The sequence below is a fragment of the Mercenaria mercenaria genome, chromosome 2 (genome assembly GCF_021730395.1).
Source record: "Mercenaria mercenaria strain notata chromosome 2, MADL_Memer_1, whole genome shotgun sequence".
Classification (NCBI taxonomy): Eukaryota; Metazoa; Mollusca; class Bivalvia; order Venerida; family Veneridae; genus Mercenaria; species Mercenaria mercenaria.
In genome coordinates this window covers 21,616,867-21,688,955 of record NC_069362.1, presented here as the reverse complement: position 1 = coordinate 21,688,955, position 72,089 = coordinate 21,616,867, and the positions used below count along the sequence as shown (strand labels likewise).

Genomic DNA, 72,089 nt, shown 5'->3' with positions numbered 1-72,089 from the left:
ACTGGTCTGAACACAACTCATAATGTAAATTCCTTACCCCACCCACTTTTGTATACAAATGCTGATTATTTGGACAGGAAAAACAGAAAACAGAAAAGTGGCATGCATCAATATGTATTTACCCTTACCAAAATAATGTAGATTGATGTTATCAAATAAATTAGTATGTTTTCATCTGACTTTCATTGAAATAAATCCTATTTTTGTAGGAACAAAATTTGGCAAACATTTGAAGATAATGGCGTAACTACATCAAGGAGAAATAATTTTAATGCAACTAAATATAACATCAAAATATATTATAGACGATGTGTGCGTAGTATGTATTTATTGTGATTAAAGTCCATTTTAGAACAATATGGGACTGGAATTATAAGCATTCAATGGGGCGAGCGCAAGCCAAAAACAAAAAAAAAAAGATATTTTTTTGTGTTTCTGAAAATATACGAATCACAGTTAACAGAATGTAGGATTTAATGGGCATCACATTGCTGTTAAAGGCCATTAATTTTACTCTTAAATGAAATCGTACAGAACCTAAACATTTAATGGGCATTAAATCAAAGTTAAGGACCATGAACAATCCTGTTTAATTCAAAATATACAGAATTTCATTATTTTTTCAAAGCCATTAACTTTTTTAGCTACCAAACCAGATTTTAAACGGCATGATTCATGGTCAAAACTGGGTGTTTTAAATGGTATTTTAACATGTAACCCATTAATATTGTGAAACCTGTTAAATAAAGTGATGCAAGAATAAATGGGGTTAATTAACGGTTTTTCCTATTTTAATGGATATTTTACAGGGTTTTAAACCATGTTTAATGGTATGTGCATCCAGTAGTGATACGTTTTGGCCAGAATTTTTTGCACTGGATCGCATGACCTTTTTTTCATTTTCTCTTATTTCATTGTTGGCAAAAATATGCTGACAGAAAAAATACGTAATATAACTTAATCTTGGGGATATTGTTTTGAAAACATTATTGGGCTTTTATTAAATTAGTACTACTTCGTGCCTGAAACGCAATGCTGTTGTTTCACGCTCGTGTCGTTTAAATCTATTTTGTATATTATTATATTATTCAGATTACATGTTGTGGTCAAGGAGCCTCTGTGGCTGAGTGGTTATGGTCGCTGATTTCAAATCACTTGCCCTCATCGATGTAGTTCGACCTCACTCAGGCGTGAATTCTTTATTGAGGAAGCATGGCTTAAGAAGCCGTGTTTACCAGTGCCTGCACGTATGAATAATGCACGGAGTGGCTCCTAGGGCCTTCCGCCACCATCAAAGCTGGAAAGTCGCCATATGACCTATAACTATGTCGGTGCGACGTAAAACCTAAAAAATAAATACATATTGTGGTCAATCATGGATTTGTACAATGACAAAGCTATTTACACTGGATATCTTCATGTCTTTTTGTTTTTAAACTACACGAAAGTGCGCGCATTTACCTGTGCGCATACAAGTAATAGATCCGTATATACCAGTCTCCGCCGGTACGCAAGAGATAGTGTTTTATGAACGTGTCTGTCTTAAATCTAGCTTAATCTCTGTTCTGAATTTCGACATCGAATGCGCTTATTCAATTATATGTCCTATTTATTTCACTACGCTTTGAACTGTTCCTCAAATAAAATTAATGATACATTTCTTAAGATGCAAGAAGACGAAATAGGTGAAACAAGTAGAAAAGAGGTAGAGCATGTTTAAGCATGTAAGGTAGAGGTATCCTTCTTATGTCTTCACTGCCTCTCTTTGTATTTGCAGTCTGGCAATGCATCAAGTTTCACTAAATGTGGAATGAAAGTTATTATCGAAAATGTGTAAAATGTTAGAAAGTTAAACGGCATGCAATTATAAGATTAGACAAGATATATTTTTATTCTTATGCATTTAACTTTCCATAGTAGCTATCTATTCTGGTGTAATGTTACCGTTTTATTTTTTTTCGTCTCAAATGTACAGAAGAATCTCAAGACACTGTATTTTAGTGACTTCATGGCATTGTTTTAAATTTTTAGAATTTTGATAATTGTTTCATATGTGATAACAGTAGGTGTTAGTTTTTAAATTTTTGTTAGTTTTTACATTTAATCTATAAAATGTACATCGCCATTGAATATTTAATTATATAGAAAAAGGCGTTTAATCAAATGAATCAGTTTCAATTTAAAAAGATGTGAAAATAAAATTAAAAAGGAAGAATTTTTTTTAAAAATTAGTCAAAATTCTTTTCTGATTTTTTCCTCTACAATTCCTATTACTTTACTTCCTTCCAATTCCTATTATTTACTTCCTTCAACAGATTTAAAACGATTTTTTCTAAATATACAAATGTAAATGAAAAGAGTTACAAGTTTGTTAAAAATAGCAATTCAGTTCATATAGGACATGTTATGTCAACTTGCAATGTATGGTCAATGTATTTTTCAATGCCAAACCGTTCATGGTTTCAGATATACTAATGCAACACAACAATTTAAACACGCTTTTAATTCCAAAAAGAGAAATAATCACGTCCGAATAAAATGTTGAAATATGAAATTTCGTTTGTAAACTTGCATTCTGATCAGAATTTTGTCCGGGAGTACAATCCAATGCATTATTGGAAAAATGTTTAGAAATGTAAGATGAAATGACATTAACGGCATTTCCAAATGATACATTTCCATAATTATTCCACTATTTTTGTCAGAAGAGAAGTCAAAAGTAGATGGCCTGGTATGTGAACATATAGCCTGTTAAAAGTTTCAAAACGATATAAGTACCTGTCCTAGAGATATATCCAAGGAAGAATATTCGGGACGGGACTTTTTCCATTTGCAAAACAGTAAATTCTATCAAAAATAAGAGTTATTGGCTTTGGTGAATGGTTTTAGTCTTTTCTTTTCAGTTTCAAAATAATATCTCTTCTTGATCAAGAAACTCTGAAGAAAATAATTCGGGATTGAACGGGACAAAGTTATCTACATAGTCTCCAATCCACTTTTGTGGAGGTACGATATTTGGCGCCGAGAAAATGCTGACATCTATCTACGCTTTTATTAATATAGATGTCTCAGATAACTATACATTCCTTTGAAGCACAACGTGTAGAGTTATACAAAGCTCTATCTTGAGTCACTCTTTTGTCATAATTTACAAAAAGGGCATGTATGTAGCGGTAACGATTACGATTGCTCAATACATATTGATTACGTTTATATCTATTTTTGAAGATAGGTTTCTTATCAGTAATGATAAAACAGTTAATAATTACGTGTCTCCAATTTCTTAGATCCAATATTCAGTAGCATATTATAATTTCATGGAATTAACATCATACTTAAATACTTCCGCATAATTTTACAATTCCATTTCAATGCACATATCTACTGATTAGTGCCGCTTGAGACTTTAAAGCTCATCCAGCTACAACAAGTGTTACATTAAAGATGCATGATCGAATACGTAAGTCAATTAATCTCCTGTCACTATATTTATTTTCAAGCATACGGTAAATACAAAAGTAAACAAATCATTCACAAACTATCCCTACATAAACATGTACAGAAGACACCGGTAATCCAATTTATTTGTTTGCATTTACTTCAGATATCTGTAACTTTGCAATTACTAACAGCTGTTCTAATGTGAAATGGTCTCAACAAATGAGGTGTCAATTGTAAGTGGCTTATCATAAAACCTCCGGAAAGTGGATTCTCTACTTCAACCAGCTGATCTTAATAACGTCTCTAGATGCAACCTTCATTCACTAGCCTGAGAAACTGAAGCAGAGCGAATGCTATGACGTGTAAAAGTAGATATATCAATGCTCGCTTCCTGTATCATACTCTTAATCCATCTAGATATTGTGTCCTTTTTCAAAAAGTTTGTAAAAACTAATAAATAGGCAGTTTTCATTTTCCCGCAAAAAGAACAGCTTTTTAGTTAGAAAGGAATCTTATTTATATAAATATCGTTGAAGTATACAGACAAACATTGATAAACAAACATTTTGAAATGTTACAAAACGATGATGTTTTTCTTATGTGTAACTCTAAGCAGATTCTCAACATTAAGATACTATTTGTCTTTTTGGATGTGAATTTAAATTGGGTTTCGATGATTCTATTTGTTTTATATTTCGCCCGTTAAAGACCCAATGAAAGCTTTTGGGACTGTTCTGCACGACCCTTTAAATTGAATGGAGGTGTCGTGCATATGGGCCACTGGTAATACTTTATAACTCGTAGATAAATACGAACGTTCATTGTAACACGCTTTAGCAAGGCAAGATATATCTGCTTGAAATGTGTTCTAAATATTTACATTTGTTTAGAGATGTATCATGATATTCAAATGATTGCACTTACTCCAAATGCCTGCTTTCTGCAGTATACTGGTTCGAGTCGTAAATTCGGCCATTTTTTTGCGGTTTTTCATAAATATTTCTTTCTTTATACGATTGATTTGTATAAAATTTCTACTATATGTGTTTTAATACAAGCAACATTGATTGTTATCATTAACGGCCGTTTACAGTATGGTAAAAAATAAAACCGTGCTTAAAATAACGACAGGTTTAGCCTCCACATTTTACCTTCTAGAGGTTGTAAATATTCGGCCACTTTTTAAATATAAAGTTAGTTATATTTTCAACATTGTCTTGGAAATAAATCGATGCTACAGCCAAATTGTTCTTTTTTCAACAAACTGCAATCATTTATCAAAAGCATACCTCATGGAAAATATTTGTCAACAGAGATTTCAAATGCGCCTGCCATCCCTGTCACACCAGCATGACGTAGTTTAATTTTTACGTCACTGTTTATCACACATTCTAGCATAAAACTGCTGTTCGTGTCACTTTTCGGGGTGTTTTAACAGGAGATTAAAGAGATTCTCGCGCTCACATGCTGTTATAACACCTTTTTGTATATGCGCGTTCCGTGGCAAAGCATAAACATTTTACGGCCCCGAAAAGGATAATTCAAAAGGATATGACGTTAACGTGAAAAAACAACGTAGACATGGAAATTTAATGACGTCGAGGGATAATATATTCGTTTTCTCGGTAATAACGCGTTTTATGCTAGTTAGCGCATGTTCTTTTCGTGTTATAAAGTTTAGATCTGAATTAACCCTTGCCCGGCCTCAGCAGGAACAAGCGCGTGCGATGACGTCACGCGACCCGCCAGACAAAATATTTGCTACTTAGAGTACACAACTTTAGGGAATGACAACTATTTCTCTAGTCACCTCAACTTGTTTTCTGCCGACTTTGTTGCTAAGGCAAGTGCTTGTGATGACACATATGCGTTCTCAAGCATCTGGCTCGAAAAAAATGCATTAAAGTGGGTGGCCGAATATTTACGACCTGGCCGAATTTACGACTCGAACCAGTACCCTTAATCCATCTAGATCTTGCGTCTTTGGTAACTTTTTTAAAAGGTTTATTAAAACTATTAAACACAGTTTTCATTTTCCCGCAAGAATTCTGTTTTTTTTGTTGTTGTTGTTTATTTGTTTTTTTTTTTGTAAATAACATTTCACAGCCGTAACTATGCACAAAGATTTGTTTGAATATTGTTTAAAGACCAGCTCATCTAAATGCTTACCTGGCCTTGAATGGTTGAGTAAATCTTTAAGCCTAATTTTCACTAAGTTCTCACTAATAAATTCTACATTTATAAGATCAATTAAATAAATAGATTGTATTCTTTGTCCAGAAATAAGACATAACAGCATTTCAGTAAATTGTTTCAATAGTAAATGTGGAAACTCCACAGGTCGCTTAACACGACAAAGCAGGCTCGGTTTGATTGAGCCTGTTCATGGACGGTAGTGGAAATGGATGCTACCGTCCACGCCCTCTAGCAACGGGTTGAGCAGAACTCAACATTTACACATGCCACAAGTACAAAAATCAACTATAAAGTCACTACGAGGGTCCTGCAAAAAGTTCTGCCACTATTGGTTTTCCGTAGTTTTAACCCAGATATTTTTTAAAACGTTTCATTGCACTTGAATGAATAGCTAACGATATCTGTTCAATTCGTTCAAATTGTTTTTCAAATGACCGAGTTATTCACAATTGAAATACATGCAGTCATATACGCTGACCAATTACTATTCACATTGCAAAATGGACGAAAAGACTAAAATTCGTAGCTGTATTGAATTCCGCATTAGGCTTGATACAGATTCAAAGCAGATATTTGCTGAATTGTGCGGTATATATGGACCTCATGCCATTTCAATGCGAACAGGGTTTAGGTGAGTTGAAGCTTTTAAAGCTGCGAAATTATCTGTCGAAGATGATACCCGCTCAGGTAGGCCTAAAACCTCTGTTGCTAAGGCAAACATAGCTGCTGTAAAAGCTGTTGCCGAACAGAATAAGCAGTTGTCGGTGAAAGATATAGCCAGATGTACGGGCATATCAGAAGGCAGTTCGCAAACAATTCTGAAGAAGCGTTTGGACCTCAAACAGATACCAAAAGATGACTATTTATCTGCTTTTCGCTTTTGGGTATAAAGGTTACAAAAATGTATTCCGGTAAAGGAAAAATACTTTGAAGGTGTCAGAATAATTTGTATGTTTGATATATTGATAACGTAACGCATTAAGCACAGATAGTGCTTGACACCTTTTCCATGCTATCATTGCTATAATTATTGTTGAATTGTTGTTAATAATAGAATTTGGGTCATTTGGGGCTGATTTTGGTTCATTATGTCGGTAGCTGGATCCCAGCATCACATATGATATCATAAGCAATAGTTAAAGGGAACCAGATATTTGTTAGAGCAAGTACTCGTTGTAAAATACTATGTATAAATTTGGACCAGTCAGAAACAAGTTCTATAAATAGCACGTCTGCTAGGGTATAAATAGATAGATAGATGACAGAGAGCTCATTCGGTATCCAGCCATCAAAAGTGTCTCCTTGCAGAAGTGGGTCATCAATGTACCCTATATTAATGTACCTTCTCTTCCGTAGTTCAGCTAAAACACATTTCCGCCAGCGGGATCGACTAAAACAGAGTTTGCCAGTTTTCTCTATCAATCTCATGTACTACTGTACAGTAGACCATATGAAGACTTTCGTATCATTTATATTTGCAATAGTGGTAAAAGTTGATGCAAATTTTAGCAGCTAGTCTCTAGAATTTTGTTAAATTTTTAACACATCTTCAGTCTCTTGATACGTAGCTTTAACAAAACTTGTTGAAATATAATACGAGACGCGCTATTTATCTACGTAACATTCTTAAACTCGGTTAAGCAAGATTATTCAATCTGAATCGAAGCAGTTATTAAGGTCACTCTCGGTCTTTTGATTTTGTGAAAAACATTTTATAACTGCGCATTACTCCCAGTATATCTCAGCAGTACCATTTGAATACTAATGTAATGACTTAATTATGTTATTGTTTTAAAATCTGTGATAAGTCTCTTAAATTCTGACGTGTATTGTACTATAATGTGACTTTACATAATTTTGCCATTGTATATAAAGAGACTAAATTAAACCAAAATACATAGCGTATACCACTATCATAGATAATAACTGTGCATATAAAAATGAGCAGAAATTGTAAGCCAGTATAGTTTAAACAGTACACTGAAGGACATGAAGGGTGTGTGCTCGTGAACATGAGTATTCAACACTGTTTTGATAAAAACAAGAAAACATTTCCAGTACTGTGTACCGCTGTTCTCATTTATTTGGTTGTATCAATAGATAACGTAAGGTATCGATGTTCGGCCTCTTCGCAATCGAAAACTGCATTAATTTTCACAAAAAAGCACTGGAGAATCACAATTTTTTGCAGATTATACAAACTATTGAGCGTTCCAGTAAACTTTGTGTTGAATAATAACAAATGCATGAATGTGTTTGAGTGAATCGAGTGATTTAGCGGTGTTCTATCTTTTACCAATAGTAATGATAAAAAAGCGTGCTTGTTTTAGATTGACACAAAATGGTTTTGAAGACGGCTTTCGACAGCTTTATTGGCAACAACGGAATTATTGTGATTTCGGTATCCAGTAGAAGTAAACAGAAACGGGGACAGTGACCAAGTAAATCACGTTTTTTCGGGACATTAGTTGATAAACTCGTAGATAATACAGACCAGATAAAGAGGTGTTTCGGTATTGTTGTGTGTTTTTTGATTTTCTGCACTGGTAAAAAAAGTTTGCCTACTAAAGCTTTTTTATCTGTATAAGGCTGCACTAATAAATGCACAGTATTCCTTAAGTTGAAGTGATGAAAGCAAAGAAAAACTAGCCTGCATCAATTTTAATAACTAAATCTATGTTGAAATTTTCAGTTTTTATTTTTTACATCGGCAGTGAAAATATAAATTTTGTGCATCAGCTTCGACCATAAGCATTTTCACGTTATCCATATTACACCTGATCGAGAGTGTTGGCTTTCATGTGGGGTAGGGAGACTGTTGGCAGTTACGGACCAACTTAGATTCTGACTTTGTTTGTTGCGAAAACCATAAGACAGTTTGTTATAAAATGACGGTCATTACAATTTGTGCAACTAAGTCTAATGTATTATTTGTATGTGAATTAATATCATTCCTAATGTGTTTAATTTTATTAATGAAAAATCACTGAACTTTTAATCATGTTCTTTTGAGATTATCTGAGAGGAACAAGGTGCATAACCACTGTCTTCGTATCTTACACAAGCCTTTACGTGCATGGCTTAATCACTTTACCTTATCAGATTCAATAAATACAATATGAGAAGCTTATTCTCCCGAGTACATTGATGTTTGCAAATCTGATAATTGGTTGTAAATTTTGTTTTCCGTCAATTCTTCTCAAGCTTTCGTTTAAGATGTATGGCCTCATTCATAGTTTGTAGCTTAACCAGGGGCAAAGTCCAATAACAAAGTAATACACACAATGAAGCTTGAAACATAATTTATGTTTTACCTCAAGGAACATGCTAGCACTTCAGCTGGTTTTAAACGATGTAACGTAGTTATCCCCTCTATTTCTATGACGGGTCAGTAGATTTTATGTCGTGTTAGGCTTAAGGACAAACATATCATTTTTTTTTGTAAATCACATTGCACTGAAATAAGTGGAGTTTGTTTGATCAAAAAGACCACTTTCCCCCTACCCAAAAACTCAAACTGTCACTAAATATTTTCTAGGATGGTTGGTAACAATTCCAAAATTCAATAATGGCTACTGCTTATCTTTAAAACAACAACTCATGTTTTGCAAATTAGGATACTTCCGGTTTATTTTATTTCAGATTAACAGCTTTATTATCCGTTGCATGAACAATATGTAAAGTGTTTAATTAAATAGGGTTTCTTATCCACTATGATATAATAGGGTTATTATAACAGTAGCTCGATCTGGGATGCTGTATTCCGCTCAAGTGATTTCTTGCCAGATCGGCTCTCACGAGGCGCGTAAGCTCCGAGTGTGATCCGACCTTGCAAAATCAACGAGAGCTGAATACAAAATACCAGGTCTGGCTACTGTTATAATGACCCATTTTATTATATTCATCTATCTTTTTGTTTGTTGTTCTGTTATTGAACGAAATCTTCAATGTTTATATATTAAAATGGATCTATGTGAAGTTTTTATGTGTGCTATTAATAGAACTGTGTCAGGTCATGCATATTAATGAAAGTCCGACAGCATACAACACAAAAGCTACTTTTTTCTACCTGTACATATTTAATTGTGAAATACAAGCCGATATTTTTACAGAATTTATATAGGTATATAATAAATCGCGTTACACAAGCCATATATACAACATTGATATAATAAAAATCTATATGAAAAGAAGTAGTTTTATTTTCAAATTACTTGGTAGAATTATTTATAGTTATAATTAATTATAAATGTTTTATTGTTGTTGTTGTTATATATTATCCAGCGACAGCTTCGTATTACTAAATAGTTTTATATTTGTAACAGCATTTAACCACGTGGCAGCTTAATGTGTAGTTTTATAGCTGTAATGAATGGTCCAGCGATCCTCCGATGCCTTGCATTGCATTCTTGGCGTCTCTATACTGTCTTTTTCCCAAGGAAGATTTGAGGAGCTCCATGTCTGACGACCACACCCAATGTACTTCATAGAGCAGAAGTATCGCGAGCATGTGTAAACTTTACAACATATCTCTAATTTCCCACGTACAGTTATGTCATATCGAAGTGTTGCTCCTGGTTGTTGTGGAACACTGCTGGTATCTGAGCTACGTGTAGAAACAGTTTAAACAAAAAGTAGAAAACGTAAAATCATCAATACATGAAGAACTATCTTAAACTCTACAAGATTACATAATACCATGAAGGAAAACTAAAAATTTTGCTGGCGGATATGGATTCGGACAGAAACAACACTAGAAATTAAATTGTATATAATATCAAAGAAGTGTAAAATACATTTATCGCGATTATATTTTACTGACATATTCAGCAGTTTTCTATAACAAGCAATGTATTATTACGATTTGTTATCCAATTGCAATCCGTGTTGCACCTTGTGCATCAGTGCTTCAGCTCAAACAGACATTTCTTACATTTGAAATTTCAGTTATGTAGTGTCAGATAATAATTATTCATACAAAATGCAAAATTAATTCTGTGTTTGTAATTCTACTTTTTAAATTAGTAAGGCATAGCTTTATAGTGAGAAGTAATGCAGTTTTTTACAGCAGGATTTTCACGAGTGTTCTACATAATAGTAATTTAAATGGTTTTTGGTCGTTCTTAAATCTGACGACAACTTGCATTGACAAAGGCAATATATTTAAAATTAAAGGTTAACATAAAAATCAATCATCTGAACTTTAAGTCCTAGAAAAAAATGAATAATGAATAAAGTTTATATTCTGTTATGATCTCTTAAATCAAATCTTAAACTTTACATTCGGTTAATCTAAAGAGTTTAAGTATATAATTGAATAATTGTAATTACATTGTTAAAGGAGAACACTTACTAGCACACGTCTCCGTACTGATTAACTGGCGCCCTACAAGAAGTCGCTCCTAATGTTTTCTTTTCTGCCGCCGAAACAAACGGAACAATAATTGTAATTAACAACACCAACCATATCTTCGTCATTTTTGTAATAGAACTCTCTGTAAAAGAGTCAATGGCTTAGAGAATATTAAAGAAAACACTGTTGTGCTTTTATTGCCATTACATAAAACATATGCAGATAACAAACACCTATGCAATAAATTAAACATGAAACAGAACAAACAAGTACAAAATCCAACAGTGACACTATGAGAGAAACAGAGCCAACAAGAAAACAGGGCCAGATTCTATATCTAACCATTTGGATTGTTACGTTAGGCTGGAGCAATACTGACACAACCTTGTCTACGTAAGAGTTATCATATCAAAATCGTTTATACAGTATTGCAAAATGAATAACTGAAATTCTAACACGACCAGCAAATAACCTATATACACATAGAAGAACATCAGTCAACGGTTATTTTGCGATAACCCATGCGCGTGCAGTGACGTCATCCGATCCATGTGCGTAGCACGGTTGTAAAAAGTAGTTACCATAACACTGTTGATACTAGTACGTCGTGTTAGAATCGAAATAGCAAGTTCCAAAGTGCATTTACGTAGATAACAGTATTTCGTTCTAGCAAACAATGATCACTCAAGCTACGCCTTCTGATATATTCTAGCATAAATTCTACGATAAACCACGATTGGGAACTTATTATTTCTTAATTAGAAGTAAGCAACTGATTTCGTATTGCTCTTCACATCTGTCGTCGGGCAGTCGTTTCGACTCGCGGCCCTCGGCATCCGGACTGGCTTAATAATATTATCACAAATGCTATCTTTGTAGCAAATACTTGAACAACAATGGATTAACATTCAAACCTTTATTTCCTTTACTAAGTTCATATCAATGGCAGCATAATGAATGGCAGTGAAATAAAATTAATATAAAGTCTACGTACATATTTCCAAATTAAATGCGGGAGAGTATTACTATAATAGAAGACATATTTTAGTTTATATATATATATATATATTTTCAACAACAGGTTTGTTTTCTTTTCTTGTCCAATATAATTCAGATTCATTTAAATTCCATATTACCACATTTGTTCTCTAATGATATGCTGGTCTAATGCATTCTTTTTCTTAACAGAGAAATGCATTACAATCAAAACTGACATTAACCTCGTATTACTTTGACACAGGGTGCAATTTCTACTTTCTAAAACTATTCGACGTTTAATGTTTCATAAGGTCATCTATGATTTCTTGTCCTAAACTTCAAACTTTACTTCAGAATTTTCTGGGGTTTTTTTTCAAACGACAATTTCAAATTTGAACGTTTTATGTTTATTGTCTAACTGATACTACTTATTTTAGATAAATAGTACAATTAATTAATGAAAAAGTTTGTCAAACCATAATTAACATTGATTTCTTTTATTTGAAGTAAAAAAGAATAATGTTAAATAAAATAATAATAAAAAAAAAACAAAAAAAAAAAACAGCTTTTGTTATCAAACTTTTCTCAAGCCAACCATTAGTTTAAGTAAATTTGTGAATCGTAAACTTACCTTTTCTTACTGACATGTAATAGTCACTTGGTAGGTTCAGATTAACTCAAAATTGTTTGCATCTGTTTATATATCTATTTAAACAGGATTTGAAATTGGGGGAAAGTATTTGCAAATATAACGTTAAACAGATAAATCGTTTTTCCTTTGTCTGTCAAAATAAGCGTGCACGTTTCTGGGCGTATGCGCATGCCCATGTCCTTGAATTTTTTTAATTGAACATGTTTGGTGTTGTTAAAGGCTATAAAACTCGCTGTGTGCTAACACGTGGTGTTACGAGAACATTTGCTTTTCAGCTTCGTTGCATTTCATACTTTGTATAGAATTTTAAAAATTTAAAGAGGAAATTTGTTTCCTTGAAAGATCAAAATATCTTTAAACGAGTGATCACCAAATCCAAAACTAAATATATGATGCCCACGAGTAAAAGATATCATGATGTAAAAAAAGAAAAAAAACGAATTTCTTTTATTTTTATGTCTTTTCGGAACTTTAACAATGTTTTACCAATTTTGTACACGTATTGGTAAGGCAACTCATCGTTCATATAGGGAAAAATTAGATTTATAGATTCCTATTATATTTTGATAAAAAGATGCATATTTCGAATGCTTTTGGAAAAACATTTTTAAAATTTGTCTTTTTCAATGTAACTTTCACATATATATTAGTTCTGTACCATTGGAATTATCTTTGTTAATTTCATACTGAAGTTTTGAGGTAATTCATCATTATATTTCAGTCATTTCATTGTAAATCTACAAAAGTGTTATCAGCAGAAAGGCAATGGATGTATAGATGAAACCATTCCTAGCTATATAATTCATGCTTAACTGATACTTCAGCTTTTGAACAATGAATACTTTTCTTCATGAATATTCTGCATTTAATTAAAACGTCTTTGGAGCTTTAAATAAATGATTATCATTGCTATGAACTTTTGTTCCTTTAAAACGTCGCAATAAATATTTTGTTTTTGTCTTAAACACACTTTCTTGTTTTTAAGTATTTAAACGTTTTGTGTTGTTGTTTAAAACGCATTTGGACAATGACAAAGCAAATAATACGTTACCAACATCAAAACATGTAAATATACATGGTGGTGTATTGTACATGAAACATGAAAAACTGAGACAATAAAGCCGTTTGTCAGTTTTACTAATACTCATCAGGAATATTTTTTCTGCTTTTTCTGTTTTATATTCTCATAAATGACCAATGCGGGCGAGTGATTTAAAAAGAAATGCATTTGGTCTCTATAATAGGCGACGTTATACTATAAGAATAATTTTTGTTGATAGGCAAACAATAAAATAGAATTGTTTGTAACAATCGGACGTCACATTATGTTATTATGGATGTAGAAATTACAAATTTTGTGCTATTTGAAAAGAACATTGCAAGCTGATATAGATAAATCATTATATTAGATACCTGGCAAGCTTTACAAGCTGGAGATTTGTTGTGATATATTTTTTTATCCTTCTGGATGATTTTCATTCGATTTTACTGTAACAGAACTTCTCAAAGTTGGTGCCGGTTGGGTATGGGGAGGGGCGTAAGAAAAGTATTGCACATTTCGTTACTTCTGACGAACAGGCTCGATCAAACCGAATCTGATTAATAAAAAAATAATACACATATTTTTTTTTACAAATTTTCTTAACTGTATCACTGCAGCAGTCTTTAGGTGTCGTGTGGTGGCTGTAAAATTTCTCCAGTTCTGTTATTGTTTTGTTTCTATGGGATGTTTTGTCATTCGGTTGGCAATGGGAAACTGGTTTGTGTTAAGAATCCGTTTCTAAACTCATTCATGTGAAAGTACTGCACTTTTAATACACTATAAATGACAGCTAGAAGATCCGTATAACTTTTATAACCAAAAATTTAATCATTACTGATGTAAGAAAAACAAAGTTGATAATGATAATAAGAACTATTTGTAAACTGAGCAGCCGAGACGCAAATAAGTAGGGTGCATTTTGAAGTTGGAGACCACGACTGGTAGCTGGATCCTAATTGTATTTTCACAGCCACAGAAAAGTTGTTGGATATCCCACATCAAACATTATGTGACTGTGGAAAGAATGTTACAAATACCACAGACTTTTCATAGGAACGGCCATAATGTCTTAAAGAGATAAAAAAACATAATATACTCGTAATAATGCAGAATCATGTAGAGACATATTAGAACTTTCCTTGATGTGTTATTACAAAACATCATGAAAAGCAGTCAAAAAAATCTTTACTGTTGTCTAATGAATGTGTACGGTGAAAGTCAATAAGCTGTATACCACAAGAACAATCGTGATAAAAAAGTTTCAAAGTTTCAAAGTTTATTTATTAAATCCAGAAGGTCATTAGACCAATGTGGCACAGATTAGCAACGTCATACAATACGAATTTGAAATAAGATACACAATGATACCTACTAAGACTAACGTATCTATCGCAGAATATATTAATACTTTACAGTGATATAACGTATGCATCTTGAATAATGATGTTGGTAGATGTATACAGTCATGTAGTTAGGATAAACAACTGTTTAGGCTACAAACTAAAACTTTTTTAAGCTTATTTTAAGAACTAGGAAGAAAAGTGATATGCAACGTTGTACCAAAAATTCAATATGGTTGTTAAGATGGCCATCAAGGTGTACAAATCATCGTGGTGTGATTAATCAGTCATTCTTATTTTTAATAACACTAAACTGTATTTCATCATGCAACTGCCATGCACACACATTTGACAATAAGATATATGATTCAAATTCGCCATCAATATATAACCAAAATACGTTTTCAGACAACAAATGTTTCCATCATAAAAATATATCGTTAGTAGTATTAGAAATACCGATTTTGAAACAATTTAACCCCCCCCCCCCCCCCCCTGACCCCTTGTCCCTATTCTATAAGTGGACTTTAACCTTGCCCTAAACTTAAAATACTAACTTAGTACCCTTGATACCCTTAAAATCTTTTAAATCTTTAGTTAAACCGAATGAAAACCTTTGGTCTAACCAAAAAAAAGATTTAGTCTTTGGTCCGGACTGACCAATGCCGGACAATTTAAAATCCACAGGTTTTAAACCCAGCAATTAACCCAACCCTAAACTTATAATACTAACTCGCGAAGCTAAAACCTTCGGGGTCTTTGACCCAGTCAGACCTACAGTCTTCGGTTGCACTCGGTACACTTGTACCCTCAAAATCTAACGACACCGGTGTCGTTTTCTTTAACAAGTTTATCTATCAATATCGTTTGTAAAGCGACACCGGTGTCGCTTTATTGGATTTATTTTCATTCATAAAACCGATATGTTTACATTTGTAGTACAATTCGTTTAAACTTCCTTGTGATCGATTTACGTTTTACAGCTGATTTAATATAAGTGTCAAAGGTAAATTAAGTGCATTTTTTAAAAATGATAATGTGGGAAACCACAAATTCAACCAATCAAAAGCCTGCCATTTTTCTGCCAAGTTGGCAGACACTGCCACATTCCTGCCACTTGGCAAAACTTTGGCAAAACTTTGGCAGATTATTTTTATTAATAAAATGTAATGTATTTGATCTTATTTTCAATGAATAAGTATATTATTAGGGTGCACATAGTAATTAAAACTTTAATTAAGCTTTTAATTCAAAAGTTTGCTTATAGCATATTCATCCGGTACAGGTTCATCCAAGATGTAGAATCTGATGTAACTACCCATCAAAAGCATAAATGTTACTTCTGTAGATGTTGAATCGTTATAAGGATGAATGTCAAACATTGTCCCTTGTTTTAGATAAATTTTAAATTTTTTCTTATACATAGATATTAACTGATCAGTGTCAAAGTCCTCAACTGCCTCAGCTGCTATATTTACATTATCAAATATATCAAAAAATAAAGCATCATCCTGAGGCCTATAATTCCGCCACCTAAATATAAAATGTGATATTGGGCTTTTAGTCGGTTTATCCGGTTCACCTATAGGGCTCGCACCCTTTAATAAAATCTTAATTTCTATTATATAAGTTCCGGTTTTTCTGACTATAAACACATCCTTCAAAAGCACATCTAGTACATCTATTTTATATTGTTGGTCTATGTGTATAAAATCTTTATAATCTACGATAATTCCAGGTCTTAATTGAAATATATTTAAATAGTTCAAACCGACCATATTTTTATATGTTGAATATATCCAGGCACCACGACGGTCAAAATACTTTTTCATTTGTATGTAATCAAAAGTATGTTTATAATAGTATCCAAAGAGAAACACTTCACGTTTTACTTTTTCTAGTTTTTCTTGTATTTTCCTGTCTTTCTTTTTAAGTTTAAGAATTATTTCAGCTAAATCATCAAGTCGTTTTGTTGTATCAACTTCAGAAGCAGATAGATTGTCAACAGTATTCTTTGTTCTAGCTAATTGTGTTTCTTGTTTTAAGAAAACATTTTTTACTTTTGTAATTTCTTCAGCATTAGTAGAAATTTCTTCGACATTAGCGGTTATTGCTTTAGTATTAGCAGTAATTACTTGGGTATTAGCAGTGATTGATTCTCCTTGTTTAGCTGATATTTCAACTACAGAGTCCAAATCATTTATTATTATTTTAATTTTATCATTAAATTTATCATTAAATTCATTAATATCTTTTTGTAATAAACCTTTAAGTTTACTTGACTCTTCGTATTTTATATTGTGACGTGTATCAACATTATTAATCATGTCTACAAGTTGTTTCTTCAAATTTTCTAGCTGATCATTAATTATGTTAATTGCTTCAGTATTAGCAGTAATTAACTCTCCTTGTTTAACTGATTTTTCAACTACAAAGTCCAGTTCATTTTTATGTTCTTCAACTTTAGCATTAAGCTGCGTCATATCTTCTTGTAATTTTTTTTGTAATATTACTTAAGTCTGCATACTTTAAATTGTGACGGTTGTCAACAATACTAATCCAATTTCGAATTTGTTTTTAAAGTCATCTATTTTAGAATTTAGCTCTTTTTTAAAGTCCTCTAATGCTGTGTCATGATCATCACCTCTTTGTGAAGCTGCCTTTTCCAGTTCAGATTTATATTCTGCAAGTTTATTTGAAATTAATTCTAATAAATCTTTATGCTTATTTTCAGTTTCAGTATTTAGTTTATTTATTTCTGTTCTGATTTCTAACTGATACATATTTTGTAACTTTTTCTCAGCTTCAATAATCTTGTCTTTTAGTTCTTCATGTTTAATCATACTATCTTTTAATTCTTGAATTTGAGTGAATAAAATGTTTAAATTAACTCGAAATACTTCTTTTATGTTATCATCTGTCAAATCAGATTTCTCTTCAAGTTCTTTAATAGAATCAACCATAGCTTTCATTTCTTCTTCAATTTTACCTTGTAATTCAACTATTAATAATAAATTCTTTTTAAAATCTTTTGTTAATTCTTCAATATTCTTTACTTCTGCTTCTAGTGTTTGTTTTATACTTTTGACATCTTCAAGTTTATAGTCATCTATTACACTTTGAATTTTTCTATACAAAAACCGTCTTGGAACTACATCGGTGGATTTATCTGGATTTCCTAGGTTGATTATTTTATTACCTCCCATATCTAATGCTCTGTTCATTGTGTTATCAAGTTCCTTATTTCTGTGAAGATATGATTCCATGTCCTTTCTAAGTTTTTTGTATTGTTTTTTAGTAGCATAATCACTTAAATCAATATCAAATTTAACTTTACTTATACTTTCAGGTTCACTTATTTTTTTTACATCATTAAAAACTCCCATCTATATAATTCCTGTAAAGTTTTTTTTTAAAAACTTCCTTGGTTTGTCAATATATAAGAAATCATATTTTTGATTTGTTGCATTTGCAAAAGAGTTAGGGTTAATATTTTGTTCATTACAAATCATATCATTTTCTCGTTTACCTGGACTTTCAAATAAAATATAATGTGAACAGTTAATTCGAATATCTTTTGGTGTTTTATAGTAAGACTGACTTAAATAAATAACACAACAGTTTTTGTGTCGTCCTTGAATAAAGTATTTTGTTATTTCATTTTGAACTTTTTTATCTTCACAAACAAAATCATCAAATATTACTACTTTTTGTTTTTCTGATTCAAGATTCTCACAAGGTTCAATTTGGTTGGAATCAGCCGAATATTCAAGTATTTCGTTTGGATCTACTTTAATTTTTTTTGCAATTTGGCTTAAGTTGTTAATTAAATCTTGATATTTAGATTGTTCTAGGTTTTTAGCATACAAGTATAATTTATCATAATATATAAGAGGTTTTCGAAGTATATGCATTAATGTATTTGTTTTTCCAGATCCAGAAGATCCACATATTAACATTCTAAAACATAAATCTGGCATAAAAGAACATTGCTTAAATTGTTTAAAGTTATTGGATTTATCACTTTTTGTATCATAATTTGGAATTTCCATTTATATAATATTACATTATTTTACATTATTTTACAATATCTTACATTATCTTACATTATCTTACATTATTATATAAATGCAATCAAAACTTAATGAAATAAGAATAAGAAAAAACTTAGTCGGGCAAAAGATGAGAGCTCTTAGAGAAGAAATAATGAGAGAAAAAATTAAGAAAGCTACAAATTGGGATATGTACACTGAAATTTTTAAGCCAATTACTGAAGGAATAGAAAGTCAAAAAGAACAATTATCAAGTCAGTTAAAAGCATTACCTGGAATTAAGGAGCAATTAGCGTTATTAGGTGATGAAATGAAAGACATACAAACATACCAGGGTTTACCACAGCTATTCCAAGAACCACCACCATTATTACCATCAAAACCGGCTCCCTATACATCAATAAATTGGGGAGATGAATTTCGGGAATTAGAAGATTATGGAAGAGAAAGATGGGAATAACTGAAACAACTGATGATACAACTGAAGAATTTCCTGAAATTGTTGGAACAAGACCGAAAGCAAAGGAAATACCTACAGTAGATTTAGATGCTTTTCTGGATAATAATGTTATAGAAAAATATGAATATTCCAAACCGTCTGAAATATTTGACCTTTTAAATGCAAATATACTTCATCCTAATAAAATAAATAAAGACGATCTTAAAGATACAATAAATAATGTTACTGAAGATATTAAAAAATTAAATGGTTCAATAACTGGCAAATCAAATTCAAAAAATCCAAATAAGCAAAAAGAAGTAAAAGAATTAAAACATGATCAAGGTGAACTTATAAAGTACAAAGACCGGTTAAATAATATTCTTGGTATGGCTTCTACATACGGACAAGGAATAAAACATCATAACCCATATAAAGTTTCGCCAAATGGACAATATGGTAATTTAATTATTAACTTAAATAAACTTTATGGTCAAAATAAATTAATTGCTAAGGATAGAATAACTGGAAAGGAAGTAATTAACACTAAAGTAGATGATGATTTAATTGATTTAATTAATAAAAGATATAACAATAATAAAAAACATTCAATTCATTCAAGAAAAATATTCAAAGAATTAACAGAAAAATCAGGATTGCCTATCAATAAAAGATCTATGAAATTTAAAAGAGTAATTAGGGGACAAGGTTATGACGTTTGTCCATGTAATCCGAAAGAATTGGTTAATGACCTGGAGTTAATTTGTGGTTCAATTGATGCTGGAAATAATAATGAAGAACTAAAAAATGAAGGTATTAGAATAATTGATGAACTATTAAAAATGAATTCACTCTTACCAAAACAACATGAAATGTTATATAAAAATTATTTTTCTTGAATTTACACTTTTATTAAAGCTTTAAAACTTTAGTTTTTAATTAAAAAGATATGTTTAATAATTATATAAATGGAACAAAAAATAGTATTAAGTTCTGAAACAGTTAAAGATAATAACAAAAATACTTTTACAATCAGATTTAGTCGTTCTTTAATTTTAGATAAAAATAAAACTTATGTTGTTGGTTTGGATAGTATTAACACTATGACCTATTCTTGGCATAATATTAGTGATGAATATGACAATAAAAGAATTCGTTATCATAATGGTAAGGATTGGAAAGATATTATATTTACAAATGGTTCTTACAGTTACACAGATATTAATAATTATATTAGGGAAACATTAATAAGTAATGGTGATTATGAATTTGATAAATCAGAAATTGCTCCAATAAGTTTGGAATTTGATTTAAGTAGTTTTAAGATTTTGATTTCAATTACAGATAATTTTAAGTTGGATTTGGAAACATCAAATTTTCATACATTGCTTGGATTTGAGAAAAAAAAATGGAAAATACTGAATGGGGAACTAAAACACCAAATATAACTAACTCTGTGGATACAATTTACATTCATTGTGATCTTATTGATAATTCACTTGTTAATGGTAATTTCAGTGATATTATCTATGCTTTAAGTACTGCAGATTTAACAAGAGCTTATCCGTTTACAAAAGAACCACAAAGAGTTGGATATTTTGAAATTAATAAATATATTATAAATTCAATTAGAATATATATTACAGATGTATTCGGTAGAATAATTAATTTTAATGAGGTTGAAACAAGTTTTACACTAATTTTAAAAGAAATTAATTAAAACTAAAGTTTTAAAACTTTTATTATGATATTATAAATTTTAGTTTTATATAATGTACAAAAAAGTTTATGACAAAAATAAAGGAATATTTATTTATGTTGATGCTCACACGGGAAAAGAAATCATACACGGTACAGGTATCTTTGACACTTTAACAAAATTGCTTTCAAGTGGAGTTGCATCTTCAATTAGCACAGCTGGAAAAAAAGCTTTGGAAACAGCAGGAAAAGCAGCACTAGAAAGTGGAACAAAAAAGGTTGGAACAGAAGTTGGAAATTTAGCTGCTGATAAAATTGTTGAAAAATTTAAAAAGAAACCTGCTCCAGCAGTTGGTAATTTAATTGCTAAGGAATTACAAGAAAAGAATAACAGTAAAAATAATAATAAAAATAATAATGATAATGAGGAGGATATTCATATGAGAATAAATAGAATATTGTCAGGATCTGGAACATGTAAACGTATTAACAGATTAATTTATAAAAACTAAAGTTTTAACTTTAATAAAAACTAAAGTTTTAACTTTAATAAAAACTAAAGTTTTAACTTTAATAAAAACTAAAGTTTTAACTTTAATAAAAAATAAAATAATATATAATATATACATGTTTAGAACAAAACAATATTGTGAAAGATATGAATTAACTCCTATTCAATTAGATACAGCTTTAATATCTGTCCTGGGAAATAATGTTAAGCAACAAAAAAACGGATATCACTTTACAATTAATGATAGAAGTTCATATTTTGATTGGTTTAATGGTTATTTTGAAGTAAGTTTTAAAGTAAATAAGCTTGCTAATGGTAATAATTATGGTGATGGAGATCAAATTGCTTTAATTAATAATGCAGCTTCATTAATTGATCAATTAGTGGTTAAACAAAATGGAAAAATTGTTTAGGATTGTAATAATTTATACAAAGTAATAAATGTAAAGGATTTAGTTGAATTGTCTGAAGATTATGCAAAATCAACTGGAACAAATGAATTTATCTATTTAGATATAATGATAATGCTGAAAGCAGAAAAACCGAAGATAAATATAATTCTGGTTTTGCTTCTAGGAAGGCATTAATCCAAGGTGGTAAAGAAGTAAATGCTAAAATTCCATTAAATAATTATTCATTTTTTCAGGGTTTAGAAACTAATATTTTACCTCCAAGTCAAATTCAAATAACACTACAGCTGACAGATGATGATGAATTAATTTTTAGAGCTAATGCTGCTGATGCTGGTAGAGTAATTGTAACAAAATTAATTCTATGGGTTCCACGTTTAATTTTCAATGAATTTGGACTTAATCTAATTTCTGAAAGATTTACAAAAGCAAGATGGTCATACCTTCGGGAAATGATGACGCAATCAACTGATACACAACAGATTAATACAACTTTTAGAATAACGGCTGGTGTAACAAAACCACAACATGTATTTGTTTATTTACAACGACCTGATAAAAGTAATGCACAAATACAAAATCCACATTTATTAGATACATTTAAACTTAATGCAGCAGATGATGATTGTAATTGTATTTTGAGTTCTTGTCGTCTTGAGGTTGGTAATGGTGTTTTTTATCCAGAAACAGAATACACAAGTATATCAAGAATATATGATGATGTTATTAATTATTATTATAAACAAAATAACAAGACTACTGGAAGTCTCTTAAATCGATCAACTTTTCAAAGTTTGTTTGGATTTGTTCATTTTAACTTGGAATATAAAAAGGAAGTAACTACAGAAGATCCTAAGCAGATTACATTAACAATTAAGTTAACTACACTTCCCACTGCAAGATATCGTATTTACGCAATTGTATTATATGAGGAAACAGTTGAAATAAATACTATTGGAAATGAACTTGTTATTGTTTAAATAAAATAAATATAAATTATATATAATGACATCAAATTATATTGAATATAAAGTTAACCTTACAGATGGACAAAAGAAAAATTTAGCACAAGCTTATAATAATAAAATTCCACATACTTTTAGATTAAAACATGAACAATTACGTGGAAACTTCCCTTTACTTTTAACAAAAACACAAATTAATCAAATTAAAAAAGCTGTTGCAAATAATAAGGGATTAGAAATTACAATTTCAAAGAAACAAATATCTAGTCAAGGTCAAAATGGTGGATTTTTAGGAGCTTTGGCTGGTTTGTTAGGAAAAACAATTCTTCCAATGGCAGCAAAAATAGCTCCAAAAATATTAGCCCCTCTAGGCATTGGGGCCCTTTCCGGACTGGCCAGTACTGGTGTTAGTAAAATACTTGGAAATGGTATGATCGGACCCAATGGGTCCTCTCTTCTCCCAGGGGGAAGAATTTCAGTAGCTAATGATAAGAGAAATATGATATCACCATATCTTACACCTAATCAAAGAAAGCAACTAGTAGGATCTGGAGTGATTAAATTAACACAAAAACAAAAACAAGACCGCGGGTTTTTAGGCATGTTGGCTGCTAGTCTAGGGATACCTTTGATTACATCTTTGTTAAGTGGAAAAGGACTACAGATTGATTCACAACGGAGACCTTACAGACGAATTCCTATAGTAAAAAAAATAAAATTTATAAACAAACCAATATCCAACTTTGAAATTGAACAATGGGTAAAACAATTAAAAATTAAAAACTTTAGGGGTGTATTTAGTAGAAATAATTCTCTGTTGGTCCTGGAACACATTGGGTTTGTTACTTTAATACTTTGTATTTCGATCCATTTGGACTTCCTCCACCAAAAGAAGTAATTAAGTATATACCAAATGTAAAATACAACAATGTTCAATATCAAGACAAAACAAGTATGCTTTGCGGATATTATTGTTTATTTTTCATTAATATGTTACAAGATAAAGTACCGTTGTATGATTTATTGTATAAAATACTAAAAATTAATAATGTAAAACAAAATGAACAAACTATTATAAATTATTTTAACCAATAAAGACATTTATTTAACTGGAATAATTAATATAATGGGAATATTCAATAATATAAATGAAAAAGTAAATAAAATAGAAAGATGGACGTCAGTCCTTGAGAGCTGGAAGCTCACACAAATTAAAAGAAAACCTCCATTGTTTTTAACATGTTATACCCAAGATACCGATGGTGGATTATTTCAATGGAAAACTGTAAATGCTAGTCCCTGGTTTAGTTCAAATGGTAATAATGTAACAATTAAACAAAATTCCATCTTAAATTATTCTTGTTGATGCAATAAAATTAGATAAAGGAGAAGCTAAATTACAATTAAAAAATAAAGAAATGTAATTCTTCAAAGTTATCATTAGTAAAAAATAATAAAAAAATGAATCTATTTCTATTAATTATGCAAATGAATTTAAAATAAATGATGTTATTTATATTAATTTCTTTAAACGTTATGAATATTCAGTTAACAATTTATGGTTCTATAATTTAAGAGTTAATTAATTTAAGAATAAGCTAATGTATCAATACCATTATCAAGAATATATCTTTTATCGTCATAACATGATAAAGATGTTTTATTTATAACATAACTGGAAAGATTGTGTTTATCAGAACGAATAACTTTAAAGGTGTGATTACTTTGGTTTGAATTAAACAAAGTATCTTTATAATTTTTATGAACTATTGTTTTCTTAACAAGTTTTTTAATTCCTTTACATTTTTTAACATTTACTTTATTTTCTAATAAATATGAATACATTTTACTTCTTAATCCGACAAATTCAACAATGGGAATGCCGGCAGCTTCATCTTTAAATTTTCCAATTACTTTTTTATTATTATCAAAATAAAATTTTGAATTACTATCATAATCACAATTATCAAATAAATCTTTGTCCTTATAAAAATCCTCATATGCATCTTTGGTTTTAATTTCATAACATAATGAATCAGTGTCAGTGAATAGTAATTTACAATTACCCTCGTACTTTTCCTTAATGTAATTATAATGAAAATCATACATTAAATATTTTGATAAATCTAGAATGCACATTCCAACATAACAAGGTCTGTTTAATAACAAACTTTCTTTTATTCTATGAATACCAAACAAATTCTTGTTAAACATCGTTGAACTAACAAATGAAGGTTTGGCTATGTATTTTAATAAAATATTTTCATCATGAGGTTATTTAATATTAACCCTCTTGCGTAAATTCTCCATCGTTTTACCGAATACAGAATTGTTCATTAACTTAAAAAAGTCCTTTTCAAATGAATTTTTTGCTTTAGATCTTTTTTGAGTATTAAAATCAATATACTTCTTTAACCAAGGACTTTCATCAAAAGTTAATATTTTATGTATATTTATTACTTTTAACCCTAATTGTGTATATAGTTTCAAGATTTTTAAAACGAACTACATAATTTGTTTTTTCATTAAAGTTGGAACTAATTTTTTTACATTACTTTTTCCTATTTCAAATTCTGTTTTAATATTTTTACTATAATCAAAAGCCATTGATCTGGTATTTTAATTTTTTCAGGAGCTAAAGGATAATCGTTGTGGGTTTGATGTAATTCTTTTGGATATTCAAGATCACATTCAACTATAAAGTTACTTTTACCTTTTGCAATTAATTTCTTAAATTGTTTTTCGGATATAAATTTAAAGTTTCCAGAGGGTAAAGGTTGACACATAGCCCAACCGTAAAGGTTATTGGCGTCGAGGTACATAATGTATTTGCTGTCAAGTTTAGGATTATAATCCTTCATATATTTATTGTTTGCTTTACTGTATCTGTTTGAAATATAACTTATTCCTCCTCTCAGTCCCTTTTCAATAAAAGATACATATCAATATCAGTTATTAAATCTAACTTAATTCCAGTCATTTTTAACATTGCATCCCAAGCTAACCCAGGACTACTAAAATAATGACAAGGATCTAATTTGTAGTACTCTAAACATAGTTTTCTAAAATTTTCGAATACATCAGCTAAAAGTAATACGTCAGTTTTTAAATATAGATCATGATATTCTCCCATTGTTTTAATTTTAAATTTATTCCAAACATTTTTAGCATATTCATATTCGTTGTCAGATATGTGTGTTTCATTTAAAATTGAATAAAACTCTTCTTTAGAAGGTAATTTTGTTTCTTTGAATTTTTTAAATGAATCCATGTAATCATATGGATAAACACCTTTTGTCTTTAATAATTCAACATTTTCACAATTAAATTCAGTTGATGTGTATTTAAATTCTGGAATATTTTTTACTAGGTTATCCAATGATTGAGACATAAATTGAAATGAATCAATAAAAACCAAGTCGGAAATCATAAATGCCATATATCTTTCCATATTGTTAGGAATAACATTAATTTCTTTTTTGAATTTTCCTATTTGTTGCATAATAAAATGACCGTCATAACCTCTTAAATTATGAAAAATAACAGGAATTTTATGTGTTAGTTTAAAATTAATATTACATTCTGAGTGAGCACTTCCTCTGAATTTTCCTGTTATATGACAATGATCACGTACTGGCACTTCACCTTCTATATATTCTTTTTCACAGATATGACAAAACTTTTGTTTTTTAAATTCACTTTCATCTTTTTTAGACATTCTTAGTTCTTTGTTAAAGTGCTCTTTAAATATTTCTTTACAATATTCCTCTTCCTCAAGCATTTTTTCAATAAACTTATAAACTGCATTAGGACCTCTTTAAATCTGGGTTGGTTTAGTATATTTATCGTCATAACAACAAACAACTTTATAGCCGTAACCACAATCTATATGATTTTGATATGGTTCAGTAAATGAAGATTCAGTTGATGGTAAAGCAGTTAAAACATTTTTAGTTATTGATTCAAAATCAGCATAAATTACAAAAGGTACTGCTAAACCTTTATGATAATTTTTAAATTGTACTTTACTTCCCTCTTTTGGCATTTTTACACCTTGGATACCATTAATAGCTAAACAATTTGGAATATGTTCATTTAATATTCTTTCTTGAGTAAAATGTTGTAAGCATCTTTTACAAAAATATTTTCTATGTTGGTCTTTGGTTTTGTTAGTCATTAATCTATTAAAGTCTTTTATCCAAACATAATGTTAGACTACAGTTCTTGAGGGCTTACAGTCATCATCAGTTATTTTATTATTTATTTTATCATTAGTAATTAGCAACATGTCACAGTGTTCTTCGTATTGATATTTTGATATGTACAATGGATAAATACTATTTTCTTCATATCCAAATATATTAAATGAAATATCATTTAAAACTTCTATTTTAGGTATTTGATTTAATGTAACAGGAAATTTTATTCCAGTATAATCAAGATTGTTTATATGTTTTTTATAATTTGAAACTCTATGAGGGTTTTCTTTAATAGGAAATTTGTAAGCTAAATGACACCATCTAAAACATTCGTTATCATCATTCTTTATATTTATTAATCCTTTCATTGGATGTTGTAATGGTTTTGGTAATTCTAAATAACTCGAAGCAGCCAATGGACTAAATTTATATCTATTTATATAATGAGCATCAACTGACTCTATTCTCCAGCCGCTTCCTTCAGAAATCCAATTACCAATTCTATTTATTATTTCATCAAAAGCTTGATGTAAATTTTTTTTATTTCGTTTGTGTTAATAATTTCTAAAGCCTTTGATTGAAAATAAGCTGATTTATATATTGTATCAGTTTTATCTATTTTTGCAAAAGTTATTTTTAAAACAACGTTTATTTTTATACCTTTTAAAGTTTTAAGTTCAGATTTAAGTATTTCATAAGAGTCGTTTATAGTTAAATATAATTGATTTTTTGGATCTTGTCTATATGTAGTTTTAATTTCAAATTTCTTATAATATTGTTTTGTAGATCTCTCGATTTCCATCTATATATTATATTTAGAAAATAAAATTCGTTAAGCAAAAAAGGATTAAAAAAATAATTAAAAAAATAATAAAATAAATAAAGTTTTAAATTATCTTTAAGAAGAAATAAAATATTTAAATTTATATCTTTTTCCATTAGTTTTTGATATTCCACATTTTACTCGGTTTTCTCCTTTGCAGCACATTGTTATTAACCCAAAATTAATACCAAGGTCTTTAGACGCTGCATAATTGCTTTTATATGTTTTTTCTTCATTAGTATCACAGTCGGTTACAATTACTTTTTTAGGATTGTTTCGAATATTATTTGGTCTGGGACAATCACATAATCTTTCAGCATTTTCTTCTTCAGTTAATAGACAACCACAGTTCCATTCAAATAAATTATTTTTTTAAACATAAGGATCTAAAACATTTTGTAATTTATCAATGACATGATTTTTATATTCATCGCTAACTATTTGATCAAGTTTTGATTTAATAACATTTCTTCTTTTAAGAACTTTCTTATATGGATTTTTATCTGGATTCATTATTTCTCCTAAAGTGCTAGATAATTTTGGCATAATCATTCTATCTACCTTTCTATTAACCATCTATATATAATATACTTATAGAAAAAAATCTTTAAAAACACACCTAATGAAATTATATTGATTTGAGAAATTTGTTTAAATTATCTATATCTTTTGAATAAGATTTTAAAGTCATTTTTTCTAAATTGTTATCAACTGTTAAAATTTTAATACCTTCTTGAAACATTCTGTTTAACCATTCTTCGTGTAATTTGTGTAGTTTTTCTAAATAATCTAAACCAACTTTGTTTTCTTCCGTTCTGTTTCTTTTTTGAAGTCTTTTAAAACATATTTCTGGGTCGGTTTTAACATAAACAAATCCATCAATTGGATTTTTTTCCGTATGGTTTTATAATATAATCAGTTAAGAAAAGATTGTATACTGCCCACTCGGGGTCATTTATAACACCGTTGTCGTGATGTTGTTTTGTAAAAACGTTACTGTTAGTTAAATAACAACGTTCAAGGACAGAAACACCATCAAACTGTTTAGCAGAAGATAACTTTTTTATATGACTGTTTAAAAGTTGTTAGCTGAAAAGGAAATAAATATTTGGAAGGTTCTTGAGCAGCAAGTTCAAAAAGGTTATATGAATTATAATCAAAGTCCATAACATTTTGCCACTCGTGGCTTGGTTCTGGAATTATATTAAAATTAGGATTATATTCTTTAATAATATCTAAAAACGTACTTTTTCCTGATGCAATATTACCTTCAACTGATATAATTTTTCTCATTTATATAAAATACTTATAGAAAAAATCTTTAATTAAAGTTAATACAGCTCTTCTTCTTTTTTACTTTTATATCCGTTAAGTTTAAATTCCTTCATGTACGTTTCAAAAGGCATTGAATATTTTTTTTCTTTCTGCATTTCTAATAGTATTGTAAAAATATCCTGAATAACTTGTTTATCTTCTTCTTTATTTACTTTTCCAATCCGTGCTTTTGTTATTAGTTGTTTTATTTTGTGATGATGTGCTTTTAAAATAAATTTCTTGTCGTCAAGTTTTAGTCTGTTAGTAAATATGGTAATTACTGAGGGAACAGCGCCAGCAACTGCTACAAATATAGGAATAGCTGGAACAAGTGCTAAAGCAGCTGAACAACCAAAAACACCTGCTGTAATATATAATCCGGTACTTACCCTCCCACAAAATTTATAACTTTTTCTGTAAGCAGCAGCTAGTTTAGTTAAGTGAATGATTAACTGATCTATTGTTTCTATTCCATTATTAGAAATTAAATTTTTATGGACCATTTAAATAATATATATTTTAAATTAAATTTCTTTCAATTCACTAAATGGTACCCAACTATTAAATTCTTCACTATAACCTTTCCATTTTACTAAAGCTTGTTTTTTCTTATAGTCTCGTCTAATAACTTTTTCTATTCTAAAAACTTCTTGTGTAGTAGGTAAATGTTCTTGTTCATAAAATGAACCTTGAATTATTTCATCATTTAAATCTTTAATAGTGTATGTTCTGGGATTTGTATTATTAATTTTATAAATTATAAATATTTCCTCTGTCCAATTTGGTGTATATCCTTTTTTCAAAATGTCTTTTAAGTTTACTTAAGCGAACTCGATCACCAATTTTAAATTTTGCTTTACTCTTTGGTATCTTTAAATCACCATAATAAATTAAAGTAAACAGTACCTTTATTTAAGTTTTTACTAGCTTCGGTTGGTGTCATTTTTATACTAGAATGTTTTTGTTTTGTTATATTTATCAACCATATCCTGCAAATTATTTAAATAAGTATAAGTATTATTTGCTGTAAAATATTTCCACATTATTCTTTTTAAACTTCTATTAAATCTTTCTATTACTACAGCCTTTCCTTCATTAAATGTATGATACATATTAATCTTATTTTTATTCAAAAATGATTCAAACTTTTTATTATAAAATTCTTTTCCTTCATCTACCCATAAATTTACTGGTAATCGTCCTTCTAAAATTATTTTTTCAAATGCTTCAGTAACAGATTCTCCAGTTTTATTCTTTAATGGAATAACCCAAGCATATTTACTAAATATATCAATAACGGTTAACAAGTATTTTACTCCTTTATTATATTTTGAAAAAACTTGCATGTCAACTAAATCAGCTGACCAAGTATCATCTATATCATTAACTATCACTCTTCGTTTCCTAAATTTTCTTTTAATTGGTTTGTGTAATTCTTCTGCTAATTCATCGCTCCATGTGATTCCGGGGGTAGTAAAAGTTTGCTCTACCCCCTTTTCCCGTTTTTTGATTTTTGTCCGAGACCAAGTGTGTATTTCGTTTTGATGGCTGGTTTTACAACTAAATGTTTTGCAATCTTTTCTCCAAATGTTTTTGATTTAGTTTTATTTAAATTGGAAAGCATTTGCTTATCACATGTACCCTTTTTTACACCACTGTCATAGCAAAAATCATGGTCCATACATACTGCATCCAGTTCATTGACAGGGGGTCCATTATCTAGGGGATTTCCTGGCCCACAATAATTATATCCTGGAAGTGTTAAACCTTTCTTAGGTAATAAAGGTAACATTGCTTTGTGAATATCTAAATTACCCCCTGTACTTTTAACAAACTTTGATTCCATTTTTCCACAAGATGAACAAGTAGCCCTTATCATTTTTCTCCCGTTTTTTGTTGTAACATAATGAGGATTTATATTATCAGTAAATCTTCTTTCTTTCAAACAATATATTTTATTCTGTAAACTCATCTATATCATATGTATTTAAAACTTTTTAGTCGGTTTTAACTGGGTTTAAAACCTGTGGATTTTAAATTGTCCGGCATTGGTCAGTCCGGACCAAAGACTAAATCTTTTTTTTTTGGTTAAACCAAAGGTTTTCATTCGGTTTAACTAAAGATTTAAAAGATTTTAAGGGTATCAAGGGTACTAAGTTAGTATTTTAAGTTTAGGGCAAGGTTAAAGTCCACTTATAGAATAGGGACAAGGGGTCAGGGGCGGTTAAATTGTTTCAAAATCGGTATTTCTAATACTACTATCGTTTCATGATTTTCTCAGAATAATATTGAATGCTCTATCATATATATCTTGGATGAAATATGTCAAACCTATAACACAAACAGAAAAATAAATTTAAACAAGATCTGTACCATCGTTCCACCCATCCTGTCCGAAAAACGAAATGACAAGGTTGACAGATGGGAAATCCGTTTGGATGATGTGGCACTACATTCTAACACGACCTAGATACTCAATTCTATAAACAAATTCCCAACAAATACAAAGATGGAATTTATTACTTTTGAAATAGATGTATGATAAAAAATACTATCTAAATGTATTCACTATGGTAAATATAGTAAGCTACCTCTTATTTGAAAAGCTTTTTCGATGTAACATGCGAGATTTTTTACGAGTTTGGCATCTTCTGAGTTTATAAGTTGTACAAATTTATACATACTAGGTCTTTTCCAAAATACTCCTGGGATAAACTTTTTTCTTAGATCATTATATGAAACACATTCAATATCGAAGTGATATTCATCTTCCAAACAGTTACAGATTATACATTTTCGTTCATTGACCGGAGTACTATTTGGTTGGTTCCACCTACCAGTTTCAATGCAAAGTCTATGCGAAGATAATCGAAGACGTGAAAAATTTATACGATATTTTGATACATTTAAGATATCTAAGTACGGTTTAAATTTAAACACAGCAATATTTCTGTAACACAGAGCTCTCGAAGATTCATTTAAACGAGCTTGCCAATGTAGAATGAATTGATCGGTAATTTTCTGTTTTATTAAATTTAAAAACATTTTCTCATCGCCAACAGACTGAATAAGCCATGCATCATGAAAGCCCAAAGATATCAATAAATCTCTTGATAAAGAACACCAATTTTTCTTATTTGGATACAAGATAATATCTTCATACATCATGTTATATACCTTCTTAATATATTTGTTTTCATCAGCATGCAATAAAATGGTGGCTGATATGTGCCATTTCGTCTTTTCATGGCGACAATTCCAAGCGCAAACACGAGATTTAAGAAGCATAAGTGGCGTTGGCGCGGAGAGAAAACTCTCTGAACAGCAGGGGCGTCAGGAAAGTCCGTTGAAACTGTGGGAAATCAAGAATAGGAAAGTTATTGTATATAATTATTTTTGTACAGTCAAATCTGTCTTTAAAGACCACCCTTGGGAGAGCCAAAATGTGGTCTTTGTTGGGAGGTGGTCTTTATTCACATGGTAAGATACACTGTAAATATTAAAATGGGATACCAAACATGTGGTCTTTAAAGCCAGGTGGTCTCTGTTCAGAGGTGGTCTTTAACACAGGTTTGACTAGTTTTGCTGATGTGTTGACATATTCCTGCTTCAAAAGTTTAGTAAATTTAAAGTAATAGATTTTTATCAGATGTTTCCTGCTCGAAGGACTTTTGCATGCCATATTTCAAATGACGTTCTTACAAACCCGTGTTTAGACCTACCTATTCTAGAGGGACCAACGCAGGAGCCATTTATTTTAGTCGTGAAATGACAGACAGGCTATGTACCACTAAATTTTCACTTTCTATGACTGAAAAAGTCCCGATGCCATTTAATGCTGGCTTTTATTAAATTTCATTGCTGATATCTTTTTTGCATCTTGTAGACAACTCTCGGGAGAACGTTTGTATTTGATAGTAATTCTAGGTCTAAGCAGTTTCATTATTTTTTCTAGCGGATTTCAACCTTTATTCAACATCATTTATCTATTTATTTTGTTTGATTAAACGTCGCACCGACACAATTTTATGTCATATGGCAATTTTCCAGCATTGATGGTGGAGGAAGGCCCCCAGGTGCCCGTCCGTGCATTATTTCATCACGAGCGGACACATGTCTTTCCGTAGGCCAGTTTGATGGCTTTCTCACATGAAGAATTAAACGCCCCGAGTGAGGCTCGAACCCACATCGTTTTAGGGGCAATTGATTTGAAGTTAGCGGCCTTAACCACTCGGCCACGGAGTCCCCTTATTCAACAACAGAACCTATTAGAGATACTTTGGACGCATATAATGGAACGAAGCAAACTGACGGCATACTCGGTTAGATTGAGTCTGTTTACTAATATAGGTAAAGATCTGTGCAGTATATCTGACTTCCCCTAGCACGGCTGTATGGTGCAATCTATCTGAATTATACAGGCACGTGAACTAGATTCCCTGATTCAACAGGATTGATTGTAAAAATACGAGTAATACAACCACTTGGTCCAAGAAAGGAGCGACTTTTTATTGTTTTATGATTATCCAACTTAGCAATGAGAAAACGACAGCATCATTCTGTTTGCTTACTGAATTTTCGTTTATATTTGTTTTAAAAATGTTAAATTGTCAGTTCATTTATGTCAATAAAACGGATGCATAAAAACATTCACGTTAGTCTAGTTTGTGGTTCTCTTTAATCAAAATATCTTAAAATTAGGTACATGAACATATCCAATTTATCTGACTTAATTATAAAGATAGGTAAATCTACAACAGTAAAGACAATTTATTAAAATTTACAGAATTAGAAATTTTATATATGCGGAAATGTCATCAAAAATATGGTATACTCAGTTATAATATTTGGATACACTTTTTTAAACAAAGTCCTGAAAAAAAATCTCAACTACGCTGTCCAATTTTTAATGTCTAATATTCTTTTTACAGTTTATCAAGATGAATTGGGGTTCAATCGAATTCTACAGATATAATTAAACCTAATGTGCTGAACTATATGAAGTCCGTTTTATCATTATCTATTGATATTTATACACCACAAATGTGAACTTTCAGTTTACACAAAGAGGACTGAATAATTTAATTGAAAAGATTGAAAATTGCTGTCTTGTGAGATAAAATGCGTCTGTAGTAATGTCTATTTCCCAAATTTCCTCGGCCTATCTTTTTTCTAAAAATTTCTTTCTTAAATCTTTATGATGACATCAAATCTGCTGACTCTTAACACAGAGGATGTGCTTTTTGTGTTCATTTTGAAGTTCATTTCCCAAAAATAATTACATCCTATATACATATGACCATATAAAGAGATATCTTCTTCCGCGTTATCGAATTTCTAAAAATGGCTAAATATATTTTTTTCGTATTTTAGGTAACATTTTATAACATGTCTCTGTAGATAAGTATTTTACAATTTAATGAGATGTCGTAAAACTGTAATAGACAGCATGGACACCAGTAGTTTTGCATTCCACTTTTGGTGTATCAAGTGTGTGTTCGCCTTCCCATGGAAGAGATTCGGACTCCAGTGAATGATGTCCACAACCAATATCCTTCATTGTGCAAGATGATGTCAAGCATGTTTCCACTTTGCAGCATATCTCGACGCTTGCAGCCGCAGTTATATGGTACTTTAGCGTTTCCCCTGGAGCTCGTTGTACTTTCGTACTAGAACTAGAAAAATAGATTGAAATATCAATCAGAAATTCATTTTGTACGTACGGGTAGTTTGAAGTAAAAACAACTCTGATAAATGCTCATACAGTGTGGAATGATATATCGCAATATTAAGCACAGGCATTGAAAACATTCTGAGTAAAATAATTACAGGTATCTATAACAATTAATGGAATTTGTGTAAAAAAAAGCTTTGAGCTAGTTTTTGTTACAATATTATGCAGAAACGGTATAAGAAATATTGTTTTGCCAGTTTTTTAAAAGCTCGTGATCCATTTCGCCTTGTTTACTACGATACAGCAACTTGCTTTAAAAATGGTATTCTTATTGTAATAATTGACGTTTGGCCTTTAGAAAACGTTTTAGTACATAAAATCTCACTGTCAATAATTAGAATGTTGATGTCAATGATACATGTTAACAAATTATTATAAAGGTTACTATTATTATAACTTTTATTACGATTACAATTACTTCTCAAACTATTGATAAGGTCACCGGTTTTGAAACACTTGTCCCTTTTCGCTTTCGGTTCGAAATCTCAATTTCGGTGCAAAATTCTTTTTATGAGAGCTTACCAGAGGTAAGTGATTCTACTCGGGTGCATTCTCTGCATCCTCCGTTTGAAAATAAAATAAATGTTTTGTACCCGTTTGCGTATTCTTTTAAAAAAATCTCCTTTTAATCTAAATATAAACGCAGATCTGATACATACTAGCACTCATCTCCAAAGCTATGTACCGGTGCATGACAACTGGACCCATGATCATCTTGTGATGGTGATGGCAATGCCGTGGCAAGAGCAACAAGAATAATAACAAGCATAACTGACGTCATCATCATCTACCTGTAAAAGAATCTTCTCACATGACTAACATGCCATCCGTAACATTTCTTTTGTAATTTGTATAAATAATTTCATATTATTATCTTGTATAAAAAATACGTTACCGACTGATACTGTTAGAAGTTCGCTTAGCTAAATAGGGAAAGGAGGCATATGTTCTCCGTGATGATTGTGTCTGAAATCATTCGTCCTCCACCTTTGATTTATCTGAATAAGTTGGCAGTTACTTGCAGAGAACAGGTAAGTACTGGTATAGAATACGGCAACACCTGTTTGATTTACTGCTTGCTATAACATAACTAAAATACTGTTGGAAAACGGCGATAAGTAAACTTGACAAACAAACACATAAACAAAAAAATAGTTGTTCTATACATAAGTCAATGTTTATGTAAATAACACAGAATAACAAGAATATGAATTCTGTGTTCTCATTGACGTTTCTATAACAGATTCTGTTTTTAAAGCAAGTAAACGCGAGCCTTATGAAATATATAGATTCAAAATGTTACCTTATTATGGCGAAAACAATAAATATCCACGTGTGATATGTGTTAACACTCCTTCCTTTAGCTTATGATAGTATCATCCCCGCTTATATAGATATCTGGACAGGATTCAGACCTTGAAATGAAATGTTCACAATCAGATACAATGCCAGACTCGTGCAAACAGACGATTAATTTCAACTTTTCTTAACAAAATAATTTATTAGTATGTTTACTGTACAAAATTGCTGCAATCGTATTTTGCCTCTAGATAACACTGAAATGTGCTTTTTCCGGGCAATTCGTTGATTTAAACCAGTATGTATTTATAATATGTTTGGCATGCTTGCAAATATATAAAATAAACTGTATTTAGAGATTCTGATTTTGTTATTTTCTATCCTCAAGAAAACCAAATCAACTGTCAACATGCAACGATGCATTTATTCAAAAGCATACGTGATTCAGGTGATTTATAAAAATATCAATTTGTCAGTTTATTTCTTGTGAGGTAGTGTATACTATACACTGTTAGAACTTTCATGGTCATGGTTAGCATAAATTCTAACTCTTAAGATTTATTTTTTATAAAAACAAAGAAGGATTTTACCGTATTGTCTTGTCGATTTAAACACGTTTCGCAAAATGACCTACGTTTGGCTATTCCGGTTTTCTCCGTCCATTAACGCCCAAATAATGGATTCCAGATTAGTATCCATTCCTGGTGTAATTCGAATGTGTTAGAATGGAAATAGATTTTAGTTTTGCGTGCTTTAGGCCTTGGGCCCGAGTGATTAGTTACGACGCATCTGAACGAAAAACCGTGTTTTATTTGCCAACAAAGCACGCAAAACTAAAATCTATTTCCAAAAAAAAAGTATCGCAGCATTTTCTTAGCTGTAAATCTATTGTTCAGCAGACATCACACAAGAATTTATATTTGCAAGAAGCTTAAAATTTTGTATAGCATAAATAAATGCCTTGCGAATAGTTCTGAATTTACCATATTTCTAGCCAAATTGCGCATCGTCCTTGTTTTGCTGAATTACGCATCTATGCTGTTAATATTCATGTTGTTTACAGTTCTAAGTACCATGTTGTGACTAGTACTCTGTCTTGTTTCCTTAAAACGTGTCCTTCTCGTGTTGTTTTCGTTCTTTTTTTTTTAAATTTAATTTGAAATGTCAAGTGTATTTTTGTGGTAAATTCATAACCTAAAGGTAAAACTTGCAAGTATTAATGACTGTTGTGTAAAACCAATTAATATTGTATACTCTATTCACATGCTGATAAAGTGTTGCGGCACATGTATTAGAAAATGCTGAAATTAGTTACTGCCAATAGTACAAGTTTGGCATGTGATGAAACAATTTAGATCGTTAATCATACTTTCCATGTTTAAGTTTTCCATTTAAAGGTTTCATTTCTCACGTTCACATGTGAAGTTAATGAAAACAGTTTTAATTAACGAGTGTTGCCAGTCAGGAACTTTTATATTCATATTTAGTGCTTACGTTTTTGTGTTGAATTGAATATCCTTTTCTGTCTCAGAGATTACAAATGAAACCTAACTTTACCTTCACGGGAGCTGTTGGTCTGTTTTGGAAATAATCAGCTAGAATGGTTCGAATAACTTATATATTACATACATATATGCCTGTAAGGTGGTTTTTTTTCATGTTTTATCTTCGAACTTATACGACAATAAAATTCATCAGCAAATATCGTCAATAGCTTGCCTTTGGTCAGTAAACCGGAAAGCTATATATAACAACCATTATGAATAAAGAACAGAAAGTTCTTATCCGCCAACATGGCAATATCACGTAAGCCTCTTTCTAGTATTTACAAATAAGCATCAAACAAGTTTTGCCACGGGATGCGTGACGTGCATGGTGCGTTTGTGACATCACTGTGAATGATTTATGTAAGAATTAAGCTCATCAGAGGCCCACCATAGACCCGCATTCTTATACAAGTCAGTAGTCTTTATTTACAGGTGATCAACTAGCTTGGTTTGAATCTAACTGCAAGTTATCAGAAAAAATAGCCCTTGACGTGTAAATATTTAAGAAATAATATATCTCATTTAGTGATTTGTCACTGAATAAATCATTGTTTGGAGTTCAGATGCGAAGGAATTATATAATAATACGCATCTTAACGAAAAACAATGATTTTATTCAAGAGCAAATCACTAAATGAGATATATTATTTCGATTCTAACACGTTACCAATGATGAAGTACATCCTTGACGAAATTCATTAAATATTTGTCCGTTTTCAATGGGTTTCTTTTCCAGCGCGCCGCTATGCCGTTTGACGCCATGACGTAATAATTGTGACGTAAGAAAAATGAATTATTGTATGATAAATCACTGTTTTCAGCCTTCTTTGTTTAATAGGAAAATGAATCGGATCGTGGTAGAATAATGTATATCTTTTTTATAACGTTGAACATAAGGTCAATGATTGGCAGGCACTGTTACCATATATTAAAAAAAATATGATAAAGATTATCGGAAGCGAATAGTTTACTTTATATTAACAATGCGCCGAGAAAGTTTGGTGAATACTTACCGAAATTTGTCAGCGTCTAAAGTAAGAGAGAGAAAACATTAAATCCTTGCATTGACTTGAAATGTAGTATCATTGGTCAATTAAGACTAGGCAATGTTAAGGAATAATAACCAATTGATTCGAAGAAACAATCGAAATGCCCGAGATCAAAATGGTGGAGTTGGGATTATTTCCACCAAATTTTCGTCATTTCATTATAAACGGTTTTACTTTCGTTGATTCATACAAAATATATTTTATAATTTTTCCAGTCATGATTTCGATTAATCATTTGGAAATGTAACAGTTACTATGGTGGCTGATTTCTGCCATGTCGTGTTGACGTGTTGGCGAGATGCAAACACGAACTCACGACACATTTTACACGAAAACACGACATATTTATTCGCCGAGTTTTCGTGTTGGCGGCTTTGAATATGTCGTGTTGGCGCTCTATATTTGTTGTGCTATCTTGTTGTCGCGACTTCGCCCCGACGACAAGAAAACACGAGAAATACCGTATTATATATTTGTCGAATTTTAATGTTTTCGTTTTGGCCTCTTCCGTTAGACATGCCCACAACAATTACTGAACTGAACAAAACATAACTCCATACAAAAAGTATGTCAAAACAACCAGAAAATATATGTTTAAGGAGAGAGATTGACCTATATTATACGTATATACAACAAAATATGGACTGACGAAAATCGAATATGGAACTTATTAATCTTGCCTTTTTACCTTTCTCCTACATTTTATGTATTTTCTCATAATGTATCAAAGCAATTTCTTGCTAGAATAATAAGAATTTTTTGATAATGACCAAATCTGATAATGTTTGTGTTTTTGACAGTTTCTTTTTATTTTGATAACTCTACTCTGTATTACAGTTTCGAGTTTCAAGTTTTATTCAATAAGTTCTCAGTTTGTATAAATACAAAAACATGAGATAAATACAAGATTTCAAAGAAAACATTACGTATAGTCACGCAAATACGAGGGCAACACATTGACATTGTTTTAATTGAGGAAACTATTTATAGGTATTCAAACACCATTACAAGGTTAAAAATAGGTCAGATTATGTCATTCAGAGAAGCGTGTCGCTAAGTGTAATCGAAGCAGCCGCATGTGCTTGCTTGACCATTTATTCATAACGGGATAACCATTTATTCATAACAGGATTACACGTGAGGAATGAAAGACATAAACGCTTAAAATGATCTTATTAGGTCATTTAAGAAGAATTTAATGATATAGACTTTTTAAGAGTAATATTTTTTTTAAAAGTACAAGCAAAAATGTGAAAGTAAGATTCTTGATAAGTGCCACATATTCTGTGTAGTGTACAGACGTAAAATATTCTTAATTCTTGAAATGGATTTAAAGTGTGCTGTTCTATATGCAGGTTTAGGCGTTGGGTACAAGAGTCATGGTTGTGGCAGCTAATTAAAATTTGTGAGTATTTTAGACTTTTAAGATAAGAAACTAACATATTTAAAATATACATATGATTTGTACTTTAACCGTTGCATTTGATTTATTTAGGCTATGTGCATTTTCATGGACATCTGATTTATATGTAAAAAAAAAACAGTGAAGATATTGCAAGTACGAAAGTGGCGAGTAAGCTGTTAGCTAATATATACACTTACGAAGGAAATAAACATTATTATAAAATTGCATGGCAAATTTATGCATGGTGTGGATATTTAATAATATTATAACAATAAAATCAAAGTCCTTATTTATCGACGGAGCTCATTCGAATAGTGCATCTTCCACGGGCCGTCGCTGAAGGATGTACGAGCGTTTTTTTTTTCAGAATATCCGCCATTTTGAAAAATGTTTCTTCGAATATTGCTTTCTAACAAAAGTTTTTCAAAAAATTAACGTTAAATTATTAAAATATGGCTAATACTGTACCATTTAACAAAATAGATTCTACTTTTTGCAAAAAAAAATTTTTCACCCTTATTTTTGGCTGGCATTTGCCTAAATTTGACGTAAGATTTACAATGGGGTAGGGGTAGGTAATTTCAAATATCTATGAAAGTAGATCAGGTTTGGTTTTGATATTTTCCTGAATGATACATATAACAATAAGCTATAACTGAAATAAAACTCTTCAAGATAGCACTTTATTTTATCTAGAAAATATAGATTAAAACAAAAAGAACAAAAAATATAAAAATTCACCAGCTTTTAACAGTTTTTTCTTAATAAATCTCTTAGATGCACGGTGACCCCAACATTCTTTCTGTCCATTTTGAAGCATTTTTGTATGTCATTAAAGCTGCAAAATATTTTGAAAATCTTACCGTCAGAATTTTTTTTGCAGATCTAAAAAAAATTTTTCCATTGAAAATAAAGTGGGTGGGGTAATTATGTCAACATGTAAAAATGAAAGAGATTTGTTCGTGACTTTTATGCTTATATAATACTGATATCACCTTGTATTCATATTAACCTGTAAGACATGAAATCCCTTTACCATTAAATGGGATATTATATGTTTTATAATAACCACCATTTTTACAGTTTTACAAAAATTCTGAAATGCTCAAACACTGGGTGAAGAAAATGCCCTATAAAAATAAAACGTGTTCGGTGACCTGTGTTTTTTCTTCTCTTGTTTGTCTTAGAAACTAATGTTCTTCAAGCTCACAGAGCATGAAAAAATTCTGACCGTAAGAAAAAATTCACTCCTACATCCTTAAACGTAATTATTTTTTTCCAATTATACATACACTTCGTATTCTTAAAACGATAAATGAACATTTGACATATTTATCTACTGTCTAAAAATCTCAAATCTCTGAAAGCTGCTATAGTGAATATGAATATTGACGGTTCGTTCGAATAGAAAGAAAAATGCTTCTCATACCCTTTGCCACTGTCTTCAGAATAACTCTACGATTTATTGGAGATGGCTGGAATGTTTTTTGTCGTGTTTTGTGTTTGCGGGGCGAAAACACAAAAACTCGACAAATAATGTATTTGTCGTGTTTTCGTATTGGCGGGCGAAAACACGAAACTCGATAAATACATTCCAGCCATCTCTAATTAATCGTATTTGTCGTGTTGCTGTAGTGAAAGCTGATGTATTTTTCCTTATTATATAACTTACTGTAGATAGTAACAAAACTGCAAAGGACAAAGTTCTGTAACTCAGGCAAAATAAACGGAAGCGGGTGCGGGCATTATTACTGGTTATTGGTCCGCAAGGGATGTGTGACATCATTTTTGACTTAATTTTTACCCTGTGTCGTTGTGCATACTGAAGAATTGGATAAAAAATCGATACTGTTATCTTCCCTTGTTATTAAGATCAACGCTATACACAGTTGTCTCTCTTTCATCGTCTAAGCTCAATAAACAGATCAGTATTGGATAATTTAGCAAGGAGCTGAAAAATTTGTTATTAACAGATTCAAACAATCGAATAATCATTATTATGTCTAGGCACATCATATATTATACGATTCATAAAACGGCAATTACGTTTTTACGTGGTTAACCTATATTAGCATTCGGGCAATGCAGATATAGATTTAGCTGTTCAGGCCGGCCAATGTCATTTAATTATAAGTGTATAATATCAGTTACATGCTGTTAAATATGCTGTGAGATAAAAGATAAAACATCTTAATGTTTACTCGAGTTCCAGTCAATAAGTTATTCCCCTGTCATTCACAAACGTTCATATTAAATCAGTAAATTTATCAGTTTTCACTTTGCTCAAACTACACTTTACACATATTAAGGCAATTTTATGTATCTTTGAGAAAGAATTGATTTATATTTATGACATTAGTGTAACTATTACGTTTATAAATCTGTTATATTGCTACTTTTAGACAAGTCTGTTCACATACATGCGCGCTTGATTTGGTGCTCAGTGCAGGTTCAGTGTGTACCAGACAAGTAGAACATAAATCAAGTGCACTGGTGCAGAGTGCAGAACATGTTCTCCTTGCACCTTTTTCCCAGGTGGTGCATGAGGAACAACAATTTGGCCGACAATGGCAGAAAGGTGAGAATGAAACAGCGTATTTTAAGTTTTACAGCACTATATGCTTCTTATATATAAAGATTAATTATTTACTAATACAGTGATATTATTTAGACATAGTTACATTATTGTTAGCTCTCCTTTTGATGGTTTGATTATTTTACAAGGGGTTTTTATTGGGGGAGAGCACTGAAAGTGAAACACGTCGTATAATTTGTATCATAATTCTCAAAACAATCTAGGCTCTGACAAGAGCTGTTTGGTGGGACGGTTTTTCAACAAAACTCAGAATAACTACATCAGTGACTAGGTCTTCATTATGTTCTCTTGGTACATTTCAAACCTGCATTTCAGATGCAGCGGCTCCCCAAACTTTTGTAACGGGCACCGCCTTCCTAAGCCGGGGTTTATGGAACAAATTTAGTTGGCAAGTGAGATACGAGTACGGGGTTCGAATCCGATTCGGGCATACAGTTCAGACCTCGAAATAAATCAGTAATTTAAAAGTTGATATCACATTTAATATGATTATTCAACCTGTGTCTTATCCCAACTATTAATGTATAATGTACATATTAACAATGTATACACCCTACATGTTAAGCTAGTGAGGGAACTCGACGCTTGTGCAGCGAGAGAAAGAATCCCATCGAACAGTCATCGTTTACACATTTTATGCCCCACCTTGATAGTATAACGTACAGCTTAACGTCAACTACAATATTATCAACAAAAACTTTATATATTTCAGCACGATCCCTTAAGAGGCTTAAGGAGGACTTCAAGGAAGATGCCGTTGAGCTTAAGGTATGGCAGAGAAATCTCCTGCATGAACTCGAATTCCAACACAGCCGCAAGGACACGAGGACTATAAACTGGATATATGACCAACAAGGGAACAACGGAAAAACATGGTTAACAAAATACTTAGTAGCCAACAGGGGTGCAATAAGTTTCCAAAATGGAAAAACATGTGATATAGCTTATATGTACCACGATCAAGAATATGTAGTATTTGATTTAGTAAGAAGTAGCCAGGAACACATTAATTATGAAATTATAGAGATGATAAAAAATGGACTGATGAACAGCACAAAGTACAGATCGAAAGTAAAAATATTCAGAGAACCAGTAGTAACAGTTATGAGCAACACACTACCATGCATCAAGAAAATAAGTAAAGACAGATTGAATGTTAAATACATAGAAAATGATTGCCTACAAGTACCAGAATTGTGTTACTGCACATTATGTAAAAAAGATGATTAACCCTGGGGAGAGGGTATAGACTCTCGACACAAATCATGTTAAAATTGTTAAGTCCACATGGACAAATTTATAAAGCCCTAGAGCTTTTCTGTACATATATATGCAAAGTTTAATAAAAAGGAAACAGTGTTTAAAAACTTTTTAACCAAAAGAGATACACTAAAATACAGTACAAAAACGTGTCATACCGGCACATATTACCACAAAAAAAAACTTTGAATTTTTGAAATCGGACCACTAATAAAAAAAGAATAAGACCCCTCTAAATTAGACCCCTCTTTTCCCAGCCGGGCCCTATGTCAACTTACACTGCTGATATACATGCCGGGATAACCAGATTTATGAAATCATCATCATCTTTATAGCCCCTATTTTGCCCTTCTTCGGTCAGGGCCAGACAAGTTAAGATAACTCTGGCCATGGTTGGAACGTTTGTACTTGATTTCATGAAAAGAGCAGAACATTGTTCCAAATTCACTTGATTCACTTGGGTAGAACACTTTTCCGGAATTCTGCTCCGAACAAGAAATTAAGCGCGCACATTCTTTTGAAAATATTTACTACGGGAACAGCTTAGGTTGAAACTATTTCGAGTTCGGACAGCTGGATCGGCTTCATCGATATTGCTGAAAACAGTATCAAACAAGTTAAAGCATACCAAAAGTTCCTTCTAGGGCACATCTATATAAATATAAAATGACCATCTTGTAAAATTTTGGTTGCAATGTCTGTTTTATACTGCCAAAAAATATCAGGTAAGTATTTACGCTAGTTATTTAACATAAATTGTTAAATCCAACAACAAATTAAATCTGTTACCTCTTTCAGTAGAGTAAATACGGCAATAAGACATTGACCTGGTCAATCTATAATGATTCCATGGGTGAATTCATTGCACATAATTAGAGGGTCACAATGGGTTTTGTTTTCACATATTAACCATGCATTGGAAGGTAACGATAATATTTGGTTGTTTACATTTAAATTTGCTGATATATGTCTATCTGGTGAATGTACATATGTTATGTTCTGGAGGAAATAAAAGAATCAATTAATCATCCTCGGGTTTAGTATTGTGTAATCCATGGAGTCGCCTCAATTGAGAAAGAATAGTTTAACGTCAGAGGTTATTTCTAAGGTCACGGAGTTTAATTGGCCAGCTTGTAATTACAACAGCTTTCGACATCAGTAGCTCAGTCAAGTGTGACTTATTGAATTAAGATATTCCTTCTCAAGAGAAGGAATAATAAAGTAAATCACCCAGTACCGAATCGAAATCGAAATCGTATCGCAAGCGTTTGCTGTCAAAACTTCTAACAACTTTGCTACTGACTCCCTAATAAATTTCAACCCATGCATTTAAAATTACGCCATTCAATAAAACCCTGTAAATTATTTTACATACATGTATGTCGCTTTAAAAGTGTAGACCCTTTCTTATCTGATATCTTCGTAGATATAATTTGTGTCAGGTCTCTAACAACAGAATTATTCACATTTTCAAGTTCAGTCGAAACAGCAAATTTATGAGATAAAAATGAATGGAATATTAATTTTCGGTAAGATGATGAGATCGACGTAACACCGACACAGTTGTATGTCATATGGGGACTTTCTTTTTTTTCAGTAGAAGAAGACTCAACGTGGGCCTCAAAGGGCGGGTACCTTGACAGAACCACCTGCCTTCCTTAAACCAAATGGACGACTTCCTCACATGAAAAAATTGTACGCTCCAAGCGAGGTCTCAAACTCACAACGGCGGGAAGTAAGTGATAAGAAGGCAGTGGATTTAACCACATGGCCAAGGAGGCACACGAACTATCAAATAATAAACAAATGAGCTGTGCCATGAGAAAACCAACATAGTTGGTTTGCGACCAGCATGGATCCAGACCAACCTGCGCATCCACGCAGTCTGGTCAGGATCCATGCTGTTCGCTTTCAAAGCCTATTGGAATTAGAGAAACTGTTAGCGAACAGCATGGATCCTGACCAGACTGCGCGGATGCGCAGGCTGGTCTGAATCCATGCTGGTCGCAAACACACTATGTTGGTTTTCTCGTGGCATGGCTCAAATGTTCCTATGCACTATACACTGACCTTGTTAAGGTAACGTTTGATTTCATAACTACTTTACATATTGAGTTATACTGCTTAGTGTCATTGCATCTTCGCACTATTGGTTTTTTTTTTTTCTTTTCTTTTCTTTTCTTTTCTTTTCTTTTATTTTTTCTTTTGTTTTGTTTTGCCTTCGAGAGAGTACGATAATGCAATGTTAATACAACATTTACGCCTCCTGATATCTTAATTTCGCTCTTATGTCGAGGAGGGTGGTATTGCGATAATAACATGCGTACAAACATCGTATTGTCGCGTCGTAGCAACGTATCTTTGCGTCTTCGCCTTACGATTTACCAGGGGCGAAACAATGATGTACTAAGCAGACTCCTTTGATAAATTGTAAGATCAGATGTTTTTGCAACGCTAAAATTTCGCTATATTCATAAAAAAACTGATTCGCGATTAAGAATATGACAGAGTTATGGACTGGACAAGAAACAGAACATGTTAACTTTTAACTCTAAGTGTGACCTTCACCGTGGAGTTGGGGGTCTAGGTCTGGCGCATGACACGTCGTCTCATTATGGGGTACATTTGTGCCAACTAGTTTCAAAATCCCTTGATGAATGTGTTATGGACCGTTCACGAAACGGACCCTGTAAACATTTGACTTCTAAGTGTGACCTAGACCTTGAAGCTAGGGGTCTGGGTCTTGTGCATGACTCACCAACTCATTATGGGGAACATTTGTGCATAGTAATTTTAAAATCCCTTGATGAATGGAAGTTTTATGGACTGGACGACTGGAAACAGACCCTGTTTACCCTTGACCTCTTAGTGTGTCTTTGACCTTGAAGCTTGAGGTCTGGGTCCTGCGCGTGACACGCCATCTTATTATGGGGAAAATATATGCCAAAATGCTTGAAGATCCCTTCATGGATGGCTGAGTTATGGAATGGACACGAAGTGTGAAGGACGGACAGACGGAAGGACGCAGCCTATTTCTATGTCCCTCTTTTTCCTTCGAAAAAGGCGGGGGACAAAACTTCTTCCCGAACATGTTAGTTACTGCTGTTGACTACAAAATCTTTTCAGGTGTTCTGCTTACTCTCTCTCTAAATTTGAATTCTGGCGGAGCTGTTGGATCGTGCGAGGACGTTGATCATCAGGCTTGTGTTTCTATGGCAACACAAAATACAAACATGTGTTCAGACTCAGTGCTGGCTACAACTGTATGTCCAAACTATTGTAATCGCTGTCGTAAGTATTTGGTATACTTTACTGCTCATTTGTTTACGAATGTTATTAAAGTGAATATGCAAAATAAATGAAAGGTCTATGTGGTTATTTAGCCTAGCAAAACAGTTAATATGTGCACATACATAGCATGTCGGTGATTCATTGGGACATTTTGACATTCTATTTCAGCTATGACCTGTTACAACTGTAATATATCAACAGCCGACGTGAGTGCTTGTAATACAGTGACATGCAGCAATAACAAGGTAAATTGAAAGTATTACCTATAATTCGAAATAACAATTAATATAAAGTGTATTTTGATAAATGACTGTCTACAAAAGTTTTCTTGAAGGAGTGACGAACACAACGTGTAATGGTAGCTTTTGGGCAATATCTTACTACATTTGAATAAAATAAGACTGCGATTTAATTAGGGGCTGCAAAATTAAATTATCGCAAAATTTTATAAGGAAAATTGAAATTTATTTCATAAAGAAAATATTAACTAACGACTGCCTGTATCACTTTTTCTAAAAACACAGTCAATTCCAGAGGGAATTAGTGCCCCCAGTCACTGCATAAGTCACACATTGTGATTTTAATAAATGAAGAAACAATCATAATATTCTAAAATAGCATCAAATTTGAAAAGATTATTATCTACTCCAGTTGCAAAAAAAATGTGTGTTTTAATTTTAATTAGCAACGACATTTTTGTATTATTTGCTCTATGTGTAAGTTATTTTTTAATTCTAACACGACCAGCGAATAACCTACATACATGTAGAGCAAAATCTATCTTGTGTTATTCTGCAATAAACCACTCGCGTGCAATGACGTCATCCGATCCAGGTGCGTAGCACGGTCGTAAAAAGTAGTTACCATTTTTTCTAACATGTTGATACTAGTATGTCGTGTTAGAATCGAAATAACAAGTTCCCAAGTGTGGTTTATCGTAGAATAACCCTAGTTTTCCGTTCTTATGCGAAACAATATATCACGCAGGCCTACGGCCTCCGTGATATATTCTTACGCATAAGAACTCAAAACACGGGTTATTCTACGATAAACCACACTTGGGAACTTTTTTTTAAATCGGATTTCCACTGACGCACAATAAACATACCTTTTGATTTCAGGTATGTATGATAAAGGAGATAAAATCAATGCGAACCGGACAACACAGATACACGTTAGGATGTGAAACGGAAGCGGTAGTATTTTTGTCTTTAATAACTGAAACGTGTTGTTTTGAATAAGTAATTCTTTTTATATCTTTTTAAGTTAAAACAATTAATTTAAGCTTGACGTACATTAGGCTTATTTCAAAGAAACTTGTTTTTGAATCTTACTAGAAGACTTGGAGGTTGACCTAAATGTGTTCAAGCTCTTGACCCACAAACTAACCAGTTCACCTTTTATTCACAAGTGTAACGAGAGAGAGAGAGAGTCTCAGAGAGCTTACTATAGCAATCTTGCTGGTAATATAATGAGTTGATTTTTCCGCCATTCGAATATTCATATCAGAAAGACTTTGTGATTATCATTATCTAAGCTATAAGGTTGGGAACCCGGAATGAACGTTGGTAATTTCCGTATGATAACGTTTTTTCCCGTATGTGATTTCGGTATTCTCCGGTCCTTACGGAAACAATTTATAGACAAGAACACGAAATCGCACGGAAATTGTCAACTCTCATTACGGGTGAACTAGATCTATTCTAGTGCAGATATCTCAAATGCACCACTAAATATGTCTTTAACCCTTACCCTGCTAAATTTCTATAATGAACTTGTCCATCTTACAATTTGGACAGTACCATTAACTGTTTAAAGGGGTGCATACAAAAAAGGTACTGACGGAGTAGCGAACAGTGCAGATCATGATCAGACTGCACGGATGTACAGGCTGATTATGATCTACACTGGTCGCAAAGTCAGAATCAATCGTGTCTAGCATGATAAGGGTTAAACTGCTTACTTGTAGGTATGTGATGGTGAAAGAAAACGATCGCTGGAATCTCGTTCTGTTCACATTGATTGCTGTGTGCAAGATCTTTGTAACAATCCATCTCTAAGTGAATCTACAACCATGGGTACATTCTCAAAACCCCAAATATCTCCAAGGGACTCTACGACCCATGGTATGGTTACAAAATCTCACACATCACCAGGTACCACAACACCCGAACAACAATCATTAGGTATGGATAGTCTTACAGTGAGGAAGTTCTAAGTATTGAGCCGTGCCATGGGAAAACAACATAGTGGGTATGCGACCAGCATGGATCCAGACCAGCCTGCGCATCCGCGCAGCCTGGTCAGGATCCATGCTGTTCGCTAATAGTTTCTCCAATTCCAATAGGCTTTAAAAGCGAACAGCATGGAGCCTGACCAGACTGCGCGGATGCGCAGGCTGGTCTGGATCCATGCTGGTCGCATACCCACTATGTTGGTTTTCCCATGGCGCGGCTCTATTGTAGTTTGCAGTAGACTGCATGTTCAGCAATTGAATGAAAATTAAAGTAAAAAAGGGGTGTAATTTTTTAAATTTGCAACAGAATTAATGAAATCGGTACAATCTGCATATCAGACCATGACAACAGACAATTGTGTAAAGTTTCAATCCATTTCCATTTCTAGGTACTGAGATACCAGCTAAAATACAAAAACAGCTAAATTGAAAAAGGGGCATTTGTAAATATGTAAAGTGGAGTCATGGAACCTGTGCACTGGCTGTCAAATCATCACAGTAAACAAGCGCGTGAAGTTTCAATCCATTCCCATTAGTGGGTAATGAGATATCAGCTTACATATAAAACCTTAACGAAAGTTTTCTAAGTCGAAAAAAGGGGCATAATTTTGTTACAAAGCATAACAGTGTTATGGAACCTGTGCGATGTAAGTGAATAAGCGTGTGAAGCTTCAACCCATTCGTACAAGTGGTTACTGAGATACCAGCTTACAAACAAAATCTCTACCTATTCTTTCAATAGTCGAGGTAAAAAACACGGCCGCTGAAGTTTTGAATCTCCTGATAAGCGTTTGCTCTCATGGCTTTCCAAACCACGGGTGGTAAACGCGCAATCCAATTCCCACTGGGAATACGCTAAAAATGGGTTGCGCGACTTCCGGTGCTGGTGTTGCGCATCAGTATATACAAAATCGAGGTAGGTGGGTTTTTGTTATTGTAAATAATGACACATTTTCGAGTGCTTTCGAAAAAAAAAATGCTATTCGACCCAAAAATGAATAAAGATCATATGTGTGAAATACCAACTTATTAATTGAAGAATCAGCTCTGTTATCACGAAAACTCTGCTGGCTCGAGCTGTCAAAAAAGCATGGAATCATGAAAAATGCAAATTTTCTAACTCTTGTGCTTTCTTTCTGGAAATGTGACGCTTCTAATGATCAAACGCGTGTAAAACAGTCATGAATATTACATACACTTGAATGAACTGTTGCTTTTGGGGGAAAGATTGGCAAAAAATAATCGGGAATGGGGTTGCGCACCGGGAATGGAGTTGCTCGTATACGAGCAACTCCATTCCCGGTGCGCAACCCCATTCCCGATGATTTTTTGTCTATTATGTCCCCGTGAGCAGGATTTGAAGAAAATATTTTTGATATTCGTTACTTTATAACAGTTGAGTTATCATAAAAAGCATCAGATGTCCTCAGATTAGGCATATGAGGTCAGAAACTTTCATTTTTGTTGATTTCATACTTTTTTCACGCTTCGTGTCGCCCGAGTTTTTGTGATAATAGAGCCGAATCGTAAATTACAAACCAGATATTTTACATATATGATGTATTATCAAATTTGTGTCGAATAGCATTTTGCTTTTTTCGAGAAAATTTATTCTTGTCTCATACTAAGCAAAATCATAACTTCACATACCTCAATTTCGTCTTTTTTTTACGCGCAACACCAGCACCGGACGTTGCGCAACCCATTTTAAGCGTATTCCCGGCGGGAATTGGATTGCGCGTTTACCACCCGTGCAAACGATGCACTCTTAATTGTTTTGCCGTCAGCTAATTATATAAATCATGAATATTCTAAACAAAATATTTCATTTGGTTAAATATAGAAATCAATGATGTATAAAGAGCTGCAGTCACAATTAATGACATATATAGTAACAGTCATTCGAGATATTTTAGTGGCACTACATATTTGTACTTGGTTAACTTATATATTAATGTTGTAGCACAGTACTGTTTATACATATATACATTTCTATCAAATAGAAACTGTACAGTAATTGTTTATAGTTCCAAACTTGGAATATGGGCATGCTGTACCTTTAATATTAGCACTGAAAATTGAATTTCCCGAAAACCAATTTCACAATACAAGATTTAGTAAATAAAATCGATTTTAAAATCCTATGGAAGCAAATAACACAACAAAGCGAAAGGATGGAAGAGTCTGCTTGAATGAATACAAAACTGAATATATTCAGAAAACGCTGGCAAATTCTGACATGAAAATCCGCTTCAAAAGTAAAAACTTATCGAAAACCTATATAATACATAATGTTTGGTTGTTGTCTTGTCAATATGATCTATAAGACAACAACCAACTTCATGCGTTGCCGCCAATAAAAGCTACAAAACTGTGAGTGAAAGAGTGAAGGACGAGCGAAAGTCAAAATTTCCAGTATCTATTTGATAGAAATGTATATATGTATAAACAGTACTACGCTACAGCATCAATATATAAGTAAGTATAAATATCTAGTATATCTATATAGAGGTGTTTTTAACAAGTGACTGTTACTAAATATGACATTAATTGTGATTGCGACAATGCGATAAATCGCAATGTGAAGATGAAATGGTCGCCCTGAAACTCCAAGAGGACTTTTAAATCTGTTTTATATGTATGTCTTTTGACAAAGCCATTATCGCATTGTAACGTTTTAGTCAGGCGAGGTTTGAAGTTGCATGAACAATATTCCGTAATTTGATAAGGAAACATAAAGGATACAGAATACTGATCCAGCTTTTATTTATTTTCTATTGAAATATGTTATTGCAATAATCATAAAATAATTGGTTTAATGATACTTTTTATAAAAAAAAGTGTTATTGAATCAATGGCACTTTCATGAAATATCCCCTTATAAAAACATGGGATAAAATGATACATTTACTCACTTCAGACTGTTCGAAATCAACGCACGGGTCCACGTACGTCCTTTACGCCAATAAGCACATAAACGCTCCATTCACTCATGCCTACCATAACCTTACCGCCACAGAGTGCAAGAATCACTGTTCGTACACCCCGACTTGTCGAGGATTTAACTACTACACATACTACGCTGGAGGGGTATGCCAGCTGATATCGTTTACCCCGTATGATAAACTACATTCTGTCAGTTCCTACGAAGGATGTAACTACTATTTCAGAAAATGTTTCTAAGGGAACATTTCACCGATCGGTGGTGGACTTACCTTTACAAAGAAACAAATGTCATAAAACATTTTATTTTATGCTAACTAATGAAATACTGTATTCTATCAGTTAGATATTTTCATATCTCATCACTCACACTGTCAAAATATGCAATCTATATTTTCACACTGTGAGAGATATAGCTCCGCCCCCTCATTACATTGTGTATGAATTTTAAATTATTTGCTTAAAACAGGATGAAAATTGTAGTCGCACTTTGTTCTTTATAGTGAATTTCTCGATTCAAATTATTTTACTTAAAGAGAATTTTATAACGTTATGCAGCAAAAAAATTAAATTAAATGGAACTTTATGTTGTAAGCGTCTTTATAACGTCTGACGTCATATCTGTTTACGCGCGTCTGTTTCCCGCGCTGAGATTAAAAATAGTTGCAAAATGCACATCACAACGTAATTGAGCATAAAATAAAAAGAAAATTTGTTTGTTTTTCTTGAATATGGAATATATCTCACCTCGAAGTGAGAAAATTTTCACATTTTCACTCGCGCTACGCGCTCGTGAAAATATTTTAAATTTGCTCACTTCTCAGTGAGATATATTCCATATTCACTCAAAACAAACAAATATCCTCTATATATTTATTCAAATATGTTATAATCTGTTATAAGAATTTCAAGAGTGAAAGTATTATAATCATTTTATTCTGACAGACAGCAAAATCTACGAAACGAGTCAAAAAGCAACGTCTAGATACATAAATTGATATCTTAAAAATACATTTGCGAGGTTTCATATTTTTGAAATATGAAATGCTCTGGAAATTTTGACTCACTCGTCTTTCACTCATTCACTCACAGTTTTGTAGCTTTTACCGGCGACAACGCATGACGCTGGTTGTTGTCTTAGGTTATATTCACAAGACAACAACCCAATATTACGTGATATACCAGGATTTCGATAAGTTTTCAATTTTGAAGCGGATTTTTATGTCAGCAAGCTTTTGTGAATGTATTCAGTTTTCGCTACTTATGTCAACAATTCGTATTCCTTCAATTAATTTTTCTGGTGCCGAATAATGTTTAAACATGATGTAGCTAACTCTATTAGATCTCTATATATTGCTATCGAGTAAATTCCTCGAGATATAAAGTTTTGCACTTATCACATATTGATTTTTTTATGTTTAAAAATCTTTAGGCAGAAGTGAAGCTTTTGGAACAGCATTTTAATTGTTTTAAATGCTTACAAGATTTAAATCTCGTCCTGATTGTTCAGTTACGTAGACAACCGAAATAAGTGAATATGTTTTTAAAAGTAAACATTTTCTTATGATTTTTCAGTATTTAATTAACATTTTGACAATTTTTGGTAGTAATTGTTTTGTAAGCTCCAGTAATCAAGTGCTACCTACAACTACAACAGACGCTGGAATGAAATAGTTTTCATATTCAGTGACATTTTGTACTGTGTTTCGGTATATCGCACCTATCAGGGCGGAAATGAAATAAAATTAATTGAATTGAAAAGCACAGATACTCAAAAAGACGCTTTGATAACAGATGCACATAATATAGTCATAAATTGACTAAGTAGTGTTATATAAAAATATATTAATAAATAATCTTTATCCTTACAAATCAGAAACTGGTGTTAGATGAACTTGTGGGGCACCCATTTTTCATATCTTTAAATATGTCTGTATATTTACTTTTTATGTGTGTGAGGTCTCTGTGACCGGGTTGTTAGGATCGCTGACTTCGAATCACTTGCCCCTCACCGATGTGGGTTCGAATGAGGACTAATACTATTAATAAGCGAGGCTACAGTACACCACAGTAAATTAAACATTCCCCATACCTCGACGGTGACTGCCGAAGTAATTAGAAATAAATAGCGGTCCGATGGAGCAAGGCAACGTACTGTAATTCTAAGCAAGGCAAGTACTATAATGAGCAAGGCTACAGTACACCACAGGAATCTCACTCGGAGCGTTGAATTTTTCATGCGTGGAAGCCATACAGCTTGCTTGTGGAAGGTTGGTGGTTCTACCCAGGTAGCTGTTCGTGATAAAATAATGCACGGAAAGACACCTTGGGTCTTCCTCTACCGTCAATGTTTGAAAGTCGCCATATGACCTATGATTGTATCTGTGCGACGTAAATTAAACCCAACAAAAACAAAAACAACATTCAATATTTTATGAGTAATCGGTATTGTTATTTATCACTAGTTCTTGTTTTTCTATGGGGAAGTGCAGTTTGAATAAGCATGATATTTCTACAAAATCTAACTTACACAAAATTGTTTAAAACAGAGTAAAACATGTCGTATAGTTATTCATTGTGTTGCTTATAAAACAAAGAAAACAATATTGCAACGGTTATCGTGTTTAATAGGAAATATTTAATTATATTTTGATTTATCTTAGTTTTTCATTCAAAACGTGTTATAATTGTTAGATTAATGTTCACTCGGTACACTAACTTGTAGCTGATCATATGTTATCTATTTTACTGTTTAATACATGTTTTGTAGTTCGTTATTTATCACGGATATAACTTGTTTCATGTATTATATAAGTATCTTTAATTTAAAATGCACTTAATGTGTTGAAACATTCACAATTTATAGCCTATAAAAGGTCATAGAGTTTGAAAACATTCTTGTTCCATTTAAATTAGTGTTACAATAGTTTCAATAGTATTGTTTACATGAACGTGGAAATCTTATATTAAATTCTAATATGACTAGCAATCCTTAAATCATCACAACGATATTATGTTGACGTCACGTCGACGTGATATTAACAGCCATGTGGTCAGAGACCACCAATTCAAAAAAGTACAGGGAACTTACTGGGAATGGGGTAAGTGTTTACCTGTGAATAAGGTAACGTCTGTGCATTCTGATTGGTCAGTCATGTAAACAAACCCAGGAAGTGATTATTTTTTCAAAATTGATTTTTTTTCACTGCATTTACAGTATTTTATTATACATTTTGACAAAATTCGCTACATTTTATGTGTATTGAAAAAAAGTTTTATCAAACGAATTTCTCCCGCCATGTCAATGATGTAAACAGGGGGTCATTTCATTCACACGAAATTTACTTAAATAAAGTATCACTATTCATATGTTTTTCGTCCGATATTTTGGTAGAACTAAGATAGTTCTTGAAAAACTTGTAATTAGATATATACATGTTTCGATGTATGGAAGGCTGTACACGCCATAATGTTACAGTGTAAGTCTATGGGAAAACAATTGTTGGTCTCTAACCTATAATAGAGCTAAAACATGACTTTCGTCGGAAGTCATCTGAGGTAATGTAAATGGCCACAAATCTGTTGTAAATGATATAGAAAGACGTTTCCGTGCAAAAATAAGCGTGAAATTTGATTTTTTTTTAAATTTGGCCATTTTTTAACAGGTGTGCCCATTTTTATCTGAGCTTTTTTGGACAAAAAGGATCATTTTTATCTCTGTAATGTTAGAGAATGATCAAAATTATTGGACCTTATTTCTATTTTTTACGGAATAAGTCGTATTTCAGCTTCTAAGTCAAATCAAAAGCAGACAACTGAAATTTTCAAGGAAAATTGCAATCTGACGACGACAGGGACTGAGTCTGGGCATACAAATCGACAGGGGGTGACCTCAGTAAACTGTCCATATCTTTCTTAAAACTGATCATTTCTTGATGAAACTTTGTAAGACATTTGGTATTGGATCATGTTTAACAATATCACTGTAAAATTGGAAAATGTGATACGAAACATTCATCTATAGGTCAGAGACCACCAATTCAAAAAAGTACAGGGAACTTACTGGGAATGAGGTAAGTGTATACCTGGGAATAAGGTAACGTCTGTGCGTTCTGATTGGTCAGTCATGTAAACAAACCCAGGAAGTGATTATTTTTTCAAAATTGATATTTTTCACTGCATTTACAGTATTTTATTATACATTTTGACAAAATTCGCTGCATTTTATGTATATTGAAAAAAAGTTTTATCAAACGAATTTCTCCCGCCATGTCAATGATGTAAACAGGGGGTCAACTCATTCACACGAAAATTACTTAAATAAAGTATCACTATTCATATGTTTTTCGTCCGATATTTTGGTAGAACTAAGATAGTTCTTAAAAAACTTGTAATTAGATATACATGTTTCGATGTATGGAAGGCTGTACACGCCATAATGTTACAATGTAAGTCTATGGGAAAACAATTGGTGGTCTCTAACCACGTTTGCATATAAAAAGCGCTTTCAAATATAATCAAATATTTTACGTCTGCGCCCACGTGAAATTATTAAGTGTCCTATCTAACTGTTACTGTGATAGGTGTGATCGTCTAGTTACGTCTATGTAAATAGGAGGACCTACTACTATAAGTTGACTTAGTACTCATTTTCAATGTACATAAGGTCACTGCTTTATCCACAACAAGTTGTTAGAAATTGAAACTGTAAAAATTCCAGCTGATAATCTATATTATAATATAACAGACAACTTGAATTAGCTTCTGTATAGATCAATATGCAAAAGTTATCTGTAGGGAGATCCTTTAGAAGAAAAAGCAAAATTATAGCAGCAGACTCGATTCGTGACAGGTAATGAAATGAGCACCACCATCCACGTCTCCAGGAACGGATTTAGCAGAATTCTATTATCCGTAAACATTGAATGGACTCAATAATATCAAAGGACAAAAAAAAACAACACTGAGTCCAAGTACGGGGCGCCATACAGCACTTACAGACTATGAAATATGCAGGAGGATCCTTTGGAAGCATAGAATGCAACCAAGCAAAACAATACCAGACTCTGTTTGATTGAGTCTGATAATGATAGATAATGAAATGTGCAACGTCTCTCACGCCCCATGGCATAGCACCGGCTTGAGTGGAACTATTTTATCCATAAGTATTGATGGAATCCATGATCCCAGTGCACCAGAAAACATAACAACACTGATTCTAAGTGCGGAGTGACTTTTTACAGGAGCCGAACGGCACTTATAGACTGGTGTTGTGACAGGTAAAACTATCTGTAAAAAGACCCTTTTGAAGAATAGAACGCAACTAAGCAAAATAAAGAAAATACAATGAACTGTCAGCCAAGTTAAACAAAGTTCTGAGCATATTAACTGTTTTTCCGGAGTTGTTTTTCCTGCATTTAAAAGTTAATTCCAGAGGCAAGGGAAGAGGCGCAAATATCGATAAAAGATTATAACAGTTATTCTACCAGGGAATTGATTTTTTGGGCTTCTTAACGTTTTTACCAATATGATGTTAGAAAGCATTGCAATCTCTTGTCTTTCATAGGAACATAAAACGTTGGGTCTTTGACAGTAACCATTTATCTAAATTTCTCCATTTCTACGTGATACAAGTTTTTCAGTATACTTCGTTTCTAGCTCAAATGCTCGTGTCCTTATAAATGCAGGTGATTCAATCTTTATTTTTTTCAATTAGGTGCCAGCCTTAAAAAATCTCCTCTTTCTTTGATTCAGAGTTGTTATATTTTCTGGTCCTTTTGAAGCATACAGTCCACTCACTATTTACGTAATAAAATTCCGCTTAAGTAAGTGCTAGTGGGTGTAGGGGTGTTGCTCATTTCATTCTTATGAACAGACTCGAGCAAACAGAGGCTGCTACTATTTTGCATTGATGTCCGTATCAGCCAGTATACCATTAGAAGACTTTAAAAGTGTGTATGTGCTAATTGTAACAAATGCAAAAGCATGTTCTAGATGTTAAACGGCTATAAACTGAAGTTGCAACAAATTACATCCATATGATTCTTTATTCATATAGGGGCCTCCGCGGCCGAGTATGGTTAAAGTCATTCGCTTCCGATCACTTGCGTGTTCGATACCATGCATGTGACGAAGCCATCCTCGGACGGTTTGTGGCTCTATTCAGTGTGTGAAATAATGCCTGGAAGTGCACAATTAGCATTCCCCAACTACCAAATGGTGGATAAGTCGCTATATGACTTAAATTGCGTCACTGTGACTCTTAACCAATCAAATATGTATTCATTTAAGAAATAATGTAAAGAAAAACTGTGTTTAACGTTATTAATACACGGAAAGGAGTTATACGTCCGCGGAAAAATGAGTGTATTAATTTAGGTAAAACACGATTTTGCTATACATGATTTCGATTCTAATATGACCTTAATCAAAAAATAGATAAAATATAGTAGCGCTCTTTCTTGGACGCAAAACAAAACATTGATGTCATCGCGCGTTAACGTTACGTCATTTTAGCGTAAGTGTGCTTTAAGAGAAACAAGGACATTAGAGAAATTTCTTTCTTTCAACATCAAATTAGCCTTTAGTCGGTATATGATCTGCCTATCAAAGATTATCTACATTATTGCACTATTTATCCTTGATAACACCATCGTACTTGCCATAAGTGCGAAATAGATACCAGATCGGACGAAACAAATATGATGAAATACATTGGTTGCAACATTTTTAAGATGATAGGTAATCCGTTAAAATAGAACTATTCCTTTGTATAGTTACCACACTATTTGTGTTTATAGGTGAAAATTCCCAACTAGGCTATGTAGTGCAATGTTAATTTGGAATTCAAAGTAAAATATGTTTATATTCGTAAATATAAATGCATGCCTTATTAAATGTCTTCTGCCGAATTCTGTATGATTTTTTTCTTTCAAGTTAAATAAACCTTTAACTAAACATTTATATGAATCTAGAACTTGTATGTATTTGCTTGTTTCAGTGAAAGATTGAAACATCTTTCATGAGTGAACACCAAATGCAATATTTTCATGTGTGACAAAGCCAAGAGTGAAAATGTAAAGATATGGTGTTTATGAGTAAAAGATACTTTTATCTTACATGCAAAAAAAATATATATTTTTACATGTATTTCATGTTTTGACTAAATTTACCCATTTTATTGTTTCTTTCCAGTTAAAAGTATATTTAATATTTTTCACTGTGAAAATACCAGATATAGTTATTTAGATATTTCGCATGAGATATCAGTTCATGACATAACAGTTAGCTGTTATTTATTTAAACTGTCAAAACTAACAATTTGTGATAAGCCTTAGGTTTAATCACAGTAACGATGTGTATCATGTGTTATATATATTTGTTATATTTTCTTTCTCGTAAATGCATCTAGTCAGTTATCACTAAACAAGTCAAATTCAGAATATGATAAATGCACTCAGATTATTCTAACTAAAGCAGCACTTTACGAACAGTTGCATAAGGTGGAATAAATTGTAAGAATATGTGAATATGTCGGTTAGAAGGAGTAATTTTATCTTATTGCTCATGTTTGTTATTATCATTCAGGTGCTTCGTTTGGAGGTCAAAATTAAATGTTTAATTGTCGTAAACTAATGTACAATGTCTTTCCTATAGTTTATTTGTAGGGACCTCTCTGGCCGAGTGGTTGTGGTCGCTGAGTTTGAGTCTCTCACCGATGTGGGTTAAAAACCTCACATGTTAGAAAGTCATCAAGTTTGGTTACGAAAGGCCGATCCGTGTGCCCGCCAAAAATGCTTGAAGCAGTGCTTATGTTCTACTCCCGTGTGTTGTCAGGTTGCTTCTGACTCTAGTCCAGCACAAAGTGCGTAACAAAACTGCCTTTTTCGAAAAACATTAGAGTCGGCATGACAAAGATATGTTCCGTACATTTTACGCTACATGTTTCTATATAGAATGGATTCATACATATAGTTGCAATACTATTACTAACGTATCGTTCCGTCTTTGTGCAAGCCTTAAAATTAGGAAAACAATGCATCATCATCATTTGTCCTGAGTCTTGTGAACAACATTTTCCTTGTAAAACTAACCTGCTTATCGTCGGAGAGAAAGTAAAACTGAAATCTAGATTGCAGCTTTTTTTTTCATTGAATGTAAATTATTCAAAGAGTGATTCCTAGCATTAAAGTCGATATAGTTTTTGTTAGTTACCGTTACAATTAGTTTTAGTTTGATAGTCATGTTAAATCTATGTAAACAAGGAGCTTCTTACTAAGCTTGTTTTAACATTTATGTCAATATACGTTAGTCCACTACTTTATCTATCGTGATTTACATTTGTGACATTGAGACTGTGAAATGTAGTTGGGGAATAATTTTCTTTTTTTTTCTTACTTCTAACATCTATTAGTTACAATATTGAATAATTTATAAATATGGCTTCTACCGCAAAGCTGTCATCGATAGGAATCATTTTCCTTATGTCAAGTTTATGTGGAGTCATTCTGCCGTACTTGGTGCTGCGCTTTCTTCGAAGAAAATACAGAAAGTCAACGGAAATGTTGAACAACGTTCTAAGTATATTAAACTGTTTTTCTGGAGGCGTGTTTTTCTCAACTTCCATTTTGGCGCTTCTTCCTGAGGCACGAGAACAGGTTGAAGAAGCAGGATTAAAGTTAATCGATAATAACAATTATCCAACTGCGGAACTTTTTCTTGGCTTTGGATTTTTGATAATATTGATAATAGAAAATGTCACGATCTCCTGCCACAGAAATCGCTCAAAAACAGATAGTAACCAGTACGATATTGCCAAGAAGGAGCAATCGACCAAAAATGACCAAAGTGGGCAGGTGATTGTTACATCTTTTTCACAGGCAACATCACACATGAATGATGTAAACGATATTTCCACCGAATCGCAAAAAGACGAACAAAATACGAACAAAGAAAAGTATGGAGACGAAATGACAAACTTGCGCAATATAGTTATGTTGTTAGCTCTTTCCATCCATATGGTTTTTGACGGATTGGAGTTGGGACTTCTGGACAAAGAAAATAAAGTGTGGTCAGTTCTTCTGGCTTTGGGTGTTCATAAAATTCTCATTTTATTCGGCATGGGACTTAAGATGTGTGAAAGTACCACGTTCGTTAAATTTGCAGTTGCAATGGTGTATTTATCTTTAGTATCGCCAGCTGGCGTTGGTATAGGCATTTTCCTTACGTCGCAGGGAGAAAACCTTACAATACTGCAGACATCGGCTATTCTCCAGTCGTTAGCTGTTGGAACTTTCATTTATGTTGCATTTTTTGAAATATTGCTAAAAGAGTTTATATCTAGTGAAGGAAACAGAATCTTTAAAACCAGCGCCACTGTGTTTGGTTTTGCATTATTTGCTGTAGTAAGTTACCTTATGCCCGATTGATAATGTTTTGTTGTTGTTGTGGGTTTTTTTTCCATTTGTATGGTGACTGTTATCTCGTATTATAAAGGTGATAAATTATGATTGTTTATTTAAAAAAATGACAGTTAATTAATGCCCAATTTACATTTTTGTTGTTATGCAAATGTGACAGTTATTTCATTGCATTATTATTATTGTTGTTGTTGTTGTTGTACATACTGTATGTTTTATTATTTTTGTTTCTTTTCTCCATGTATGAAATGAAGTTTAAAATAGACGACTTGAGACTTTTTCATTTAGTAACTCGTATTTTGTTTACATATTCCATCTAACTTTGAAACAAAGACGGCATTCAAAATTTACAATCCCTATAAAGTTCAAGCATGTATGTTATTCACCATATACATTTTGAGGAACAGAATTTGAATTTAGCAGAAAAGGCCAAAATTAATAAATATAAACATTTGTGGGTTTTATAAAATAAGTAAAATAAAAAATATATAATTTCAATTTTAACAGTTTTCTTTGCAACATTGTAAAAAAAGCAAAAGTATCCCAAAGGAATACGGTATCAATTAAAATGCATCTAAATTTTAGAATGGTGAAACGAAACCCAGAGTGAATTTGTCATGATTAAAATTATGTATAATAAGCAAAGACCATGCGTATTTCTAAGTGCTTTTTGAAACATGTTCTGCCAACCGAAAGCATACTGTGCGTAATACTGTCTATGTAGAATTCATTTCTGTTATACATTTGAGAGTCGGCAACTTTTGAATATGTAAAATACTGAGTTTCCTATTTCTTTTGAATAATATTATCTAAAATTGAATATAATTACACTGAATGGTTTATAAATATTTCCATTAACAAAGCCACTGTACAAACTGATATGATAAAAAAACTTCACATGTCCCATGAGACTATATGTCAATGATAGATGATAGACCAGCTTTTTAACAACTCACAGTTTAGCAATATCTGAGACCATTTTTTGTTTTGATCAACCGACGTAGTTGCTTGTCAAAACGGCCACACAATGTCACGTTTATTTAACTGATATCGAAACATCAGAACCTGATAACGTGTTATAGATATAAAGAACCAAGTGACATACTGACGACTAAACTAGATATTATATAACTTTAATTGCAATACATATCTGACCTACATCTGAAAGAAAAATATTTTTGCACGATTATGATATCACTTATCACTATTCTTTTTATGAAATCCAGCTGATCTATTGCCGCACCTGTTTAACACCACGCTTATCTCGCATGATCAACAGGGGATGACACTGCCCAATCGCTGCAAACATGCAAATAAGATTGCATGACCCGCATTCAGCAGGGCCTGAATCTGTCGTGACATTTCAGTGACGCACAATAACAAAGTTCCGCTTTACTGTAGTTTTATCGTTTGTAGCGTAACGATACGTTCTTATCATAAAGTAATGAATTTTGAATCGAGAAATACACTATAAGGAACGGAGAGAAAAGATAAAGGTACCTGATTTTTAATTATTTTACATAAATAATATGTATATTCAGTGCATGAAGTAGTACGTCACAGGAGTGTGGGATAACCCATGTGAGATAAGATTTTCCAGCATTTCTAAAAATAGAGATTTTTCTGTCCGATAAGTGAGAAAAACTGATCTCCTACCCGAATAATCTTGTCTTTCAATGCTAGATTGGTAAGAAACTGAAATCTCTTATTTATGTACACTTTATTTGGACGTCAGCGCTATCTTGCAGTGTTATCTATGCCAATAAGTAGGACGTAAGAATTAAAAGCTTTTACATACAGCCAATTCTCAAATTTTAGCGACTTTATTTTGTTTCTGTTACAAAGAAAGCCATGAAGAATACTTCAGTTGTTATTCTGATCTGTACTGGTATGTATACATCACTTAAATTTTTATCTTAAATACAACTGTATTATTAAAACATTTTAAACTGCAGTGTCTTATGAATAGGATTTCGAATTTGTAGACAACTATGAAATAAAGGGACGTTAAACGCTCTGTATGTATTGTGTTAGAAAAGATATAAGCCATTTATTAATAAAACGAAACTAATCATAATAAAGTTTATGACTGCAAAAGATATTATTCACTATAAGGAATTAAATATCTTACTCCATCTATTTTTTAACAAGGCTGATAGCCTTGGGTTACCCACTATACCCAAAACCTTTGCATTAAAGATACATTACGCCCAAATTTCATATTTGATTTACAATAGATAATTTTAGTATAGGGCGAGCATGGTGCATTTTTGAGCTATCAATGATTTTAAGATGTCAGGTTTATATGTTGTCATACATGTATGTTCAGGGTGGTTAACCTACTCGAACTTTTTGGATCAAATCAGCGCGCGCCGACTATTTATGATCAAGCTACGGACACTTTTTGATTTTTATCAAGCCGAACAATTGACAAATTAAGTCCACGGAATAATGAAATATATTAGCCGTTTATACATGCCATGATATACACTAGTTACAGAATTTACATATGGTTCTTTGAAAAGGAAGGGAGGTTTCAGTAATTTAAATTAACATATGGTTCTTTGAAATGTTAGGGAGGTGTCAGTAATTTATGGCAAGTGTGTCGACATTTGCCTCCATTGCAACAATATTACGACGATTTTCAAGGTTTTAAATATCTTGTGCTATTCAAAATACATGTACAGATGTTTCATGATTTTACCTCGGTAACTGTGTGAGCCCCTGGTCTGAAATAATTGTTTTTTTTTTGCCGTCGCATTAGTTTTTAGTGGCAAAGGACTATTTATGAATGTAGGTTGTAACTGGTTTTTCGGACACAGGACTACTTTTGATCAAATATCACAGGACTCTGTATGATTTTATTTTATTTGCTTGAGAACAAAAAGAAAGTCCACCTCGAATTTATGGTGACACAGACCAAGACCTATCGCATAAACACACTAAATAACTGCCCTTATTTAATCTGTAAATTATGTTTTATTATCAGTATTATAAATGCTGAACTAGAATCGAAAGAAATATGGGAGCTTTGCGTAATGCAAGAAGAATAATTTCAGTCAAACTAGCCTTAAAATCTGCTAAAGATGAGACACCGAAATTGTTGTGGTGGTGTATGACATAAGTTTTCCATAACAAAATTTATAATGCAATTATTTCATGATTAAAATACTATCATATTTTCAAGTATAAATATGCCATGTGATTTCTGTAAAACAAAACCAAATGCAGTGAATGAAATCTATAAGAAGATCCTTTGGAAGCATAGAACACAACCAGCCAAACGTTATAGAAGACTCGGTTTCACCAAGTCTGTTCATGACAGGTCATGAAATGTGCAACAACCCTCATACCCTTTAACACCGGCTTAGGCGGAACTCTGTTATCCATAAACATTAAATGAACTCCATGATCCCAAAGGACCAGTTGATATAACAACACTGAGTCCACCAAGTACGGGGATAATTTGTACAGCCGCCACACAGCACTCGGGGACTGCTGTTGTGATAGTTAATAAAATCTATAAGAAGATCCTTTGGAAAAAGAAAAGGGTAGATTTTGACACCCCAAACAGATAGATAAACAAATAGAACGCAGCCAATCAAAAACGTAACAGTAGACTCGGTTTGAATAAGTCTGTTCATGAGAGGTAATGAAATATGCAACACCCCCTCACGCCCCCTAGTATCTGCTTGTTCGTGATAGTGAAAGAGAAACTATAGAGAGCAAAATCTGAGATTTGTTTGATCCGCCATTATGCGATATAGTGTCTGCAAGCAAATGTCATATAAATTACGAAACGCATAAACTCGAAGCTTAAATGCCTATGGTAGTTTTTTTTACCATGTACGCTTTATATTCATTCATTTTTTGACACGGAAGAAAAGTGTTCCTCGATGTAAGTTCGAGTAAAGCAAACTAAAGGACCTTTTAGAACACCCGCTAGTGGCTTTATCCATACAGGACAAATTCAAATATCTTGATATTCATTAACTATGGTGGTTTCTTTTGTGAAAGTCACGCTTAACACAGAAAAACAATCACTCATATTACATTTTTCATTATTTATTGTAACAGTTGTTTTTTTGTATCGTTCTATTTTCATGTTAAAAAAACAACAACAAATAATGCGTTGACAGGTTTTACACTCACGGATACTAGAACGTTTCAAGAATTGCACGCTACATGTCTTGAAGAGACTGGAACCAAAACATCATTCGTAAAACAGTTTCTCAATCATTTATTTTGAAATGTGCCATTAATATCTCTATTTTAGGTATAATAAAGCAAGCACGTCATTGCTTTTGGTTGGACAGTAACGCTGTCCACATTTGGAGAAACACTGTCAGTCTAGGGCCCTTGACAAATTCCTTCTCATGCTGAAAATGTTTAATTTCCCATTCCTAGCAATGTAATGTTTATATAACATTTACTTAAGTGACATGTCGCTGATATTTTTCTTATTTCGAAGTTCTTTCAATTTCAGCACCACTTACGGAATACACTTGTAGCGGACAGGCCTATTTTATTTAAAATCTGCATAAAGTATTTTTAAATGTACTTGTAAGTACTTCAGTATAATAACGTCAGTTCAGACGTGACTTTAATCTATTTTATGTCTCTTCTCATCACAATTCACTACATCTGACAAGACTGGAATCATAAGTAGTCCTGCTCCACAGTCATAAAGAGTCCTCCACCACGAAAATTTAGTATTCATTATTTTGTGGTAAACGTGAGCTTATTGAACTGTTTTAATGTCAATACATTATTTTGAATGCAAGTTTGCAATACATTCTTTTCATGATATCCATCTCAAAGTGTGCAGGGTTCGTTAAAAACAGACTTTTTTACAGGTTGTTCAGCTTTTTGACATATTTTACCGGTACAATGCGAGTTTGTTTTCCTCTGTACACAAAACTCCTAATTGTTTCTTGAATACGGCACTCTATTCCTGTAGACATATCACTGTGACATTCCGTCAGGCATTTACATTGAGTATATAACATACTTTCATTGCTATAAACAATTATTTAGATCATACCGTCTAAAATATTCTAGCGAAATTCAAAAGAAGCCCTTCGCCTGATCATAAATAGTCGAGAGACGCTGATTTGATCCAAAAATGTCCAAGTAGCTTAACCACCGTAATGTTTGGATCATTGATTTATTTTACGTGCGAGCATTGACTTATGGCATAATTATGGCATATATTAGGGTATAATGGCATAATTTACACATAAGTTTATGGCATTAAAACTTATGACATTATACTGCAAACAGTAACATTACAAACGCATTTAGTGCATAATTTTACAGATTATAATTAGAAACACTATTATGAGCTACACTTTAAATGCAGAAAATTATATGCAAAAAAAAAAAAATTGTTTAGAACATGGATTTTATTATTTATTCCAGTGTTTGTAGATGCAGCATACTGTTGTGTTACTGACAGTGATTGCTCCAACATCGTTTGTCCACCACGCAAGGACAAATTTTGTCATGATTCCACGTGTCACTGTCACTATAGGCACGAATGTTTCACAGCTGCTGACTGCGCTTATGAAGACTGCTTTATTCTCAGTAAACTTACGTGTGACAACAACCATTGCCATTGTACTTCACCAACAACACTCGCAACCGTTAGTGGTTAGAATAACCCCGGGTAAGGATATAAAAAAAAAAAGAATTTGCATATATATAAACTATATACCTTATATTTAACAGATTAATGTCAAATATTGATATTTTAATTCATTACTATACTTTGCTGGATTTTTTACGTTCTGGTTTTATCCTCAACTTATATATCATTTTGAGATTTTGCATTTATATGATATGGATTTGAATTAACCTTACATGTTTACCTACAGGTGATTTTACCAAAATTATGATAGCTAATTTGAAGAAGATTTCTGCAGTTTCTTTTACATTGAACTCTCCTGAATTTTCGCTCATTTGTAACCTCAATCAGCTTATTCAAAATATTTGATAAAAAGTGTACATGTATGTCATCGGTTTGTTCTAAATTTGCAAGACTTAGTATCAATTTATTTTTCATTTTCAAATGCGAAAAGATCCTAATTAAGGTAAAAATATATCAATGTTCTAAGAATATTTTATCGAGATTTGAAAATCACCTGTTCATGCTGCCAGAAGGGTTTTCGGGACTGAAGAACATCTAACTGGAAATGGAAATGTTTTAAGATAAAAAGAAAACAATATGAAATTTACTTCGTCCCATTATTATGACGAAAATGACCATTTTATATAAATTTTAGTTTAAGAAAACCGTTTCATAGATTTTCTTTTTAGAAATAATTCCTTGTGTCCAGTACAATGCTACCTTATGAAATATATAAAATCTTTTTAAGTCGCCGATATGATTTTAAAGAAAATGTGAACTAGAACAATAAAAAAACTGTAGAAGTTTACGACTTCAGATTTGACAAGCACTGCTTTTTACGCTGCATTCTTGGCATAAATCTGAAGGTTTACGCGTTCTTAATAATGTAAAACATGTATCTGCAGTCTGATGACATTTCTAGGGAAAAACATAAATATCAACAGTAATAATCGCCTTTAAAACTAGTACTGAAATGCAGTTATTTTATGTTTCTCTTAGATCAAAATAATCTGCGACCGTTACTTAACTCGGCACAAAACTGTGATATACATGTATGTGAAAATGGTTAATTGTTAATAAATGTTATGATATATGATGCAAATATTGTTTGTTGAGCCATTGGACTTGATGTGATATTTACAAGAAAAGTTCCGTTCTGACCGAAACGATAATGGTTAGTGTACTATCACTTAGATAATACACGTTAATGATTTGTTTTAAGGACTTAAAAATACATATTGTTTCAATTTTTAGATCTATCTACATGGTGACATATGAAGAGAAGCATAGTATTCCCATCTATTGTACACATAACGGAAATATTAAACACTATATTCTTAATATGTTGTTGTCTTATATTATCATTCTTCTTCTTCTTCTACAGAGAACACGTGTGTGGATATTATTGAATTAGATTCAGTTCAATTGTTAATACCTAGATACACGTGACTTCAGCCTTAAAGTAAACACAAGTTCAGAATGTGTCGCTTCGTCCTCTGATCATCATAATTGAGTGTGGGACATCCTAACAATAAAATCAGCCACTCGACATCAGTATCCAGCCTTACATAACAAGAAAGAAAGTGTCATTTGCAACCTTTAAGCAATTATAAAATTTATAAAATGCAATATTCATGTAGAATACCTGAAACAAAGTCCTAAAATTTATGACACACCAATTCTTTTGTTATAAAGTTCCCCATATTTCAGTCCACACAAAAACACGTTGTATGGACACTAATATCCGAAACATGTCGACATAACTCCTACATTTTTAAATATAATAGAGCCGCGCCATGAGAAACCAACATAGTGCATCCACGCAGGCTGGTCTGGATCCATGCTGATTGCAAATGCACTATGTTGGTTTTCTCATGGCGCGGCTCATATATTCCTTTTACAGAAATTTTCACCTGTACCAAAGGTAATTCAACTGCAGCTAGAGATAATTAGATCTTAAAAACTTCAGCTTATATAGAAAAATAAGGTTTTACACATTAAAAGTTACAATAATAAACATAACTTCTTTTGTTTTGTGTGCGTTATTAATATAAGAAACATCGATTATGTACCTTCAGGTTCTGAAGTTTTCTATTTTTGGATTTGGAAGTGGCCTAATATAGCCCTCTGTTATACAAGGATGAAAAGCCGTTTGATACCATATTTGATATGACCTCATATTCAAATATTAGGAATTTCCGTTATGTCACTGCATTCGAATTTGTCTGTAGGGCGACCTGTACCTGTCAATCATTTATGCTAAAATGAAGCCCGATGCTGGTTGCTAGCTTAATTTTGTTGCGTTTGTGTAAGAATGTTAAAAATAAACCTGTTTCTCTTATTGCCATTTCTTTGACCTTTTTAGTCATAAGAATATTTGCAATTTAGGCCGATTATTTTTGTATACATATAATTCAACAGCTGGTTCCAACTGTTACATTTTTTATCAGGTCACGAGGCATCCAAGCGATAAGGTCTTCGTTGTGATTAGAAATGCACTGTTAAGTATGGTGTATACTCCCTACAGTAATTTAGGGTAAATTTCAAAGCACGTGACTAAAATGATCTTTTAGGTTTAACGCAATTAACAAAACCAAAACCAGTTATATTTCAATTTATTATCGACATGCATTGTATAAATTGAGCAAGTATATACTGCAAAACTCTTTAAAATCAAAAGAAATTTGATCTGGGTTGAATGAATTATGATTAAAGGTAATCGAATTTTTATTTTTGTTTACGAAAATATATTTCTCCTAAATAAGTTTCATTGTCTTTGTAGGCTGTTTTCTGGGACCGAAATTCGCCCCCAAAGTATGGTTTTTCCCAAATTTCCGAAAAAAATCCCCGAAAGAAAAGTTTCTTTGTTTTGTTTTGACTTGGAGTGCAGTAGCACTGGAAGCTTGATTTATTTTAGCTGATATGGAAATAACTTTTTTTATTGTATTCATATTTAAATGGTTTTCCTGGTTTGGGCAATCATTAGGCAATTAACTTGCAGTTTAATCACAGGGATATAAATTAGCAGTGGCCTAGTAGCCCATGGCCCCTAAATTGTTTCGAGAAAATGCCCATATACCTAATGTTAAAAATTTACTTTTGACAGTCTAGGCCTCTAAATAAAAAATAGCTAGTTTATATCTCTGAATCACATTAGATTCACAAGTTGAAGGATAAGAAATAAGATTTACAAGGATAAGAAAAATGAATCACTGATATTTTCACTGAATTTGTTATCTGACTTAAACAAAGATTTAAAAAAAATACCTGTACCAAAGATAATTTAACTGCAGCTAGAGATAATTAGATCTTAAAAACATCACTTTATATAGAAAAATAAGGTTTTACACATTAAAAGTGACAATAAACATAACTTATTTTGTTTTGTGTGTCTTATTAAGAAACATCTATTATGTACCTTCAGGTTCTGAAGTTTTGTATTAGGATGCTGAAGTGCTATATTTATGGGACAGACTGTTCTAAAATGAATACATTTTACTTAAAATGAAATGTAGAACCCGTCCAAACAATAACATTTTACTGATACATAAGCATAGAACTTTACAATGAAATTAACATTTTAAATAATAATATTGTTGTGTGATTTTTTTTTTTTGATTTTCTTTCCTTCGTTTATGTTATTCTATGTGAAAAAAGCTCCCAACAACGGTGATAAAATAAGAAAATACCAGTAGAAACTGCTTAGTATTTGGATAAAATTAGTCCATTTAAAGATTGTTGCACTGGTTGCATTTCAAATAAAGTTCATCACACATTTGTTATTAAAATCATATTGAATGAACCATTTTACTCTTCGATTCATCGTGCGCAGTTTTAATTCATATTCAATATCGAGTTATTTGTGCAGCCTGATGGTCGTAATGACTTATGATCAGTGATTGTGTTATACACATTTTTTCAGTGGGCTTTATTCCGAACACTTACTGACTTTTACAGAAGTATAACCTTCTGCATGTGCCATTTGAATTCGTCAATACAGGTAAGGTTCATTTCCAAGTCAATTCGTCTGGAAGAAAATGCTAAGGCGAAAGATTGATTTAACTGACTGATCGTATGCCAGAAGCCACGCACGGGATAAATATAGGTATCTCATGTTGTTTGTTGAAAGTGCTTAATAAATTCCAGAGTTGCGCTTCCTCGGTAAAAAGGCAAATTACGTGTTAAGCAGACTCGTGTCGATGAACTTTTTAACAAGAAGCTACAAATGTGAGGATAGCGGTGGTCTAGCTAGTGGTTAAGGTGTCGGT

At 32.2% G+C, this 72,089-nt stretch overlaps 4 protein-coding genes and 1 long non-coding RNA gene across 9 annotated transcripts; 3 read left to right on the top strand and 2 right to left on the bottom strand.

Annotated features, from left to right (window-relative positions):
• Positions 1-9,266: 9,266 nt before the first annotated feature.
• On the bottom strand, positions 9,267-11,540 carry LOC123562607 (uncharacterized). Its single transcript, XM_045355231.2, has 2 exons — positions 10,991-11,540; positions 9,267-10,243 (listed from the first exon to the last, which is right to left on the bottom strand). The coding sequence occupies exons 1-2, from the start codon at positions 11,113-11,115 to the stop codon at positions 9,982-9,984; spliced, it is 387 nt and encodes a 128-aa protein (XP_045211166.2). The 5' UTR covers positions 11,116-11,540; the 3' UTR covers positions 9,267-9,981.
• Positions 11,541-34,072: 22,532 nt separating this feature from the next.
• LOC123563477 (uncharacterized) lies at positions 34,073-37,448 on the bottom strand. 3 transcript variants are annotated; one of them, XR_006688822.2, is made up of 4 exons: positions 37,430-37,448; positions 36,451-36,562; positions 35,807-35,938; positions 34,073-35,088 (listed from the first exon to the last, which is right to left on the bottom strand). It is a non-coding gene; the product is annotated as an uncharacterized LOC123563477 (long non-coding RNA). The 3 variants fall into 3 exon arrangements; XR_006688821.2 differs by lacking the exon at positions 37,430-37,448 and adding an exon at positions 37,037-37,055; XR_006688820.2 differs by lacking the exon at positions 37,430-37,448 and having other exon boundaries at positions 36,451-36,581.
• A 757-nt stretch (positions 37,449-38,205) lies between these two features.
• LOC123562024 (uncharacterized) lies at positions 38,206-44,391 on the top strand. The gene is made up of 3 exons (XM_053524783.1): positions 38,206-38,252; positions 42,850-43,025; positions 43,756-44,391. The coding sequence occupies exons 1-3, from the start codon at positions 38,206-38,208 to the stop codon at positions 44,271-44,273; spliced, it is 741 nt and encodes a 246-aa protein (XP_053380758.1). The 3' UTR covers positions 44,274-44,391.
• A 1,349-nt stretch (positions 44,392-45,740) lies between these two features.
• Positions 45,741-56,127, top strand: LOC123563476 (uncharacterized). 2 transcript variants are annotated; one of them, XM_045356307.2, is made up of 6 exons: positions 45,741-45,832; positions 47,430-47,594; positions 47,763-47,839; positions 48,716-48,790; positions 49,564-49,780; positions 52,751-56,127. In XM_045356307.2, the coding sequence occupies exons 1-6, from the start codon at positions 45,811-45,813 to the stop codon at positions 53,011-53,013; spliced, it is 819 nt and encodes a 272-aa protein (XP_045212242.2). In that variant the 5' UTR covers positions 45,741-45,810; the 3' UTR covers positions 53,014-56,127. The 2 variants fall into 2 exon arrangements, with proteins under 2 accessions (XP_045212242.2, XP_045212243.2); XM_045356308.2 differs by lacking the exon at positions 45,741-45,832 and adding an exon at positions 45,862-46,038.
• A 4,748-nt stretch (positions 56,128-60,875) lies between these two features.
• Positions 60,876-69,162, top strand: LOC123563474 (zinc transporter ZIP1-like). 2 transcript variants are annotated; one of them, XM_045356306.2, is made up of 3 exons: positions 60,876-63,688; positions 67,614-67,860; positions 69,076-69,162. In XM_045356306.2, the coding sequence occupies exon 1, from the start codon at positions 61,212-61,214 to the stop codon at positions 62,199-62,201; it is 990 nt and encodes a 329-aa protein (XP_045212241.2). In that variant the 5' UTR covers positions 60,876-61,211; the 3' UTR covers positions 62,202-63,688; positions 67,614-67,860; positions 69,076-69,162. The 2 variants fall into 2 exon arrangements, 1 of the variants encoding a protein (XP_045212241.2); XR_006688819.2 differs by lacking the exon at positions 60,876-63,688 and adding an exon at positions 63,879-64,080.
• Positions 69,163-72,089: the final 2,927 nt, after the last annotated feature.

Excerpts from the sequence above, each read along its gene's own strand:
- LOC123562607 (XM_045355231.2), bottom strand. The coding sequence starts at position 11,115 with ATGACGAAGATATGGTTGGTGTTGTTAATTACAATTATTGTTCCGTTT. Across the intron at positions 10,244-10,990 it reads CAGTACGGAGACGTGTGCTA|CTCAGATACCAGCAGTGTTC; the intron begins GTAAGTGTTCTC and ends TTCTACACGTAG.
- LOC123562024 (XM_053524783.1), top strand. The coding sequence starts at position 38,206 with ATGAATAAAGAACAGAAAGTTCTTATCCGCCAACATGGCAATATCAC. Across the intron at positions 38,253-42,849 it reads CGCCAACATGGCAATATCAC|ACAAGTCTGTTCACATACAT; the intron begins GTAAGCCTCTTT and ends TGCTACTTTTAG. Across the intron at positions 43,026-43,755 it reads TGGCCGACAATGGCAGAAAG|CACGATCCCTTAAGAGGCTT; the intron begins GTGAGAATGAAA and ends TATATATTTCAG.
- LOC123563476 (XM_045356307.2), top strand. The coding sequence starts at position 45,811 with ATGAATGGAATATTAATTTTCG. Across the intron at positions 47,595-47,762 it reads AAACTATTGTAATCGCTGTC|CTATGACCTGTTACAACTGT; the intron begins GTAAGTATTTGG and ends ATTCTATTTCAG. Across the intron at positions 48,791-49,563 it reads TAGGATGTGAAACGGAAGCG|GTATGTGATGGTGAAAGAAA; the intron begins GTAGTATTTTTG and ends GCTTACTTGTAG.
- LOC123563474 (XM_045356306.2), top strand. The coding sequence starts at position 61,212 with ATGGCTTCTACCGCAAAGCTGTCATCGATAGGAATCATTTTCCTTATG.